Source organism: Patagioenas fasciata, chromosome 3 (genome assembly GCF_037038585.1).
Source record: "Patagioenas fasciata isolate bPatFas1 chromosome 3, bPatFas1.hap1, whole genome shotgun sequence".
Taxonomy (NCBI): domain Eukaryota; kingdom Metazoa; phylum Chordata; class Aves; order Columbiformes; family Columbidae; genus Patagioenas; species Patagioenas fasciata.
Window position 1 is genome coordinate 84,716,307 of NC_092522.1, and position 72,089 is coordinate 84,788,395.

Genomic DNA, 72,089 nt, shown 5'->3' on the forward strand with positions numbered 1-72,089 from the left:
TCTGGAGAAAACACAAGGTGAGTGAACAACATCAATTGGCAGGTCCAAAGTATGGACTGTGCATATTATTTTTCATTCAGTTTGAGGGAATTTCTGCCCAAAAGATGGGTGTCTGTCATATAAAACTCAGCATATTGTATTGTTGCAATCTTGTGTGAAAGTCTGGGTCATCTAAACGCATCTATGAGTGGCTGGGATAAGCAGGCACTTTAAACAATCCTCACTTCAGAAGAAAAAGCTGATAACATATGTGCCATATGGGCTTTGATTCTGGGCATTCCTGAATATTGAAGGATAGACTGTAATTTACAACACACTAAAAGAAAAAAAACAACACTGCACATCTGCACTGGCCTGGAAAGCCAGAAAATAAATTACTAATAGTGAATTACACCTCTGCTTCTATTTTGTTTGACGAAGCAGAGGAGGAAATAATCATGTTCAGCTCTTGCAATGCAGCAGCCTCATTATCTTCACAGCCAGCGCACCCACGAAGAAGAGCAGAGCTCTTTGTGCTACTCATGTCCTGCATGTTCACAGAAGGGGATGTGGATCAAACAGTTCCTGGTATTCTGGCTTAGAAGAACGTGTTTGAACAAGACCAAGCAGTGAATGCGTAAATGAAACAGGGACTCTCCTCTTGTCTCAGGCTGCGTAAAGTGCGATGACAATCCCGTTCTTTCCTGCTAAATATATGAAAAAATATCTTCTGATTATATCTGTGTGGAATTTCGCACACAGTTTTATCTATGGCTTTTCCACATATTCGAACCAGACAGAAATAATAACTAATAATTTTTTTAAAATATATTTTTAACCATTGATATATCTATTTTTTGTTCAGCGTTTGTGAACCCTTTACCAACAAAAGACAAAGATATGTGTTTCACTTGGAAAAAATGGTATAGTTCTAAAAAAACTCCTTCTTTTGTTCCCCTTATTACTCAAAGGTTTTTGATTTGAATACTTTCTGAGAATGTCCAGCAGATTAAAACATCCATGTAGATTGCTTCTGCACTCAGTTTTTAATACTGTTTGTCATGGCGGCTTGGCACAGGTGGGACAGGAGCCAACTTCCAGTAACGGCCTCTGGAAAGTACTAGTCAGGATATCTGCTCAATAATTTACACAAACATTATCAGATAAATTGAATCTAAATATCCCAGGAGCACTTTAAAAATATTTAAACTTCTTAAAAATCTCTATCTTGTTCATCAAGAAGTACGGAGAAGTAAGAAAATTTATGGTTAAAGTTAAAAATGCAGGGCTGTTCTTCAATTTTATGTTCTTTAATTGCATGTTGTTGCTGTCGTTTGATAGTACTTTATACATGTTCTTCAGTAATAGAGGGTGATGCTCAGCCAGCACCTTTGTGAAAAGGCCAAAGTCTTTCCTAAGAATTGCAAATAAGATTTTGAACCGAGCAGTGTAAAGGAAAGGTCTTCATGTATGTGGACTCTGCCATTCATGTTCTTTCTGTGGTCACTTGGAGAACCAGAAGTTTTAAAACAACATGGATTAATGTCTTCATATTGATTTTCTTGCCACTTTCCAGGTCTTTTGTTTGATTTTTCTTTCTTGTGGATTTGAACATTTCCCAGTATTTCTACATAGTTCTCTATAACAGTTATTTTTCTCAAAGCATTCAATAAACTAATGATTGTGCAATTCTGTGCTCCTTTTCTCCTGCTTTTAACCAGAAAATTAACGTTGTATGAAACTAGGGTGAATTATATAAATCTACAAATCTGCCTGTGAACAACATATGTATAGACCTCAGTGCTGACAGAGTATAAAGAATGCTTTAAAACCCTGTTTTAAGAAAATGGTATTTGCACACTGTGTTAGTGCCATATGGCTTGTGCTTGGAGAAACAACAAAGAACAATGTATGTTTAACTTCTGATTTTCTAAAAGCAAAATGTCTCCAAGAGTCAACACGCTTTTAAAATAACACTTAAATGTGGGCTTGGAAATGATCACAGACATCTTTAGCTCTGTGTACAGGTAGAGATTCATGTTGTCCTTTGCTTCACAGCTTTACCCAGGCATGGCGCTAAGGAGAGGCTGATACTTCTTTAGCGCCCACACTACTTTCCTGTGGAAACATTGTGGGAACTATTCTGGCATGCTTTAGAATACAGGGCAGCTACTGTGCTTTTCGGTAGCCTCAGCAGTCTCTGTGTCTCTATTTGTCAGGGCTCTGAGTGTATCTTGCTCCTTGCTGTGGCCCTGCAGGCGAGGGTGCTGCCCTGCCAGCCCTGCTGTCAGCCCCAGCTTCTGGCTCACCCTTCTCAGGGAGCAGGAGGGTTCTGCCGCTTCCTGATGCTGTTTGCCCTTTTGACATCGTTTTATGAGGGCTGGGGATGGCTCCCAGCAGCACCCCAGCATGGTCCTCCTGCGGGATAACCTGCAGCCGCTGACAAGGCGCAGGGGTTTCGCAGCACTGGCTCTCCAGAGCCACCTGACCTGCAGAGCATCCCAGGATTTGGGCCCTCTAGCACGTATTTTAACACCACCTATTTTGTTTGGGTAAAAGCAAACTTATTTACAAGGTCTTTACCTTCTGAAATGTATCTCTTCTATTTGAAAATACAGTAAATAAGCATGTCTTTGACACAGTATCGTGGAGATCAAGCTTACAAAGTGCAGCAATTTACCTATTATAACAGAAGAATGAAAATAAGCAATACATAAACTCCTCAAGGACAACATTTAATTATGTTGCATACCAAATAGGACACTCACTGCTACTGCATGATAGATGGCAAAGCTGCATGAGCTCATATTAGCTCTTACCTCCTAATCAAATTTAGAATGATGATTGGCAAAGTCCATTGTGTTGCTGTAGAAGATAGCAGATTAAATCATCTTGGATTTGTAAATTAAGCAGCACAAATTTTCAAAACAATAGCTCTGTATTATGATCAAAGGATGTATTTGCTTAGGAATTATGACGTAACAAACTGTGAACAATAGGCTTTAAAATAAATGCATACATACAGTAAAATGACAAACAGAAATGGGCCAGGGAGTGGAAACTGTAAGGAAAACTATCCCACGTTTAGTTAGAGTTGCACAATTTAAATATTAGATAAGAATCTGTCATATTTGCTTTCAAGCAACCTATTGGGCATCAGGTTTGTGGGTTCACAGGCAGTGCAAGGTAGACACAGGGAGAAGAATTCAGCCCACAAAGCATTACGAGTTCAGATTTTCCAACAGCACTCCTGAGCCAGGCTTAGATATTGCAAAGAATGTTTAGTCAGTTACTGAATTTTGTTTGTATCAATGGTTTAGGAATTGCAGCCTTTTGAAGATATTTTTATAAGGACAATATTATTGCTCACATTCAAGTAATCCAAAAGTAACAAATAAATTGATGCTTGTTTCACTAGACTCAAGTGCAAATTCAGTTCTGCATATTTTACTTCTTATTTTGAATAGGTGGTACCTACAGTGGTGCTTCAGGGGTATTCAAAGATGTCCTGTCTTGAAAGCTTTGTTCTGACAACATGTATTTTCATCAAAGATCTATTTAATAAACTTTTCACTGTACTTGACTGCTCAAACTACTTGATCAAACATTTTGTTGCATGTTATTTCTGTCAGCTGTTTACAAAATAAGACCCCAATTTCCTGAGCAAATATTGCAGAATGTGAATCGTACGGTTAGTTCACATGACTAGCTAGACATATGATTTTTACATTTCCTTTCACAGGTTTTGTAAATGAATACAGAAAACAGCTATAAAGAGATGCAGTTAGAGGCTTAACACAAGTTCTTCAGCCACCTGGACTATCACTGCTGTAGAAGGACTGACTGAGAGTAGAAAAGATCATTGATTCAACATACGCTGTGTTTCCTTCCTAGGCTACTTGATTTTGTTATGGTACCTCTTTTTTTTTTTTTTTTCCCCAACAAAAATACTTTTGATATTTTTAATTAAACATAGATTGGATGTTGGGGTTTTTTTTTGCCAATTTTGGCAAGAAGGAGCATCTTCTTTCCTGTTTGGTAATGAGAAGAAATAAGATTTTTCTGTGTCATTTAATTTATATGAGAATATCCACAAGCTTGTAGCATTACAGGGGCCATGACAAATGCGCAAAGAAATCTTCATTGTTTTGCCATGGAGTAAAAAAGCAATTGTATACATATTCATTACTTTGCATTTTTTACATAAGAAGAAAAATTCCATCTGTCACCCTCACTGCAGTTTATATTCCCTGTTTCATATTCTCTATTTTTAAGAAAATAGTGAAACAAACATGTCAACAGCATAACACTGCATAGATTGAAATGAAACTATGCTGCCTAAACCAACTTAATATAAAGGAGAGTATTTAGAAATAGAATAGCATTGCTATTCCCTCCTCCCTCAAGTGATTCATGCTGACATGGCAACAGCAGCTGAATACAAGGGCAAGAATTTCTGCAGGCTCCTTGGAGCACACTGTTTTAAAATTTTTGAAATGCTCGTAGGTCTGACGTGGTTGCCCCCTGAGTTTCCTTGTAGTTATGTCACTACAGAGGGAACCAGGATTTTACATAATGTTTAATACAGGCCTCAGAGAACTGCTGTGGGGCTGTGCTATATTTAGAGGAAGGGTTCACTTAAAACTAACACCTGCAACAGAAGCCCTGAAGCACAAGACTCCTTGAAGGCCTCCTTTAGGACTTTGGTTCAGCATAAAGGTAGAACCGATTATCCATAGAGCCCTAGAATAATCACAGACAAAATATTTATCAAAACCAAAATATTCTTTATTTTATTTGCAAAGTAATTCTAAAAAAAATTCCAGCTGCTCCATATATCTTCTTCATCTGCCTCAGGACAAGAACCAGAGTCAAAAAACCAAACAAACAAAAAAACAAACAAACAAACAAAAAGCATTGGTCAATTTAGTGGGATTTAGGTGGATGATTGGTATCAAAGGCCAAAATTACCTTCCTTACAACTGTGCTCTGCATCTGTCAGAATTCAATAGGCACCTGACTTCTTATTAACTGAACTTTAAAGTTCAATCCTCTGCTCAAAGGCATCACCCACTTCCTTTGCTTGGTAAGATGGTCTGCAACATTCTTCCTCCATGATGCCCATGATGCCTTTGACAAAATAATTAAAGGAAAGAAATGGCCCGTCTACCATGCTCCCTTGTGGAAGTTCTCTCTGCTAAGCCCAATGAATCTTGATGCCTTTTTTGCTGTGAGACACAACATTAAGAGGGAAGGTAGAAAGTGTCCTTCATTAATTCAAATGACTTGTAGCACAGTAATAAGCATGTCTTTCTACAACAATGTAGGTTACATGGCATCCTCAGAATGGCTGGTTCTCTCACTTTCTGGGCAAATGTTTAACTAACTAGGCTAAAAGGGAGTTTCAGTGTCTGGTTTTGGAAAAGGAGAGCAGTTTTCTCTCCAGTCTTGTCCTCAAAGCAAAGCAGTTGACATAACCACATTTTTAAAGCAGGCCAATCCCTCTGCTGTGTTCCTCTGAGGTCTCTCCTGACAGACCCTTTTTGGACACTGATTCAAAATAGGCACTGAACTAGTTGTCTATGCCATGGTTAGTGCACTCTGGTCACATAAAAAGCAGGAACTTTAGCCAGTAGAGAGGCTTGAGGATAAAAAATGAAACAAAATGCATGTTTATTCATTCAAGATTAAGCAGCTGCCATTCATGGAGGAAGGGGAAAGGAGTTCAAGTTGCAGTTTTGAATCTGGTGGCTAGCTTTGCCGTAAGAGAATCTGCCCTGTTTCTGGATTTTATTTGAAAGCTCTGCCCATATGACAGGGTTTCAGTGGTGAAGGCTCTGAAACCACGATTGCATCGGAAGAAACCAGGCTCCGTCCTCAGGACTGATCCAAAGCCAGAAGCAGCTTTCCTGTTATTTTATGTCTCTGACATAAACTAAGGAAACAAACACGCAGAAGTTCAAGGGAGCTTTGGAAACAGTACGATGTCAATTTGATGGAGTGAACTCTTCATACCCTCAATCAATATAGTGAGTTGGCAAATACTCTGCAGCATGGCTTCCCACTGTGCTCTTGATAAGCAAGATGACCTGAGCTCAGGAGACAAAGCCACAAGTACTAAATGGGCTACAAGAAACAGCAATAAAGATTTTTATAAAAATATTAAAGGAAAACAAGATGAAGGGAAGAGCTGGTCATAGCGGGGAGTACTTCTGGTCATGCTTTAGTGCTTAACATACAGTGTTGTCCTGAGTGCTACATCTAAGAGCAAAGTGGAAAAGGCAGGAATCCATGCTGCTATTCTGCCTCCAGGCAAACAGGACTTAAGAAATTGGTGAAATTCAAATGGAAGAAAAATCCATTTCTTGATATCAGCTACATGCACCAGAGAGTAGGAAAAGGGCAGAGAGAAAGACAGAAATCAAGCCTGACACATTGAAAATTCATTTGGGGCATGCAGGCAGTAGGAAAACCAAATGTTATCTTCAGCTAGGATGGCTGTACAAGCTCAGCCTCAGCAGTCATTCCCAAACAGCAGCCCATTAGCTGTCCCACCATCACGGACAGACATGTCCACGCATACGCACAAGCATACGCATACACACTCACTTGACCGTGAACATGAAAATAAATCACAGTAGGGAGTTGAAAAATGTCAAATCACCCTAAATCCTGCAGGTGTTCAAGCACAGGTGCAAACTGTGAATTTCCATTTTTGGAATAATGATAATGGACAACAGTCCTGGTATCTGTATTCTCTCATGCTACAGTGGAAGGCGATACTGCATCTGAGCAGTGTGGTGACTGAGACAAGAAGTGACATGGTCTAGAGAATGTACGAATGTACAGAGAAGATCATCTGAGCACTCCTGCTCATCCTTCCTCAGAGCCTTGCCCTCAACAAAATTGGCTGACCCCATATCCAAAAGTGGTGAAAGGAATGTGCTTATATACAGCAGCACTAATCTGACTTTCAAGCAGAGTACAATGGGATTGCAAATGCTATTGTAAGAATAAAAAAAACAAAAAAACAAAAACAAAAACAAAACCCAGGAGCCAGTTTAAAATGCCTGGTGAATTCAAACCTTCATGCTCCTTTTTGCTTTATATATCATGTACTAATTACCTGGGTTTAAAAAGAAGCTGTTCTGTATATAAGTTGTGCTATTGTTATACTATTATACTCATAATTATTCATCATATTACAATTACAAACACTTATCTTTCTATTATGATGAAGCTGTATATATACCCCTAGTACCTAGGACAGGCTGGATATACTATTCACAGGAATTTGTTTGCCTTTTCCTGCATTTCTTCTGCACTTCTGCTATACACAAGGCAAGATTTTTTTACAAAATAAAAACTGGTAGTAGAAAATGAGTACCCAACCAAGCAGACTAGGTTCTATACTTTATGTGCACAAGTACATTATTTTCATTCAAATATTCAAAACTACATTTATGTGATTTACAATTGTATCTTCTCTTCTAGTGCCTTCATTTTTTTCCTTTTTGTTTTCTTTTATTTTCTTAGACATAGGGTAGATATTGGTAAACTTCAAGGAAAGGTTCCAGTGTCATACTATTCTATTTTAAAATATTTCAGGATTTACCTCCTATAACATGCAAATATTACTTTCATGCTATGATATTTGCATTTGTTGTACCCTTAAATGCCAAAACTTCATTAAACCTGGTTCTGCAAATATTGCTCAGCTTTTCTCGAAGCCAAGAACAAGGCTGAGCATATACTTAAAACTGACAAAACTAATGAGGTCATCTACAGAAGAGTTAACCCTCTTCAATGTGAAAGAGCATAGTGGGATTCAAAATGCTACCTGAATATTAACAAGTTTATTAGCGGTCTCTGGAGATAAACTAGATATTTTGAGTTACTGACAGGAATAAAGGTTTAAGAGTAAAAATTCTGCAATATCGCACATTAGGTTGGGAAATGGTGAGTATGGGGTGTCTGACTCAGTTGCACACATTTGCTATCTTCATCTAATCATGATTCAGAAGGTCAGGGCTTCTCGACAGGACCTGAAATGGAAAGTGTTTGTTGCCATATTTGGCCATGAAGTTCAGCGGTCAATGCACTTTCTTCAGGGATTTTGCTCTCCTTAATCTGAGTTCAAGTTCTTACTTCATTGTGAAAATTGATTCTCTGGTTTGAAAAATGAAGATGTGCTTGGGAAAAGAAGGTGTCTACAACATACAAATGTAACCTCTACAATCAGGACCAGAACACAGGATATCACCAGCCCCTATCCTCTCTGCTTAAATTCTGTGTGACTTGATTTCAAGTTAAGTGACAAATAGCTTTCCTCTCAACCCAAGATTTGTTAATAGTCTGGCAATTAGAAGAGATGCCAAAAAAACATGAGAAGAGGTTTGAAAACCAAACATTCAGAAGAAACTAGATGCCAAGGCTCTTTCTTCCCGTATGAATGCTGGAATTATAACACTCTTAAGTAAAAGCTGGTGTCCCTTCTTCCACCTGTGCTTTGTGTTAGAACGAAAATCTGTCTCCACCAGTAAATAAAATATACTCACGATCCTTGTCTGTTAGCTGCTGGCCTGCAGCCATACTGCTAAATGTTATCACCATCCACAACAAGTTCACACCTGAACTATGCTTTGGAAATGATCTACTGATCGTGTTGATGCTCGAATTATGCCCAGAAGTTGTTTTGGATAATGGAAGCAGTAGGGACTGAGAGGCAGAAATTAGCATTGGCCAAAACTGTGTCAGGCCCACTCTAAGACATGAACACACTAGGTGATCAAACTGCAGCCCCTAGACACGCTTCCTAATGTACTTTATTTTACTTATACAGCATAGCCTCTGAGGGCAATTTTGAAATGGGAGACTCCAAGTTTCCTCCGTTGTATGTAGAGAGGATGCAGGGAACTGAGGCTTAGCAAAGTGCCTATGATGAGGAATTCCTCATCATGAATCCAGGCTCAGCTGCCTACTTTGAGATGGGAGCAGCAGACCGGGACATTACAGAGCATATGTGGGATCTTAAGGTCAAATATCTAAGAAATTTTGCTGACTCAGGCTGATTTTTTTTTTTAAATTCTATGTATACTTAGAGTGGCCCAAGTCCCAACAGGCCCAAGCACACCACACACTGAGGTTCAGTCATGACTGTACTTTGTCAGATTCAGAAAGCATCTTCTACCAGTGACTGAATTTGGCAGATGTTTTCTGAAAACTGTGCTACATGCCCAACATGTCAACCCTGCTGGCAGGTGATGTTCTCTCTCTGAGACAGGTTTTGCAGCCCAGGCAGAGGTTTGTGCCAAGGCAGCCAGCCTGCAGCCCTGCGACTGCAGCACAGATACACCTCAGGGGAGCTGCAGGTAGGATGTTTTCCTCACCAGTCTTATCCATTTATTTTACTAGACAAATGGATTAACTAACTCTGAAACACTAAAGGTCTCTTTGGGTAGCACACTGCCCTTAACTTCACTGGGTTCTATGAGAATTGACATTGCTCAGTATCTCTCTGGGTTCGCTCAGCACCTTGCAGTACTATGTTCTAAAGATTCATCATGAGCGTGAACTGAATGCAAACAAAGCAAGATCTGTGACATTATGAAATTTATATTGTAGATATATCTTTTCAAGATGTTACAGAAGCAAATGCAATCTATCACAATATATGAGATAAAAAATGACACCTTATCTTGACATTCACATGTGTCAGAAAGATCAGATGTGGGAAGAACAAATCTGTAGTTGATGTTAAGTAGGCTATGAGCATTTTGTCAATAAAAGAGTGAATGACCTTCAAATCTGAAGTCAGGCAAAACAGAAGAACACATGTTAGTATCAGAGCATGCACAGGTGACAGGGACACAAGGATTACCAGGAAAAAAAAAAAAACAACCCAAACTTAGGAGAACTAAAGTTTCAGACAACAGCAATCACAAGAACTACCTACGGCTGAAGTTCGGTTTCAGATACACTCACACTTGAAAAATATTTTCTACATAATCAACAGGGAAATTTAATTTATTACAACGAAAACAACCCATTCTAAAGCCATAATAATAATAATACTATTGAGAACTCTTAATTAAATAATATTATAATCAATCCTGGGAAAGAAGTGTAATAACAATACCACATATCATTTTGAGTTAGCTAAAATTCTAGTTCAGAATTTAAAGAATAGACATTTACTAATTCATTTTGCATTTAAAATCAATAACTATTTTAATTAAAGCAGCCAAAGAAATAGTCAACTGAATTTTATTTTGATTTTCAAAAACCACAGTTGCAGTTCAGCAAATATGAGAAAGAATCCATTATTAAAATGGTTTCCCCTTTCTAACCTTATCTCTCACTACTGGATTGTGCTTGCTTGTGCCTCTACATATTAATTCATTCCTGTAAGCTTAGACCATTGTTTGCTTAGCAGCAGGAACTGCTTATACTAACCTGAGCTTAGCCATGTCTCAGCTTTCTAGATAATTTCTGCAGAGAAAAGCTAGTAGTTTGACACTGCTCCCCTCATACAGACAGGTAGCTGAGCTATACAGCTGAGCACATGGTAAAAAATTAACCACAGCAAGAGGGGCTATACCTATACTTGTGACCTCAGAGTAAGAGAATATGCTGAATATGCTTACTTTTTTTTTTTTTTTTAAATTTAGGGGCTTTTTAACCATGTTTTCAGTACCATGACACATATTGCATCCATCAAGCTATTCATATTGTCTATTGAGAGCAGTTTGTGGCTCATTAGCACCCAAACTGTGGTTAACAGTGTATTTACAGTTAGCTAAACACAGAGAATTCTGATATTCCAAGTCACAATTCCTTCATAATACAGTTCTCATGATGAAACACTTATAAATTAGCTTCGGTCCAAAGACCATATAAAAGGCTGGAGATGAGGATTGTGGTTTTCTCTCTACTGCTATGTGATCTAGCCTTCGGTCTAGTTCTGTAATTATCCAGTGCTGCTTCTGTGTGTGTGGTTTTTTTTTTCCTTGTGCAAAAATCCTGGAACAGCAAGGTCTTCTTACAACACGGACAGATGCAGCTGAAGTCTGTACTCAGCCCTAGAAGCTGGAAAGTACTCTAGTCCTTGGGCAGCAACATGACATTACTGACTGACAGTAATTTCTAGTGTAACAAACTAACGCTTCCAGCACAGAAAGCAAACACCAAGGAAAAAAAAAAATCAAGACTTTAAATACAGAGGCCAGTTCTTGATGTATTTTTTCAAAGCATTTAAATGTTTGTCTGTGGTCACTCAGGTGTTCCTGAAGTCCATGAATAGGATTACACGTAAGCCTATGGATCTGCTTTTATTTTGGCCTCTGCAATATTTACAATTGGTCAGAAGTAAATTTGGGCACATCTCACCTATAACATTTACATGAGCACTTCCAGTAACAGGAGATAAAACTAAACAGGCAAGCATCTTTTTTCTTCCCCTTCTTCCTTGCCTTAGCTCATTATAAACAGCGATGCACAGAGATTTTTTGTATGCCAGGCTCTCCTTCACAGGATATTTCATGTAGGTGGACTTTCATGTTTTGTGATTTGCTTATAAACCAAAGCTCACCAAAGATTCTTCCAGCAATTTCTCTCTGCCTCTGACTTAAGAGAGAGTGCTCTACATAGCAAGGTCTCATATTACTGTGTTTTTATTCCTTTAACAAAATAAAACAGGCCAGTTATTAGTGTAGCCTGAAGATTCATAAATAATATAAAGATAGCTCAAGGAAGTTCCCTGTTTATTAGATAATAATCATATTCAGGTTAATCTCTGAGGCCAAAAGCCTTACAGTTTATGAGAGCAGGATAGGATTATCACTGCTAAATTATCAAAAAGCAACCTCAAGCTATTATTAAGATGAAATTTTAATTAGATATTCAATTTCAAATGACATTAAAAAGACTTGCAAAAAATGAGCCATCAGATTAGGAAAGAAAGTAAAATGTAGTTTAAACTCTAATTCTATTTTTTGTGTCTTATTTTGTTCTCATCCTATTTTCTTCAAATTTTCTGCATTTATTTTCCCTTGGTTTCCACCTCTTTATGCCATTCATATTTCTCTGTTCCTCAACTTCAGCTGAGTCGTTTCTGACCCAGGAAAATGTAATATACTTGGAAAGGGATATTCATGGAAACTACTTTCTTCTCCTGAAGCTGTCTGCTTTCACCAGTAACTGTGCAAAGAATCCAGGTAACAAGATTTTTTTAGTTTCTTCATAACAGTGTTTCTAGATATGTAAAATTAATATGATGTGACTATTCCTTCATTATTTATCAGCTGAGCTGGGACATAAAAGCTAGAATTTCCAAACAAGACAAAATACTGTCAACAAAGGAACGCTTCTGCAAAGCATCGGTCATCTGTAGATCTTACAGTACTGTATAAAGGAGAATCAGTATTATTAGTCTCAAATGCCAGGCCAAAGCCTGAGGCACAAAGTGGGAAAATGGCTTTCCAAAAGCCACTCTGAAGACCGGTGCCAGGGTCAGGAACTTGGCTGCAATAGTTCAGCCCTGCACACCTGCATCACATTTGATGCTTGCAAGGTATACACTTGTTTTCTTGCTCCTCCACTGAATGGCCACCCCAAGTATGTGCCATAAGGCCAACGCTTCCAACAGGCAGCCAACCTGTAGGATGTATACAAGTTCACTGTTTCACGTGTGTGCCATTAACATGGGTATTTCTCTGAAGCCACAGATACTGTGTGCGCATGCAGTAGACTTATTATATGGAACAGGATGAGCTGCGGTATGCAGCCCCCTCTATGAGAACAGGAGGTGATTAAACCTATTAATGTTTCTGGAACAGAAAATTGTAGAGATTTCAGTCTTTATCCTTAGGCACTGCAGTCCTAAAATACCATGATTACAGCAATGAGTTGGCAATAACAACTTCAACACTTTAGTTACAAAATGAGCTACAACTCCAGACAAAGCTTAATCTGGACTCAGTAACAAAACCAACAGAACCTGTAAAACCATCAAAATTATTTTAAAAAAGAGAAAGTAAACTGGAGCACTTGGCTGTAATTAGGAGCTAAATAAAAAGCTGTAGGAGATATAAGGAATTAAATGAGTCTCTGTATCTATATAAAAAGTCTATGAGAATAAGTATCTATGTGTACATAAAGCTACTCCACATTTACATTTTAAAAATAGAATTCATTTAAAAGCTTAATGAGGAGAATCGACTACGGTCACCACATACCATCAATGATTGTCTTCTTACAGCATGTGAGTGTAACATGCCAAGGACATTTAAAAACACAGTACTCAATGACCAAGTCATTCTGTTCATCATAACCTATGCTAGGAAGGAGGAAACCTACTTGGAAATGCAAAAATAATCTCGCCATTTCATTCAAACTGTCCTGTCCTTGTGCTATAGTTTTGACAGCAACAAGCAATTCACAGTGAATCATCCATTTAGTGATCTGAGCAAAGAAGGCATAAAAGGAGATGGAGTAGTCACATGAAAACGTGTTTTTTTCAAACTCTGTTAACTGCAAACTTCTAAGGAGCTTTTCCCATGCTTAGTCTAACCCAAAAAATTAGTTCTCTCTTATTTTCTAATACAGTTGTGGTTTGCGATTGCTTCTCTCTCCATGACAAAAGCCTTGGCTGAACTCAGCTCACCGAATTCCTGAGTGTGTGCACTCCATATTAATTGCCCAACAATTGCTGTTCTCATGAAGGGAACACTGCCGAGAATGTAGTGGTACTTCTCAGTGTACTTGCTGTTCTTTCATTTTTCTGACAGTTCATGTCTCAACCTTATCCTACTCCCTTTAATCTGCTTCCTTAGATCTTCCCCACCCATTCTCTGACAGAGTTTCTGAAGTTCACTGCACAATTTCTTGTCCATAATGTATTTATCTGATTTGTTATCTTGTGAGCTAGTTTTGTTCAAGTATTAAATGCTGCCTGAGGATGCTGGAAGGACCAATGCTCAGAATTTTGTTCTTACTGGCAGGTTAATATCTAACCAGAAATTTCAAAAAAGCAAACTATACTTTGGTTTTAAGCCATTGGCAGTTCAAGGTCATTTTTCATCCTGCACTTAAAACTGGATTGGTCTGTCAAAGTGCTAGACTACAACCTCTTACTTTATGCACTGCACCCACAGGATTTAGTTGTGTAGCTATTTGCTGGGTAACATGGTGCAGTCCAGTGCTGAGGCATCTTCCACATCTGCACTTCACTTCTCAGTTTGTACATTGCCCACTGTCCTTTTTCCACTAAAGAAAGCAGAAAATGTTATTTTGAGTTTTTCTCAAAGATCTGCTCCTTCACTCCAGCAGCCCCTCCCTTTCATTTCTCACTGAAGCAACCTTTGCTATTGGAAAACTTAGAAAATCTTAAGCATGGAGTAACTGCAAAGCAAGCAGGAGGCAGCCAGAGTGGGATTTGGTATGGGGCAAGGAGATAGCAATGGGAACCACAGAACGGAGAGGTGTTGTAAGCCCTCTCTCCTGGGCACTACAGGAGCAGGTCATGAAGTAGAAAAGTAAGAAAAAGGGAAGTTCTTCAGTCACCTCAAATAGTCACTGCAGTTCTGGAAGAAGCAATTTTGAGACCACCTTTTCCTCACGTGATCAGCATGTGCAATTTGCAGTGTTCCCTGATCCCCTTTGGGCCTCTTATTTCTCTCTGGCCTAAGGGAACTGCATGATTTACTTGTCATCCCCCTCAGCAGCCCAGTTGGTATAGCTATAGTACCTGCTGATAAAAGAATTCTGCTGCTAGTACCTTTTTTATCTAGTTTAGGGAAAAAAATGTATTGCTTAGACAACCTATATTCTCATGCAGCTGCATCTAAAGCTAAGCTTTAACTGCTCTAAATACAAAGCAGAAACATCAGGCATCACCAGACAAAAGTCTTGTTTGAGAATTTTAGCTTATAAAGACAGCTTACATTTTAGCAGCATTTGGATAAGCATGTGACAGTGACAGGGTATCCATTGTGCTCTGCACACAAATCATAATAAGCAACAGTATTTCCCTGAAAAAAATACTTTTGACAACTGAATAAATCAGACAGCCGGATCATAATAGATAAGGAATATTACTTCTGTTTTACACATGGGAGACTAAGGCAATTGCCTGAGGCCAGCAAGTTTCTGTAACACAGCTGGGAAATGAATCTTGTATCTTGAGTCCCGTTAAAAAAAACCAAAAAAACAAAGTCTCCCTTCCTCTAAGAATCTCACTAAAAGACATTTTGTAGTTATTTTTCTGCATCTGTGGTACAATAAAATATGCAGCTGTAAAGATGCAGAAAAAGAGAATGGCTTATGGGAAACATTTATGAATAGCATAACATCTATAATTTAATGAATTTGGGTTAATAATGGAAAAAAAAAAAACAAACAAACACCAACATTTCAGAAATAAGCTCAACATTTTTCCACACATCTCACCCTAGCACATCTCCAGTATCATTAGATTCACATTACATACTGACACAACCCTACATCCTGTCAGTTCTGGCAGAGAGGGCAGAGCTCCACTTCCCTCCATCAGTTGCTTCAATTCCCATCTGCTCTACAGATCACTCAAAATCAGCTGTTCTGCCCTGCTCGTTACCAGAGTTTTTCCCATTCTCTCCGGAGGAGTGCCTTCTCCCCACCTCAGCTGTTTCCCGTGTGACAAACTTCATGTGGGTGTGTGTTGGCTTCCAGAGTACGTGCCCCAAATACATTCAATTCTTCCTCCTGTTTCTTGTGGAACTGAGCTACAAGTTGATAATTTAGCAGGGCTGTTCTGCACAGGCTACATCTTTTCATCCAGTACTCTGTAGCTTGCACAAGAAGTTAGCTACTGGGAAAAAACTGCCTGTTCTTGTCTCAGTAGAGCGTTAGAGCTTGCAGATGGCTGGTGACACTTCCGTTTTGTTCTGCTGATTTATAACTTTGATTTCAAACGTACTGAATTTACTGTATGCTGTCTCTAATCTGGATGTCACTTCCCTATCGAGGCTGCTCTTATAAAGGTGCTGGCTCAGGTAAGACAGATATCATATTGTTGCTCTGTCATGTGGATCTGTGACTGACACCTTTGAACCTGTTATTTGTGCTAGGTGATCTCTATGTATTCCTTCTCAGGGCTTTGCCCAATACCAGTGACACTGGCAAGTAGTAAATGCACAAAAGCTGAGCATACTGTCTTTACATGGAATAAGGGTTTAAAAACTGAGAGTTTAGGAGTTCAGATTTTACTGTAGTTTAAAACCACAGGAACATTTCAGCTAGCCACCTCTAGCTTTTTGGTTACTAGAAAGGAATGATTAAGAATAGGGTTTAAGTAAGCAAAATAAACATTTATACAATTTATCTTTGTTCTGATTTTAAATGCTTTTTAGCTGTTGCTGCCACACTTATGCACAGCATGTTAGTATTCTTATCACCCAAATATATATGGTGGTTTCTCTGTTATTTTAGATTTTGGAAAATCCGTTAAGGGCTTAAATCAAAGCTCAAAAATCATAATTAGGCCCTAGTATTCTTATGCACTGTACATGCTACAGGTTAACACTTTATGAAATCTCAACTAAAAGAATGATTGAGTGTGCAGGGTTAAGGAAACAAATTCTATATCATATGACAGCCTTATTTGTAGGTTTCAAGCACTGGCAGAAAAAATAATAATTTAAAAAAAAAAAAAGAACAAAAATCCCTGTATTCTGCCTTCTCTGCTTGTTCACTTTTTCTCTCAGATGTTTCTTAACTAAAGGCTGAATACTGGCAGAGGAAAAAGCATGAACAATTTGCAAGCTAGCTCCAAGCTTTTTTAAAATGTATTTCAATCAGTCTTACAATTTAAAATTCTTATCTATTTTTTGATCGATACAAAATTGCCAAGGTATTTTAGATTCTGAATTACAAAAAGAGATCTAGGTACCTATGAACATGTATTATATAATTTTGCAAAGAATGCAGAAGACAATATGAATATCATTGGAAAAGTACATTTCTTCAGTATTGCCATTGTTTATGTGTTTACCAAATAATTTGGTTGTACCATATTTAGTAGCATATTGCTGCAGTGAAAATTTGTCAAAGCATTACATTTTCAGAGAGATAAAAGTATGAATTGATCTGTGTGAAATGAAAACCACCCCCTTTGTTCCTCCCCCAGTCCCATGTATTATACATATTCAAGCTGCATCTACAGGACATGCAATCCCTTTACCCTTTCTGATAGAAATAAAAATAAATCAATATAGATCCCTGTAATGAACAAAGAAGTACTTAGACTCAGGAGAAAACATTTGGACCTGGGAAGAAGCAACATAAAATGTAAAACTAAGAACAAAGGCATTTTCTGCATGAATTAATCTCAAACAAAAAAGGAGTAAATAAGAAAAAAAACCCAAACAAACCAAAAACAAAGAAGGAACTACTTCTTCGCCGAAAAACACTTTATAGATAAGCCGTAGTAAGAATTAATAATGACATTTTCTAAATTCTTAATAAGCATACATTTCTGTTACAGATAACTATGCAAACATTCCTTCCCAAGTTTTGTAAATTGCTAGGATAGTATTGAGTGGCATTTTCAGACATCATTGAAGGAAAATGTTATAAGCTATCTCATTTTTTCCTTTGTGATGATGGAAAATTTCCCCATTAAATATCAGTGTATTACATAATAAGAGCTAATTTACATGTGTTTTACATGCCAGCTGTAGTATTGCCATTCATATAACTAGCCAACTTTTCACTTTTTTTCCTATTTTCAGTGTTTTCTAGGAAAATTATTTCCAAATCTGTGATTTAGTTGACAAAGTTGATAGCCTAATCATTAATTTTCATGGATTCATTCAAACAGCCTTTGGATCAATGGGAAATATGAAAAATCTCATATTTAGAAAAAATTTGCTACTTCATGTCATGTTCATAGTTTCACATTGCTCCTGTAAACCTGTGTTTCACAGGCCCATCATACTTCCACTACCACTGAATTGATTTAATCCAGCTTCTCTCCTCAGATGTAGCTGAAGATGGTTTCAGTAATGTGTTTTATTTTACAGTAAAATATCCTAGAAATGATTCCACAGTGACCTACCGACCTTTGTCACAAGTGTTAACCAGCCATCAGCAGACCAAAGACATCTAACTGTAGTAACTAAAGAATCTATTTATGCTTTTCATGGATTAGGATTAGTCACAAGCTAATTTGCAGGATGGCAAGAACTCTCTAAAAAGACTTTGAGACTTAACTCTACAAGGAATTAAAAAGCAGATGAAATTCAATGTATAAACGCGTATGTAAGGGGAAAAACACTTAAACTGTACAGAGTTCCCCACTTCTACTCAGAAGATAAATTTGGGGTTTATTAAGCAAATTACATACTGATTTTATCAAATTACAGTCTCTAGGGTGGATCCCCAGGGAGTCTTCTGATTAGTGCTGTGGTTTTCCCCTTCTTTACCTCTAGAATCTGTATTCAAAGGCCCCTAAAGCCATGGAGGCTCTTGCTAAGCTCCAAAACTTGCTGCAATAAAACTGATTGTCTATAGCACCAGGTGGAAGAAGCTGGACAGGGGTAGGCTGAATTTTCCTGCAACATGCGGGGTCTATTTCCAGCCCCTCTGGAGTTCACTTTTCATGGTAGGCAAGCTGTAACATCACATTCCTTTAATATCTTCAAGAATAAAAGGCTTAGCACATGATATTCCTATGATGTTCCATAGTTTCAAGCTAACAACATTCAATCTCACACAAACAAAACAAAAATATTAATTAGTTGACATCAAATCAAATTGGGGGATTGGACTAGATGATCTTTTCAGGTCCCTTCCAATCCCTAACATTCTGTGATTCTGTGAAATCAGTTTCTTGCCCCCTCCTCTCTTTTCTACTTCCAATTTGAATATCCTCCTTAATTTCAGAGACAGATTAAGACACTTTTTCTTTCCATACAGAAATGAATACAGACAATGTCTATCCAAGGTACCTAAAGTAGTATACAAAATAGAATTCATACTCATATTTACTTCCATAAATACTTTCTCTTGCCTTCTGACAATCAACTGTTTAGAGACTTTTTGAGGTAAAAGTTGTACCTGGACCACTCCATTAATGTGAATTTGCACCTACTATACTTTCTACAATATCCCATAGCAATGAGTTTGATAATTTAACTGTACTGAATAAAAAAAAAAACTTAATTTTCTTTGTTTAAACAGGTTATCCAAAATTAATTAGATGCCACTCCTTTGTTATAAGGAACAGAAAATTGTTCTCTACTGATTTTCTTATTGCTGTTCAACGATTCTAGTCCATCACCACATTCTGGAGAATTATTTTTCTTGAAGCCAAATATTTTTAATGTACTTTTTCCTTGCTTTGAAGCATTTTTAATCTCTGATTTCTGTAATCCTTCCATAGATATTTTGCTTTTTTTTTTTTTTAAATGGGGATGGGCAGTATTCCAAACACAAGAACAATTGCAAATTTGTACAATGGTGTAGTGATACTTTCCATTTTCTTTCCTGATAATGGGAGCTTAATTTTTTATAAACTGCCAAAATGACAATCAAATCTCTATTTTAAGCAGTAAGAGACCACTATCATGTAGTACAGCCTTATGTATATGTAGTATTTACTGAAAGGCATCTGTCAACATTGTTTCTCCAACTGCCATTTTATCACCGAATTTGTTAGTATTATATAATTATGTTTTAATTTTTTACTATCTTCACAAAATTTATATCATTGGCAAATATATATATATATATATGTATATATGTTTGATTACTTTCTGAACAGCTCAAATGGCAATACAGGCTTATTTGGGACCTAACCAGTACCTGCCCACTGCTATGAAAGTTAAATGTTTTTATTACCTGTTTCTTAGCATTTACTGGCAGTTAATCTATTAAAGATTCTTCCCTCTACTTACTTAACAAGTTAGTATCATTTGAAGGGCAAGTACTTTGCTGAAACCTTTCTTGTCCTTGACCACATTTTCAATTGCATTTTCAAAAATGTAATGGATTCGTGGTGTATAACTTTGCATATTGACATTGTCCAATACATCTATCTTAAATGTCTATTCTTGCCTTTTTTTTTTTCTTAATCCAGGATGGATTTCAGAATTGCCTACAGTTCCCAGCATCCCTCCTAGAAGTCTTTTTAAGATTAATACCATATAAGTCCTATTTGCCTCATGTAACTACTCAAGTTAAAACAAAACAAAAAACCAAAAAACACACAAAAAACCTCCAAAACAGAGTATACAATATTTTTAACAGTTTAACAATTTCATATTTGAATTCCTTGAAAACTCCAGAGTGAGTACTATTCAAAAAATTACTTGTATGACATTTCAGCTTAAAATACTTCTTCAGATTAATCACTAACAAATACTGGATACAGTATGGAAAATGCTCTAACCTCTTCTACAATAAACATAGTTATGAAACACTTTAAACTTCTTTGCTACAGTTTTATCTTCTTTGAAAGCTCCTTTTATTGCTCTGTTACCTGTCAGCTCTACCAGCATGCTACCAGCTTTCTGTCTGCTTGTGACATGTTTTAGAAATATGCATTAATGATGCCACTAGTATACGGGTCTTTTAATGTTTTTTTTTTTGCTTTTTTTTTTCCTTCATCTTAATATTGTATCTTGTTGCCTACCATAGTTTGCTATATTTTCTTTTTTGTTGGGGGGTGGGAAGTGGGAGGAGGGAAACAAAAAGGTTCATTATTATTTTTATAGGTTTAGGGAGCTGTTCATCCAAGTTCGGTGGGGGATTTTTTTGGCCTGCCTTCATTAATGTTAGAACTTAGGCTCTTCACCGTTTAATCATTTGGACAGAATCTTCATTTGAAAGATGTCTTCTGTTTCTAACCCTTTTTTTTATTCTGGTGTTCAACTACATGGACTTCTTTCAATCCTCTAAAAATCTTTTCTGATTGGTGTCACAATCTGAATATGGTTATATTGACTGTATATAGCCTCCAGACAATTTATCACTTTGACAACTCTTAACTATTTTCCTCACTCCTATGCAGCTTATCTTTTTCAATGTCATGTCATGGAATTTTAAAACTCTTTGTTTGTGCTTGTTCTTTAGTGCTTTTATCTAAAAAAAAAAAAAAAGGTACAAATATATGCAACAAATTCCAAGCACTAGCAGTAGATCAGGAAGCTTGCCAAAGGCTGGACCTCAATAGCAAAGCAGATGTACTTTTAGTATGCTAACAGTATGACTAACACTGATTTCCATTTGTGCTTTCAGAATGTATTTTTTGAAAGTAGATCCTTCACTCAACTGAAATAAAATTTGTGTATTCACCAAGAATCATACATGAGGCAATGTGAGGACTGCTGAGATTCTCACAAAGTAAATGGCTGGCTACTTCTCTCTCCCCTGAAAAATCTTAGCACTGCTACTAGGAGATTAACATTGATTTCTGAGGTTATTGGCTTCTCTTGAGCCAATGTGTTTCTCTTTTAAGAAGCATTAATTGTCATGAAATTATTTTGATCAGTAGTAATAATATTATGAAATACTGTAGTGTTGAAATATATCTATTCTAATATAAAAATTCATACTAATCAAACTTTAACTGGCCATCTGATCTTAAAGAGTAGTCAATCTTAATGGTAAAAGTATGTTCTACCATAGTACATGATAAACTTCCATTACAATCACAACAAACTGGCAGCTTAACTTTTTACTAGTATTCTAAAGCCAACTGGAGTTGTGGTTTGTTCTTTATTTGTTGAATCACATCGCCGTTTGAGAAATCAGTCTTGAGAGATGTGTTTCCATAGCAATGACTTCAAGTTATAAAACCAACTCTGAAGGACAGGTACTGGTCTCATATGCATAGTGCTCATTTCAATATATAAAAAAAAAAAGAAAAAAATATCAAACCACCTGTTATTGTGTTAGCTCCATGCAGCACCAGCGACACACCTCCTCAAAGTTTAAAAAAACCTCTTCTAAATAAATAAAAATGTGTTTTCTATATATTCTAAGTAGACATAAGATGCAATTTAAAAACAAAACTTTTCTAAAAGTGGTAAATCAGGTCTGAATGCGATAGCAGACATCAACATCATCTAATAAAATAGATTTATCCAACATAGATGCCAATGTACACTTTTGCTACATTATAATCTATCTTCAAAGCAGTTCCATTTTATAGAATCACAAAATCGTTTTGGTTGGTAAAGACCAAAATGATTCTATGAATATCAAAATTCTCTAATCATGAGAAGTTCAGTAAATTTATACTTATACTTTTATCTAAAAGATTGTACAAAGTGAACTTGAATACCTGATTACTTCTGACTATCCACACTGCTTAACTGCTAAGTTCAAGAAGAAAGTAATTCTGGATCACCCAATGAACACCGACAGGCAGATATGGGAGCTGCTTAAAACTGCACTAGATTTCCTCCATCATACAGGGACAGTTATATTTTTCACGTAGAAATAAGAAAAAAAAGTGCACATTTATTTGGCATATATTATTCTAAGATCAGAATTAGTTCTTTAAAAATTCACCTTTTTTGAATGTGCTAAGTCAGCTTTGAGTAGTAGCAATAACTGAATATACAGAATTTTCATCACTTTCAATAAGATCATCACACTGTATGATGACATAAGGATGTTCTTTCTTGACTTCAGCTTGAAAGACAGTATCTTTCTTGTAGTAAAATACTCAAATGATGATAGATGCAAGATACTTTTATTCCAAATCTACAAGTAAAGTGGGTCAAGGAATTAATTTTTCAAATTTTTATTGTAATAAATTTCTGGATAATCCATTTTTTTCACAGTATTTTTTAAATGTGACTAATATGAAGTTTAAAAAACGAAAGCTATAGGTGCTTTCTGTTGTATTGTTTCCTGCATCTACTATGCCTCGCTGAAGAAAACAAACATGAACGCAGTCTTTCTTCCTTATCTTTCACAGAAATAATTTATTGAAAATACATTCCCATACACTGTATAGAAAGTGATCAGATTAGATAAACCAAAAAGGCAATAAATACTGTTTCATTGTTATCTCGTGTTTCTACTAAACTCCCATGAAGGGACATGAAATACCCTAGGAGATATTTTATCTACTGAAATGCAGAAGTACTTCAGTTTCCTAACAGAGTGTCCATTACCGACACATGCCTACGTCTAAATTTCAAGCACACCTTGTGCTGGTTACCTATTGCATTTCTTGAGACAACAGACATTTTCAGGAAATCATTTGCATAATGGAACAAAATATTCTACCTTAATTATAGGGAAGAGTCACAATGTGATACACAAAGGAAATATTAAGTGATGAAATTCATCAACATTTTAAAATACTTTTGATTCACATAGAGAAATACACAGCACTGACTGTGTGTGTGAATTAGCTTTGACTGCTACCAATGTAGTTAGTTTGCTGGGAATAACATGACATTTTTCAAATACCAAGAAGGTAATTTCACATTTCTGTGAAACTTAAGTAAAACGGCAACCTTTACCTTCCAGAGTTTTTATACCTGAACAGAATATACTATCAGAATGCAACAAATACTTCTTGGGTGCCATTGTAGTATTCATTTGTAAACCATTCTCCTGAGAGGCTCATTATTTGTGTGCTCATTCCTCTTAATCTTCTGTATGAACTATAAACTTATATATTTCTGTATGAACTATAAACTATGTTTTTCAAAATACAATAGTACCTCAAGACTCAAAGATACCCACAACACTGTGCACTAGTGACCTCACTTAGCAGCCAAATAAGATGTAATACAAATAGGCCTAAAAACTTCAGGAGTATTGTCTGTTCAAAAAACATTGTGGTATGCCTGTTGCTTTCAGTCTAATTAAAATCTACACACATACTGTAACAGAAAAGTAAAAATTCACTTTCTAAACTCATATTATTAAAAAAAAAATATCACACACTCCATTTGAATCCAACTTTTTGGGCATATATTTATTTTCCATTAAAGTAGTCATACATAAGCAACTAGGTTTTTTGTAAACATCAAGGGAATTAAAAACATTGTTAGAAGCAGCAGAATCCAGCCTGTAATTTTAACACAACAATATGGTACTTTAAAAATAATTACTTCATTATATGCACATGTACAACATCTAAATAGACACACACACACACACACTTGTTTTTATATAGGCATGTAAGCAAATGCATCTCTGCCACAGCCAGGTGGAGTATAAAATGTATTTTTTTTAATTCATGTTCAATACATAGCAAAGATACACTATCCATTCACAACAAAATCATACCTATACAATATCAAATTAATATCTGGCTTTTCCGCAGTGCCAATAATCTTGTAGATTCTCTTTACTGACTATTACAACTACAAAGCCTCAGTTTATGCAACATTTAACATGCTGGTCAAAAGTAAAAAAGGAATGAAACAGTGACACTATCTTAAGCAGGTAGAAAGATGAGGACCAATACTTGTAAAATACTTTAAGACTGGGAAAGAGATTTTCAGCTTACATTAATTGGTAAATAATTTGTCTGTAAATACTTCATTTTTTTTCTTTTTAGGTACACAAGATTCACAAAAAAAGTGCCTTTATATGTCCTTGTCCATGTGCCCAGAGATACATTCTCCTACTAGTAACACAGTGCTGAAAAAACTCCTGTGAAATGTTCTCAAGAAAACCCGAGAGCCATGTGTAAAACGTGTTAATTCAAACTATGCAGAGTGCATTCCTATCAAGTTTCCTAATAAAAATGAGTTCACTAAAGGCCCTTCTGCTCCAACCACCTCTTAGGAGACAAATCATTGGCACCTCAAAAGAAAGGCACTAGACAAACATGATGAAAATCAATACGGAACTACATCCACAATAATCTACAACTTGCCACTGAAACAGTAACAGCATATGCACGTGTTCTTTCCCTCAAAATTCAGTACAAGTTTATAGATCTGAGAAACATGCACTACTATACAAGATTTAATATAAATTATTATTTCAGAGATGATGTATTAAGCTTCAGTTCTATGACAGGTCACCAAACTGAAAGAATTTACTTGATAACAACTGACAGAAGCAGAAATGAACCTATAGATTTTCTTTTAAAAATAAGTTCTCTTTTCCCAGAAAGACTTGCTACTTGTCTCAGAAACCATTTACCCTCTAGGGATACTCAGTCAGCAGTATGTGATCAATAACTTCAGGTATTTCTATATTTGCAGAAGCACAGCATGGCACAATCTGTATTCAAATTTCCCATAGTGTTTCTTGCCTAACCTATATAAATGTAGTACATAACTCACAGTACTATAACATATTATAAAGAGATGGATCAAATGCAATTAATCAGTGTAAAAATATTAAGAGTAATCATTACAATATTTTTTCACTTAGTCATGAAATAATAGGGGTGTGAAGGCAATTTGAAATAGGATCTAGACATTTCTTAAACTCCATTTCAGATCTGAAACTCATAATATTCCTCTCTCCCTCCCTCTTAATTTTGGTTGCACACTGAAGTATTTTTTTTTTCTTTACTGTAACTGTAAAGCTCGGAGCAATCGCCTTGTAAATACATTCACTTTTCTCCTCTCTCACCCCAGTAACTGTGCACTTGTAACAATCTAATTCCTTTGCATTCCTACAAATCCTCTCCAACAGACCTATTTTTATTCAAATTTCCAAAAACTATCACAACTGCAGTAGCAGTCTATCAGCAAAATCCTCCATTCTCTATAACAAGAAACAGCACTAATATTTAAGTACAGAGAAAGTATTGGGCAGGCAGGTGGGGTAGTTCTAGTAGCTGCTATTCCGTCAACTCTCTGTAGAATCATCAAATTAAATTTTAAACTCTGAAATATTTTATCAGGTTACATATTTATGTTTTAAAATACACCAAGCACATAAAAATTCAGTAAGTGCTCAGGGGCAATGAATTTCTAGGCACTTAATTTTCATTATTTTCTAACAGAAATTCTGTACATTCTTCTAAAAATCCCATCAGACAGCAGTGTGACACCACTTTATGGCAAGGACTAAATGATACCTTTATAGTAATTAGAGAAGTCTTTTCCAAGTAATGAAGATCCATTACACTGTAACCATTAATTATATTTTAAACAAGATAGATCACCTCAGTTGTACAATACTCTGCAACACATGTCAAATGTTTCTATAAACAGCAACAAAAGGAGCAACTTTTTTAGTTACAGAGAAAATAAACTGCCACTGGCAGAAAGTAATGAGCTGAAAACTGAGTGCAAGGTTGTCAAGACTAGTAAAGTGCTCAGACAACTACAGTTAGAAAAGACTGGTAGATGACAAAAGTTTATGCAAATGGGAAACAAAGATACTTAGCCTTTCAAAAGGTTTGCTTTCAGAAGATTTTTTTTTTATAACACATGAAATATTTATATGCAAAAATTCAATCATTCTCTTACATTTAAAATAAATATATGGGCTCTTCAGGCTGTAAAAGCATAAACATTTAACACATTATAAAAACAAATTATGTACAGCTATTTAAGGGATTTATAATAGAAACATATAAATCAGTTTCCTTAATAAAGGGATTGAGTGGTTAACTAAAACAGTCTAGCAAGTGCTTCATATGTCTCAGACATTATTTTGTAACTGTGGTCATACCTATACCACACTTCAGTTTATCCATTTGAGCCTAAATAAATCAAAATAAGCATTAGTAAAAGTTTATTTCAGAATGCAAAAAATTATGAAGAAATATTAGTAAGACTACAATAGCTCTAGAGATGCACTTCAACATGCCAGGTTATATATCTGTCACCCAATTTCTGTATTTTTTTCAAGCAGCTGAAGGCATTATATGACACCTCATCTCTCTAGCAACTGCAGAGAAATGACAAGAGAATTAAACCGTAAATAAGTGAAAGATACATAAACGAACCTTTTTCATACCAGAAAGACCCTAGAAAGTATTAGTAGTAACTGGCTTATATTTATTTGGAATGACAAAGGTTTCTGGAAAAAAACATACTATTTTGGTTTTTTAACCAGAAGTCCTCACATTCACTTACAACTTCATAGAAGATCACTGTGAGAACTGATTAAAGAGTGTAATTTCCACGGGTCCTGCTGAAAACAGTGGAATTCTAGTGGTCACAACAGTTTCAGCATATGAAATAAACCACAGGAACAGCATCTTGCATATAAATAAAAAAAAATCCAAATCAAACAACTACGAAAAGCTACAGATTAAACACTTGCTGCAAATAAACAAAACACTGCAATTTCTACTATTCAAAAGTTGAGGACTTTTCTATGAAGTTGTATGAAAATACCAAAAAAAGGATTGCTGAGGAAACAGATCCATGGAACTTGATACTTTCAAGTTGCATTAAGAAAAACAGTTAATAATCACAACATTATTAAAGGTGAGACTCTTAGGTCTGAAAGTACTCGTTTCCAGCCACAACACAGGGTTAAAGGTAATGCTGGTAGGGAGCTTATCTGAACGATAATAGGATTTTAGTATCTACTGTTCTGAATGCTGGAACAACTAGATGAACTATATGAAAACAGAAAAATCAGATTTCAAAACAAACTAACGGGTAGTTGTGTCACTGCTACGAAACTAGACTGTTCCTAAAACAAAAAAGAAGTTCCTAAAATTTAATTATTGTAGAACTAGTAAGACATTAGCTTTCCAATCCTTAAACATCTTTAAAAATACACTGGATCTGTGACTGCAGTCAATTAGTAGAAAAACATAACAATGGAAACTTCAGCATATTTTTTGCATGTCCAAAAAAGTCTCTTCCACTCTCAGTTTCAAACATTTTTTTAAAAATATTAAAGTAACATAGAAAAAATTATGCTGTACCATGTACCAAACAGAACAAATGGAAGTAAAGTAGAAATCTTGCAGTGTTTTTTGGAACTTGATCTTTCAAATATTTTTTTTTTTTTTTTTTCCACAAAACACACTAGTTTTGCATCACACATACCTCTTCAGTGTTTTAACCACAAGCTAACTGGATGTTAAGAATTACTTGTGTGCAAAGCATTAAAAACAGTAAATGCAGATTATTCCACACACTACAGACACACATCCTGCAAGAAGCTATCAGGATAAAAATTTGGATTACAGCATTACTTTGATTAGAAACACAACTACAAGAATAAAGGAAGTAAGCATAACTATGCCAATTTTTTCTTCTATTTTAGTCATGTAGAATTATCTCATGCAGATGTTCTGGAAGCTCAGCATGCACATTACAAAGTTTAAAAAACAAACAAACAAAACCCCAGCATTTTCCCTGAATATTCTTGAACTACAATATCCAATAAGACAGAAATGCCAATATTCTTATCTTTTCACTGTTCAAAATTCAAATTCAGTAGTAGTGCATATACATTCAAGAGATAAAATATAAAGACATTTAATAACAGATTTTCCAACTTTCAGTTTGTCAATGTACTCAATGTGTTAGGAAACAACTGCAGCAGCAACAGCTCACATAAGCCACTGTTCTTGTTCTTTTCTGTACTTCTCAGACCACTTCTGAGTAAGCTCTAGGTAAACATTTGGTTTATGTGGCTTATAATCAAGGTAAACCATCTGTCCAGTCCGTTTGGGGACAGCTTTTTCAATCTGAGTGCCCTCATGCCATTCATTAAATGACGTAATAGAAATAACTTCTGGTCGCACCAAAAGGGCCGCACTGAAGGCAGTCTCGTAGTACTTCCCATTGACGCGATTACGGGTGTTGTGGTTGTTCCATGGTCGGATACTGGTATCAATATACCCTGGCCCCACACTTGGAATAAACATTAAGTTGTTGCTATCACAAAAGGCTTTTAAACTTGCCCAGTTATGATGAGATGAGCCATAGGAGAAGCCATTGGTGGCAAAGTACGTGTACATTCCATCAAAGCCACTTCTGTGAATGTCATGCTTATGTCTTTCTTCTACAAGAAGTGCAATGAATAACGCATCATATGGAGTATTTCGAATAGTCTGGGATCCAGAAACAGTTAACAGATTTGCCCATATTTCGGGAATTGTTACGTAAGAATCATAAACATAAAACATGGGAAGAAATCTGCCTGTGCTGGTCTTATGCCTGTAAAAGGCTGGATGGCCTCCATATCTATAAAGCAAACAAGCATCATTAAGACAAAATTTGCCATTTGGAAAATAATGTTTTACAGTCTGAGCTGAAGGCTTTTCCTAATAACTACTTTTAAAAGACAGTGTATGCTCTTCAAAACATAGCAATTCATAGCCATTTTCAGTCTGATGTTTGCTGAAGTATTAAGTAACGAATCTGCAAAGAACCTTTAAATTACTACAAATTAATAACTTAGTGTCATACCATGCTATAGGTATTACTTTTCTCTGAAGAGCAATTCTCTAATTCGGTATGAAATAAGACAGTCTAAGTAGCATGATAAACAAAATAACTAGTAGCTGTACAGAATTTGTTAAACTGAATTAAAAATCATTAGAGGTCTAGCTGCTAGTTTGTCACTATAAAAACGTATGTTTAATTTATTTATCATGTAGCTAATACTTTAACGGCTTTAATCTGAGGGGTGACCTTATTAATGTTTATAAATATATAAAGGGTGAGTGCCACGAGGATGGAGTCAGGCTCTTCTCAGTGGCAAACAATGATAGGACAAGGGGCAATGGGATCAAGCTGGAACACAAGAGGTTCCACTTAAATTTGAGAAAGAACTTCTTCTCAGTGAGGGTGACAGAGCAGAGCACTGGAACAGGCTACCCAGGGAGGTTGTGGAGTCTCCTTCCCTGGAGACATTCAAAGCCCGCCTGGACACATTCCTGTGCGACCTCACCTAGGCGTTCCTGCTCCAGCAGGGGGATTGGACTAGATGATCTTTTGAGGTCCCTTCCAATCCCAAACATACTGTGATACTGTGATCATGACTCATGATACTAATGAATGTTGAAAGCAATTTACATTTGAGTACATATGTAAAATTCACACTTCTGTATTTAAAAGCCAGAATGAATTTTGTACAACAGAAATAAGAACTAAGTTTCTTATAGTTTTCTTCAGTCTCAGTGCACATTTTTATATATTCTTCCAAGTTTTAGATAACATACAGAAGTCCCCTAAACCAGCACGTAACAAACCCCAAAGGAAAACATTTTGAAAGCACTCACTTGTCAATGATGTATTTGACATTGTGGTACATACTGCGATCATCTCTGTCTTTGTAAGGTTCAATATGAAAAGTGACCTGAAAGATGAAAACATAGTAAAAGCAACACAGATAAAAAATACTATTGAATACATGGGCACCGCATATTATGTGAAGCATGAGTCACTTTAAATATAGTTCAACTTCACAGATCAAACATTTTTGTTAGTCTATTTTGAGAATAATCCAACCCTAATGCAACTCCTGCACTGATAATATTAGAAGGTTCAGATCCAAGGAAGTCTGGCAATAGAGTAAATATTTATTTTTTTACATTAAAACAAAAAGTTGCTTTTGTTTTCCCTAGGCTACAGTGAATTACAAGCATGCTTCAGAGAACTTAGACTACAGCAGAAACTAAAAATTGAAATAAAATATTATCTATCAAGTGTCAAAGAACTGATTATCCAATGAAACATTTTAATATTTGATTTCTAAGAAGTGTATTACATTTGCTATAGATAATTCTCCAAGGAGAGTTTTCAGTGTCAAAATAGATTTTAAGATATGAGATATGAAAACTTTAATTTAAAATTTTATAAAATGTATCAACAGCAATAAACTCTTGGAACTAAACCTAATACAATGTACTGCTACTGCTCTGAATTTCAAACTTGAAGCTTATGGAATTATTTCACCTATACATGTGAAGTCATTTCAAGTGTACAGAATGCCATTGTTTTCAAAAATACAATTAAATGGAAGATTATATTAATCAAACCAACTAGTTTTTCAGAACCAATTTTAGAACAGAATGCATTTAATAAAGTTTTCAGTAACTCTGCAATAGTAGCAAATTTCCACTGTAAAGCCAATATCTGTGTCTATTAAGTACAAACTATACAAAAACAGAGTGTTAGACCAAATCATTAGGACTGACAGGACAGGCTGAAGAGCACTATAATTTCATATTACATTTCGGACTATCAAAACCAGGCAAATCAAAAAGAAATGTCTTTTAGCAGACATATTAGAAATGCATTTTTTAAGTTAGTTTTGGTCTACTGACATTTCTAACACTTAACTGTAATAACTTACTAGTGCAAGAATGTTTAAAAACATTACACTAGTAAATCCCTGGTACTATCTATACTTAATATCTGTATTCCAGTAATTATTCCAAGCAATAACAGTTCTATCCATATTCAAATAATCACCATACCACTACAGGCATTTTCCTTGGTAGCTTATTTCATTTTGCTTGGCTCCTTTGATAGACTTGAATGTTAATAATTTCATACAATCATAGAAACCTAGAATGTCCTGAGTTGGAAGGGACCCACAGGGATTATGGAGTCCAACTCCTGTCCCTGCATATGACAATCCCACAGTTCATACCATGTGTCTGAGGGCGTTGTCCACTCTCTTCTTGAACACTGTCAGGCCTGGGGCCATGACACCTTCCTGGGGAGCCTGTTCCAGTGCTCCACCACACTCTGGGTGAAGAACCTATCCCTAATGTCCAACCTAAGCCTGCCCCTCCTCCTCCCCATGTGAGGAAGCTGTATGCCACTATGAGGTCTCCCCTCAGTCTTCTCCGAACTGGACAAACCAAGTGACTTTAGCGGCTCCTCATACGGCTTCCTCGCCAAACCCATCACCAACTTTGTAGCCCTCTTCTGGACACTCTCCAGTAACTTTATATCTTTTTTATCCTGTGGTGCCCAGAACTGCACTCAGTGCTCCAGGTGAGGCCGCACCAGTGCAGAGCAGAGCAGGACAATCACCTGCCTGCATGGCTGGCAATGCTGTGCTTGATGCACCCAGGACATGGTTGGCCCTCTTGGCTGCCAGGGCACACTGTTGGCTCACGCTCAACTTGCCATCGACCAGAACCCCCAGATCCCTCTCTGCACAGGTGCTTTCCAGCATCTTATCTCCCAGTCTATATGTACAGCCAGGGTTGCTGTGTCTCAGGTGCAAAATCTGTCACTTGCCCTTGTTGAACTTCATGTGGTTTGATACTGTGAGAGATAGTATCTAAGGCTTTGCTGAAATCCAAAAAGATTACGTCAACAGGCTTCCCTTGGTCAACTAGGTGGGTAACCTTGTCGGAAAACAAAATCAAGTTGGTCAGGCAAGACTTTCCCCTCATGAACCCCAACTTCTTTTAAGTGAGAGGAAGCTCCATCACATGATCTGAAAATTTTGGGTAAGCGTAATAATTTTTTTCTTTTTAATAACTACTACACATGTGCAACTTATGTCACAAAATGCAATTCACACAGCATTTTTAATAGTTGCAAAATTACTTCTGTATCTGATTTAACCTTCCTGCTTGTCAAAGAACCTGCAGTTGCTACTACTGACAGGAAATTTCTCTGAGAACCTGCAGCTGGCAAGACCAACTAAAACCAGAGCAATTGAACAAGCTGTATTTTCAGTCTGCAGTACAGACAACACTCTCCAGAGATGAAATATATACAGCTACTTAGATAATTTTAAAAATCAAATTTATTACTCGGCAAGTCTAAAAGGCAATGTGTGTATTCTTTATCCCAAGGAAAAAGAAAAGTTTTACTCGAAAAATAAACAAAATCAAACCATGATTTCAGATTATACTGATCAATCCATCTACTCTTTAACTGATTCAATATTTCACCTATTTCAGGAAGCTGGTAACTTAGCCTTTCTATCCTTTCATGTCCTGGAGTAATATGAAGTCAGAGCAGCACCTCTCTGACCTTATTGTCCAAGGCAAGTGTTCCTGATACCTTCTGGAATAAAGACATCCATTCAACATAGAACTTCTAAATTCATCTTTATTACTCATAAATGCTTGTTCTTGACCTCTATGATCCATCGCCCACTAGTTATGCAGTAATGCAAAAAGATTAGACTTTCTTCTTTCTCAAAGTTCCTTAGTTCATTGTATCCCGTAATATTTTGAAGTATGTAATACTTCCCTCAACTCCCATGACTCAACTGAAAACATCGTACTGTCTGATTTCGAAAACTATTTCCTAAAAAGGAAAAAAAAAATCCATAACACCATACTCTAGATTCGGTAAGCTTTAGATCTGGATGAAAACAGAAAAAAGGCAGGTTAAAATATTTTTCTAGTCTCAAGGCAATATTACTTAGGTCTTCTCAAAATTCAGTGTAATTCAAAGGGCACTTATACCTTCTTCTATGACCCAAAAGAAGTGCAACGTGACAAGAGACAGAAACAGAAGCCACCATTACATGACAAGCCTCCCTGCTCTATACCATGAGCCAAACATAGTAAGCACTTTGTAAGGTTTACTTACTTAAGTAGCCCTATTTCATGCATCTTAAAAATACTTTACCTTTAGATTATACTTGTGTGCATAATCCAAAATAACAGGCACCAAATCATCAGTTGGTTCTCCATTTTCATCAGCCATACCTGGTGGGTACCATGAAAGCACTATTACACCTGAAAATAAAAAAACTTAAGATTTAAATACTGATTTTTAACATATAACATGTACGTTATAACATTGTCATGAGTTATCTTTATTGTTTGATGTGAAATGTACAGAATATAAATTAGAATTTCAAATTGCCTTTTAACCAATTACAAAATCTCAGTATTCTTATAGTGCATTTTAACTTCTCTCTTTGTTTAAAATACAACAAAACAATGGTGAGATCATCTGTCAGGGGAACAGATTTGTGCCCTGTGTCCCAAGCCTAACACTTGGAGCCATTCCTTCCCACTTTTCAGCACAGCATCCTAACCTCCAGGTTGTACCAAGAGGATGAGAACACTTCCAACCAAGGCACTATAGCTATGCCACAGTACAGCCAGAGAACATCAAGATACACAGGGTTAAAGAACACTCTAGAGATGAGGACTATGCATATGCTCAAAGAGATCCTTCCATTTTATGAAACTTTATTCCCCACCTTATTTCTTCATTGTACCTCTGGCTCCACTATGAAACAACCACTTCTTACCAGAAGCAGTGACTGTAATCTCACAACCTTCTGTCTTGCTAGATGAAGTTACTGTGCTGTAGTCCACCCTTCCAACTATGTGAAATTAGTTTTTAAATTTATTAGCTAAAAAAATGCTTGACTAACTCTCAATAATTTAAGGATCCTACTATTCCTTTCAAAAAGGATAACAACAAATATTATGTCCCTATGCTGTAAATTTTTCTGATGCTCTCCATAAAAGCAAAAGAACACATACCTCTTCAAAAAGGCTAAACTCTTGCCTTATAAAATTGAAATGCTGTCAGATAAATAAGTTAGATGTTTTATGTGTGCAGCTGGAAATAATATTGGAAATAGGTAAGACAGAAAAAAAATACATGAAACAGTGAGGTAGGAATATTTTACTAACAATACTATTTAAAACACATGGAGGAATAAGTCAATGTGATTCTTTTTAACTAGGTAAAGATTTAAGTACACAAACCAGATCACTGAGATAAGGTAGTATACACTGTAAATTTCATCAATTTTAGTAACTTTTTAACATTTCTGACTAAAAACTTCAAAGCAAACAAGTCCAAAATTATGAAAAAGAAAGTATCAATTAGAGTGAATACATAATCATCTTGAAATATCAAAACCAGAAACTTGAGCTCACTAGACATAGAAGGTAGTTCAGAATCCCTCAGCACATTCTCTCCATATTATATCGAGAATCACAAATAACAGACTATCACAAGAGATAATCCACTCAAGGACAAGAAAAACACAATATTTTACCAATCTTTCATTTCACACAAAAGGACAAAATTTCAAATGAGTAAAATGTAAAGGACAAGTAGAACAGCAGCAGTAAACTCAGGTTACACTCAAGGTACCTTGAATATAACATCTGTCAAGACCCCTTTCTGTACTTTTAGGCAACAGGAAAAAGTTCATCAGACAGAATTGTTCACCAAGGAACCTAAATTCACATTTGCACTGTTCTCTCCCTGAGAAAGACTCCTTAATACTTTATTTCCCGTGTTTAAAATAATAAAGTTATGTACCAGTTCAGGAGTATAAAGGATGGACTTGATGCCAAAACCAATAGCATAAACATGTTTAAAACCAGAGTAGAGTCATTCAAGACAAATTAAGGACTTCAAACTGGATGACCATGAAAATAGGCTGGTGCAAAAAAATAAATTACATGATGCAATCAGAGGAATAAAATCTATTGTATTCGACTGTTAAAAACTAGGAAATTAATAAATAAAGAAAGAATTGTAAAACATAAGAATACAAAGAAGCATTGCATGAGACTCCTGCTGCTCCAATCTCTTGTATGCCTTTGATCACTACACAATAATGGCGGAAAGAAGCACTTACATGTTTCTGCTTTTGTGACATCCTTGATAAAGCCTCAAAAAAGGCTATAAGAAAAATCATTATTTGACAGAAGGTAAATTGCAGTCATGGATTAGGCACTGACTAAGAGATAAAAAGAATACACTGTAAATATGCAAAATGTATAATTCTTATTAAAGATGACGCAATATTTGAAGTAACGACCCAAGGAAAATAAAGTTGATTACTTATGTTGGTCAAATCTAGATGGAAGAGAAAAAATTCAAGTGTACTTAAATCCATAAATCAGAATAACAGCAGAAAAAGAATCACTTTTGCAAATATCAGTAATATTTTAAAAAGAATATGCCACCAGAAGCATGAACTACTCATTCACATTGCTGAGTTTCAAATGCAAAACTAACTTCAGCTACTAAAAAAACCCTTATTTTGCAAAGCACTTTTCCTAGTATTTGGCATGTTTTCCACTAGCCATTTAGCTTTATTAGACATTTGTAGTAAGAAGAGAAACATCACAGATTCTTCTAATGCTATGAGAGCCTCTCTGCTTTCATCGCACTACCATGCATTATTTTGCTTTAGATAAGACTAAAAAAGTGCTTACTGGGAACTAATACCTGTGATTTCTCTGCAACAGTTGTCCCACTGTTGCTGGTGTTCCCGTTAATAGAGTTCTCATATTACTGAAAAGGGTGAGAAATTTCCTATGTTTGTATTAATGCTTGTACAAAATACAGATTAGGTTAAAAACCGGGAGAAAACAATGACCAGGAATTAAACATTATACAAGTAAACACTACTAATGACAATACAACAATTACATTGAACCTTAATGATTAGGTGAATAGAAGTGATTCAACTCCAGGTGATTAGCACCCTGAAAAATACTACGACCTCTGGTCATTTTGCTTCAACTACATTTACACAAGCTGTTCAGGGCTTAATATCAGCCTATATGACTCCTTATTTTAAAGGTGAACATAAAAAGGACCATAAAGTCCAACAAGAAAAAAATGACAGCACAAATATATTGAATATTCTAATGTAGATAATTAATCCTATTTAGAGAAAGGGAATATCAATTTGTATTGGATAAAAATATACTTTTGGACAAAGAAATAAACTATAATTAGCTACACTGAAACTATTGTACCCAAATTCAAGAAGGTTTGGATTAGACATTTCCATAGTTAATGAGAACACCTACAAATACACTGCATAAAATATAAATTGTATAACAGCTAGAATCCTACAAGGTCTTTGACATATTAATTAATTCATAATTGTTATTAAACACAAAGAATTAAAAAAAAAAAAAGAAAAAAATGCTATTTGAACAGATGGCTCCATGGCTGTGTTAATATGATCTTCTGAAACCTGTTCTTAAAACTGAAGTATTCATCTCCAGAAATGAAATACATAGACAATATATTCTAGCAATGGTTTCTGTATTTTCTATATATGGTATCAGTACTTAACAGTAAGTCATGAAATATATGCACCTACAGGATTACAAATATAATGTTTCTGTGCTGCTACATCCATCAGACACAGCTTTGAAGATGTGGGGTTTAAAACTCAGAAATACAAAGACATTTACTAGTTTCAGACTTTTCCAGAATTACATAGAAAAACAAAAGAATGGGTCAGTTGTGTTCATTCACATATCTAAGGCTGGATAAATGAACAACATGCTGAAACATTAACATTCATTACCAGTTGAAGCTGAACGCATTTGTTTCATGTGGGCTTCTATGACAGAAGGGTCTTTGGAACTGTAAGATCCGAGTTCAGGGTAAAAGTTGGCCCCGATGTCCTCAGGGGGATTATGTCTTCCCTTTGGATAATTGTTTGCAATTTTGGGATCCCAATGTGGCAACAATGGATGGTTCCAGTGAATATATTTACCATCAAACTGTGGATTCCCAAACCAACTATAGTAGAATATGTGAAAGTTATAATTCGGAGAAGACAGCTCTTCTTCCAGCTTGTTGACAGGAGGCAGAGATGCTTTCATAGTATTGACTGCAATACTATGCAAATTACTGACGCGTGTCACAGGATCTGCTTGAACCCTGTTCAGTGAATTTTGTTTACTGTCTAAGAGCACCGTCCGTTGTTGAAGCTCGGGCAACAAACCAAGTCCAAATGGATCCCCAAAACCAGCTCTGTCAGGTCTCAGAGTCTTCAAAGCCATCATTATGGAGCAAATAAACAAAATAAAAAGCAACAAAACGATGCATGTTCTTCTGCGAAATCTTGCCATGATGTCATAGTTCAGAATCCAAACAGAAGGATTTTGGTCGCAACTGATCAAAAGACAAATATTTTAAAGTCAGATTTCTTATTACCTAATTCAACAGTATGAAAGCTTAATGAAACTTTTAGCTAACCGAAATAATACAGAGAGAAACGTGATGCATACACTGACTGCATAACTAACAGCGCTTTGTTGCAGGGAGAGAGGAACAAAAAACATTTCTGCATTTGAAAACATATGTCAGGTTCTGAGGTTCTATCACCAAGGACTCACATATTTTATAAAACCTCTTACTTTTGAACTTCATTGTTTTCCTAAACCAAATAAATCCCATTAAATGAAAATTCTGGTTATGTAATTTCAGAGCTATCATGTTTTGACAAGTTTGATAGAAATAGCCGCATAGAAAATAGAAGAAAAAAAGCAGAAGCCATGAAAGGAGAATAATGCAGCAGAACAAGAGTAAAGGACAAAACAGGATATGACAGAAGTACAGTTTATGTTCAGATGTACAGGTTTCATTTACTAACCTATGTAACGGCCTTGGACCAACCACTTCGTGTTTAATTAACCAATACACTGACTAAATACTTCGGCAAATTAAACTCAAAACAATGATGATTTGCAGCTTCACAGATCTAAAATTCTGTTTTGTTTTCTGAATTATGTAAACACCAAACCAGCATAACATTAGGGTATGTACCTCTACCAGAAAGCCTGTGAGTTAGCAGCTGGCAGCCTGTTATTACAATGTCACTGCTGTGTGACACTTCCTGCAGGATTCCAGGCTTAAGTTAAAATCCAAGACCAATACTAGACAGCAAGATTTGAGCCCTGAAAGTAGGGGGACAAAAATAGACATAACAGAATGCCTGATTATTTATAACTTTAATTCCTGTTCAACATTACATGCAAGAGAGCCAGAGAAAATTATTAACAAAAATTTAGGTTACCACAAAATTACATGGAACAAGGTTATGCATAAAACTGAAAACACTAAACCGGAAAATATTAGAATAAATTTCTGATTCAACAGCCACTAGACACAGCAGAGCTGTGACCTTGTATTTCTGTCACTGACCTCTAAATTTTAGAATCTTGCTTTAATTTACTGAGATATACGTGTTGTTTTAAAATACTTATAAAGTACCTCACCTTAGTTTCCTACCAATGTTCTTTACTACTGTTAAAGCGCATGTAGCTCAAAACACTCTATTTGTTACTGCCGTCATAATTTTAGATAAGGAAATTTAGAATATGCCTTTTAACAATACAGCCTGAATTGGATTATCAGTATGACACTGCCAAATCCAGAAGTTCTTCTTCCAACCCTAATCCATTCATCCTGCTGTCTACTTTTAGTTACCTCTGGAATTCATCTGATTTTCACAGGAAGGTTAGTCACACACTTCAACAGCAAAACTCTGTTAGCAATTCAAAAATAAACAACAAAAACCCCTGTATGCACTTTCTAACGTTTCCTTTGTTAGAGAGCTGACTCAGCTGAATGAGTATCACAGCATTAATGACAACAAAAGAGGTAATAGCACAGATGGGGGAAGGGAAGAGAACAAAAATGCTGCTGCTCATTTTGCCCAACTGGATTGTGAAACCATACCTTCGGCTACTGTAACGGAAAATTTACAGCTTATATGCTTATAGAACTTCATTTAAGACTTTTCATTAACAAAATTCCACGTCACTTTACATCAAATTACAGGGTTCTTTTTCTATAGCTCATAGTCTATCTCAAGATACTAAAATTTTGTCAAAGAGATTATTTGCAGTCCAAAACATTTTCCTCCTAGTAAGAAACTAACTTTAAATACTTTTAAACTATTTCTACTATTTTTTTCGACCTTTTCAGCCTTCTTTCTAGTCTATCATGCTACTCCTCTCCCTGTGAGTTTAACTCAATTTTCAGATTAGGCAAAGTGAAGTTTTCTAAAGGGTCAGGATTGTGGTTTTTTCTGTGTGTTTGGTGGTTGGTGGTCTTGTGGGTGGTTTGTGGTGTTTTGGTTTTTTTTTGTTGTTGTTGTTGTTTTTGTTGGGTTTTTTTTGTTTTTCTCCTCCCTCTTTTTTTTTTCTCCTTTAAATAAAAACAATCTTACTCACCTGACTAATATGTTAAAGTATTCCGTTTAATTTAAGTCAGATGCTATTGATCCAAGACTTACAGAGATAAATTGCTTCTGCAATTATTATTTTCTCTCTCCTGTAAAAAAGAATTCACGACTGTATTGTTTATAATTAGAATGTTCATAAGGTCTTTCATTTGGGCTTTCCCATTCCATATTGAAGAAAGCATTCCTTTTTATTCTTTCCTTGACATATCTGCTACTTGACTCCTCCTCATCAAGATTTCACTAACATAAAATGCTTTTTCTGAAGTGTCAGGAATTGATCTTAGTGTTCCATGTTCTTATTTCAACAAGTATTTTTTCAATGGAATATTTATCATGGAATTATTTTGAAAAATGAGCAGCACACTTCCTAAAATTTGACTAGCATCAGGACAGACCCTGGTCTACCATAACATATTATGAACCTCTAGTATGCTTATATAGAAGCTCAGCATCAAAGTGCAAAATTTCTAGAAGTGACACTCATGGTAAAAGCTTGTATTTTGGGGAAACATCAGTCTTAACGATGACATAATATAGATGCCTATACCGTAAAAGCTGCATTGAAGAGCTACAGGTTGGCAATATGTCAATCTTATTCAGATCTACTCTGTAGAGACAGTGACAGATAAATTACACTCATCAAGACTATGGCCCTCAGCAGAACAGTAATACTGGAGAAACAGACTGAGCAAACATGCCATGTGAAACAGCTACCTGAAGTTATGTCTATCCTTGGAACCGGAAAAATCTTAGAATACAATTCTGATTCAACAGCCATTAGAGATAGTACAGCTGTGATTTCATATTTCTGTCATGGACATCCAAATTTTAGAAAATTACTTCAATTTACTGAGGTACACAGGTCATTCCTACATACTTAGGAAGTATTCTGCCTTGGAATGTTGGGTTCATTTGGATCTAACGGCAATTCCCTTCCTCAGCAGGAAAAAGTCACCCTGAATAACTTCAGCTTTATGCAGATTAAGATCTAACACACAGACGGTTACTCTGACTCATATGATGACTTGTTAACTAGTAGCCGATGTTGGATTCCAACCCCAGATCACCAGTCCCTGCCTACCGGCAAAGAACAGGTCCAATGCAGACAATGCTTCACCTGAACGGTGAGGCATCTTCAGCTATTTTGGGGATCAGAAACTTCCTGAACAAAAGGTCATTTACTTGTAAAATGCGTAAAACCACTGTCTGTTTAGAAAACCACCTGCTAGCTTAATTGATGCCCCCAGTTCTCATATTATAAGGGACTTGAATACAGTGTGACTTTCAACATGCCTGTATTTTCCAATTTTGCTCCATATCCCTTTTCCAAAAACTTCTGCTTTCTGTCAATTCCGCTCACAGCTAATGCAGACAACCTGACTATAGAATTACTATCATCCCTAAATCCAGTTCCTGAGCAGTAAAAATGAGCTCAGAGGTCAATACTGTGAAATGAAAATTGTTTGCTTCACTCTGTTACTTTTGTTTTGTTTTGGTTTTTTACATTTTTGAATCACCCAGTCACACTTTACTTGGAAATCCTTTGGCAAATCTTCTACTGAAAGGGGCTTGAAGTCAGGATCTTCAGTTAACTCTGGCAATGTACTTTGCACTACCACACACTCTTTTCCAAATCATAGAATTGTAGAATCATTTCAATTGGAAGAGATCCTTAAGATCATAGAGTCCAGTCATAACCTAACTCTTGCACTGAACCGTGTCCCTAAGAACCTCATCTATACGTCTTTTAAACACCTCCAGGGATGGGGAATCAACCACCTCCCTGGGCAGCCTGTTTCAGTGCCTGACAACCCTTTCCATGAAGAATTTTTTCCTAATATCCAATCTGAACCTTCCCTGGTACAACTTGAGGCCATTTCCTCCTGTCCTATCACTTGCTGCTTGGGAGACCAACACCCTCCATTCTACGACCTCCTTTCAGGTAGTTGTAGACAGCAATAAGGTCTCCCCTCAGCCTCCTTTTCTTCAGGCTAAACAGCCCCAGTTCCCTCACTTGCTCCTCCTAAGACTTCTGCTCTAGACCCCTCACCAGCTTCATTGCCCATCTCTGCACTCTCTCCAGTACCTCTTTTCTGTACTAAGGAGCCCAAAACTGAACACAGGATTTAAGTTGGGGCCTCACCAGCGCTGAGTACAGAGGCATGATCGCTTGGCCACACTATTCCTGATATAAGCCAGGATGCTGTTGGCCTTTTTGGCCACCTGGGCATACTGCTGGCTCATATTCAGCCAGATGTCAATCAATACCCCCAGATCCTTTTCCACCAGGCAGCTTTCCAGCCACTCTTCCCCGAGCCTTTAGTGCTGCCTGGGGTTGTTGCGACCCAAGTGCAGGACCCGGCACTTGGCCTTGTTGAACCTCATACAATTGGCCTCAGCCCAACGATCCAGCTGGTCCAGATCCCTCTGTATGGCCTTCTCACCCTTCAGCAGACCAACACTCCCACCCAGCTTGGTGTTGTCTGCAAACTTACTAAGGGTGCACTCAATCCTCTCATCCAGATAACTGACACATTAAACAGAACTGGCCCCAATACTGAGTCCTGGGGAACACCACTCGTGACCGTTCGCCAACTGGATTTAACTCCATTGAACTGAATCATGAATTCTTACCTTCAGGTCTAGACCCAAGGCACAAAATTCAACTGACGTATTTTGTTTTCTCCTTTTATTACTACAGACACTAAAATATCCTGCACTGCACACTAGAAAAATATGTAACTGTAAACATGGAAGGGTAGAATCTGTATTTCCATAACATTCAGTTCCATTCATCAAAAAAAACCAGTCTTATTCAGTTATTTTTCTTTCAGTTTGTAAGCTGTGATAAAGACTTAAAATCCTCAAGTAAACCTAAGTATATTTATCCCTCTATGACCATCTCTGTTCCAAATTAATTAGTTTCTTTTGTAGGAATAAATTTTATTAAACTTATCACGGTAGAATGAAATCTCCAGCTGTTTTTCCTAAAACAAAAATTACCTCCATTAAAAAAAAAAAAGGTATCTGTGAAAAAAAGCTGAAATATTTTCTAAACTGTTCCTTAAACTCAATAGCAAGCCTGCCTCAAGGATAACCTCCCTCTTTCAAGCTCATACTTCACAATGTTGTTTATTTTGCTCCCTCATTGCTGCTTTTTATACCCTTAAGCTATCCTGTTTGTCCTATCCTTCTGTTTGTCCTTTCCACTAAATGAAGAGTACAGATGGACAGAAGACAACGTTTTCCTCCCCACCACGTTTCTCCAAATAAGGATATTTATTTAGTAAAAAAAAAAAAAAAAAAAGGGGGGGGGGGCTTTAACTATGCTAGATCATTTTGGTCATATGATAACTCAGTTTCAAGACCCCTATATGTTGGGTTTTTTTTCCAGTTTTACTGATTCCAAAAGAGAAATACGCAATGCAAAGTAAGCATGTTCAGATAAAACAGATGTATTTATTTTAGTAACACCCGGCAAATACTAAAAAAAAAAAATAATAAAAATCCACATTTGTTTTTGTGTTCCTTAACCATAACAAAAGTGCAATACAGAAGAAAGCTCTGAAAATCTGACTTTCCTGATGCAAGTGTAAGATCATCCAAAAGTCACTTTGGTTGGTAGCTCATGGCTGGTATTAAAGCTTTCCAGCTAAGTTTTCTAAGCTTAGTTTCTGCTAAGATTTCTCGGCTTGAAGAAACTGAAAACTCTGAAGTGACAGATCAGCACAGGCAGCTGCGGAGCCAGGCTGTTTCACAACAGCTCAAGAGTGAGAAAGAACAGTGAAGCCACCCCGCCCCGTTGCTCCCCCTTCATTGAGCAAGCCACCAAATTACAAGCCTTTATACTTTTCCCTAAGACTGCCGAGCCAAACGCCAGCCCCCTGCCAGGAGCCGAGCACCTGCCGCGGGACAGAGATGCGGTGAGCGGTCTCCGCAGGCGGGAGGGCAGCGCCCGAGGGCCGCCCCCGGCCCTTCCGACAACGGCTGCGCACGGGGCCGGGCGTTTTCCCCTCTGTCCCGACCTCTCCCAGCCCCGAGGAGCTTTCCAGCAGGGCCCAACTCCGAGGAGCCCCAGGGCTACGCCGCGGCGCCCGGCCCAGCCAGTCTCCGCGCTGCCCCTTCCCCAGCCCCCGGGGTCGTCGTCGGCGTTAGCAAGGCAGGTGGGGCCCGGACAGGGCCGCCAGAACAGCTGTTTCATGGGCCGCTGCCATTACTCACCCGCCCAACGCAGGGGCGCTGCCGGCGGGAAGAGGGGCGGGGTCGGTGGGCAGCCGGGCGCGGCGGCCGCGGCCCGACAAGCCCCAGCAGCCTCCGGGGCAACCTCACAACGCTCCGCGGGGCGGTGACGACGAAACGCGCTTGCGCTAGCAGGCGCGCATGCGCGGGGCCGGCCGGAGGAAGGGACGGGGTGGTGGGGCAGCCGCTTTGCGAGTAGGGGGGCGGGTGGTGTCCCGTTATCAGCGGCCGTTCGTGCGTGACCGTGAAGCCTCAGTGCTGGTAACCGCAGGCATGTTGGGAGAAACCGAGGTCATCAGGCTGTCTGCGGCCCGGGGCTCGCTGGGCATCCCTGGCTGTTTCGTTCCCTTTTTTTTTCTCTGAGGAACGGAAGTGAGCAGCTGCGTTCTAGAGCTCCTTAGGCTTTGAAATAGCTTTATATATATATATATATATATTTTTTTTTTTTTTTTCTTCGAAAGTCCTACAAATTCTTCAGTTCTTCAAAATTCTTTGCTGTAAAGGTAGTTTCTTTTCGGCCGGGGAGGAACTTGCTCGATGGCAATGTCTGAATGAAGCCCATGGCTTACATCCATGGATGGTGCACGATAAACTGCTGTGGGTGGTAGTTCACACTCTGGGTTAGAACAAGGCATTTGAGATGGTGATGCATTGAGAAAGTTGGCGCGTTGTGGCGATTGCCTGTCTTTATACCCTGTCAGCTGTATGGGAATAAATCAGAAAAAAGTACATGGGTGAAGTGTGATAAATACTCCTATAATACAGGCATTTTGTAGTTGTATGTAACTGTAAAAATGGTTTCACACACTACGATTTCGTGTGTGCTTTACTCTTTGCAAAATAGTGAAAATGGGCTATAAATAGTTTCCATAATGAGATTAATAACCAAATTAATGAAAAAAAATTACCCATTTCTACTGTAAAATCAGACAAAATCTGTCAAAAAGAACATGAGTGCTTCAGATTGACTGAACACAAATTGTTGCAGTACGTAAACAACCTGGTTTTCCCATAGAATGAAAAAATTTCTTCCCTTTATTGTATGAAAAGTTACTATAATGAGTTGGACCCCTGTGGTGTAGTTTGCCTGCTTGTGTATTTTTTTCCTCTTTTTTTAAATTTTATTTTATTTTTTTTTGTAGAACCTCTCTAAGCCCTGAGAGAAATAAACGCTGACCACAATTGCGGTTTCATTGAAATCAATAGCAAAGCTTTCATTGATTTCAACAGAGGCAGTATTTCACTTCATACATGAATGAAAAGACTTGGAATGAGTGTCTTGTACTGTAGGTATAAACAAGATAAACACATAAATTCAACAGCTCCCATGGTTCTCCTTGAGTTCTGAGAAAAGACAGGCAGAATTGCCTCATGATGTTTTTCTTTGTGCTGTCTGATGGAAAATAATTTTGCAGTAATAGTTATTACTAATATTCATTGTGTGTATCTGAGTAATTTCATTAACAAGGAATATGTTGTAAGTGATTTGGGAATGTCATGCTTTAATAATAAATGAGTTGGCATATGAATAGAATGGAGATCAAAATTTGAAAGTTTGATATCCGTTTAATTTCCTCTCAGTCTTACAAAATTTCTCTTTCACTGCATTTTCCTTCTTTTGTTGTCTTCTTTCTTGCTTTACCCTTTTTTCTTTTTTTCTTTCTTTTTGTTATTTGTTTCAAAAGAAAAAATAATATAAATGTGCTCTTCTGTTTTATGGAGAACATAACTTTCATTTTCACTTTACCATGTGGAAGAGCTTCTACTGGAACTAAGAAAGTTTCTTTGAAAATAAGATAATCGGAAAGCTAAAGAGAGGGAAAAGTAAATCCGAAGCTCAATTTGATCATGTATCATTAAGAGTATGTGTTTACAGGATAAAAATATTAGTGTTAGGAAAAAATACCAAAGGAAGAAAATTACTAAAATGTGCTGTTCTGGCATAGTCATATTATTTTGAAACACCTTTTGGTGAACAGACTACTGACTAAGATAAAAAACAACCAAACAAACAATAACAACCAAACAAAGCCCATCAAAACTGTTAAATCACACTATTTCCTCCAAGCCTTTCTGCATAGTAAGGAAACTAAGTAATTATGTTCAGTTTTAGCTTACGTGGAACAAGAGAGGTTAATATGACTGTGGTAATATTATTAGTTAACTTTCTTTTTTAATGTCATGTGTTATATTTTTTTTCCTTCTTGATCTTATGCTTATTTATTTTTCTGCCTTAGATCAAGATGTACCTTTCCCTAGCCTGCCTTCAGTGTATGTTCTTATCTTACCTGCAGCTTCCATCATTTTCTCTCCATTATATCCTGTATCTTCCCACTTGTTCTGTAGCAGACTGTTCTGGCTTCAAAACAGACAAGAGGGAATAGCCTGTGCTTGTAGCCTTTCCTGCTATTCTCAATAGTCCTGTCTGTCTCAAAATCATCTATCTCTCTGTTTTCCTTCCAGTAACCAGTTTTAATCCAGATCTCCTCCTTTGAAGTTTTGTGAATCTCTGCCGCTTTGTTTCATACATAGCTACCTCTTTGAATCCTTCTTCCCAAAGCCTCTTGTTGCTGCATCCCACATTTTCCAGGGCAGAAGCTAAAGACAGCCTTGCTTTTGTGCCACAAAATGTGGCAAAGTGCTGGTCCATTATTCACTCAAAGTTTTCAGCAGCAGTAGTTATGCTATAATATTTTGGTGGGATTTGGGTAACTATACACTAATTCTTACAAATTTCAAAAGGTGATTTTGAAAGAGTAAAGACTCATCACGCAGATTATTTAGGGCAATGAAAGCTTTGATTATGAAGGCTTCAATAGTACGCAACCAGATTACCTGACAGCAGACCAGGGACAACTGTAGATCTTCAAGCTGTGAATATAAACAAACCTTATTAAAGGTCTTGCTCTTTTTCTGTCATGAAACTAAACCCTAGATTTATTGAATGATTCACTAAACTGGGGGGTGTGTGTGTGTGTGTGTGTGTGTTAGAGATTTGTTCCCGCCTTTCAGAAAGGAAATTGTTCTACACATACAGAGTTACATCAGAAAATCAGTGTTTCTCCTTAGAAAACAGTGGGTTTTGAATATTTTAAAATTTGTGTTGTGAAATTCAAAACAAAACGAAAGCCAGGATAAGCTAGAAAAAAGATTGGCATTGTAGCCATTGTAAATATACTGTACTCACCTCAGAGAGTGTTTGTGTGTTGGAGTGATGCAGGCAAGTAGAAATTTCCTTTACTTACAAAGAAAAGTAATTTAATGTAGCTAATAAATCTGGAACATCAAAATATGGTATACTTTATTAATATAGCAGTGTCTACCAAGCTTATTGAACTGTGTGCTGTTTTATATCCTGGTTTTGTATGGAGGTTATTTGTTGGGTAATGAATGCAGAAAGTATAATGAACATCACTTACGTTAGCATATATTTGGATATGCTTTTTCCTTCTTTCATTTCTTACAAAGTTTAAAAACCTTTCTGGAAAGGTTTAGCCACTTAAAATGTGATTCTTTCTAATACTCTTTTGTTCCAAGTAAAGTCACATAATGGCTTAGAGAGTGAGGAGAAACAATTTTTTCTCTCTGCCCACAAAGGAAATGGTACAGAAAGAATTTACATATTATTTTCAAGATTTTCTGTGGAGTACTAATCAGTCTACAGGTGTATTTGATTTGGAGTCTCATCTCTTTCAGAAATTAGAAACCTCATTTGTGCTTCCTCTCAGATTAAATGAACTGTGATGAGACAACAGTGTTTTCTTCTTCTGGCAGAAAATGCATTTCAGCCCAGGTAGTGTTATGCGCTGGTTTGGTTTGGTTTGGTTTGTTTTTTTCCCAGCAGTGGCAGCAGAAGAAATAGTTCTTCAAAGGAAGATGAATGTTTAGGTGACAGGGTGATAAATGCTTTAAAAATATCTGAGTTAAGTGGTATTGGCAAGAAAAGGAGCCTAAGCAAGGGTGAACCTAAAAAAAAAAAAATTACACATTTAGGCTGTGGGTAGTCTTTAAAAACGTATCCATTTGGATTCAGAGTGTTCCAATATCATTTAAGCATCCTTAGTTGGGTTAGTATTAATAGAAGAAATAACTGAATAGTATTTCAACACACTTCTAAGAGTAATTACGCATTTCAGTTGCTAGTCATTCATTAATGCATGCAAACTTTCAGAAGACATAAGTACAGTCCTGTTGACATAGAAGACAATTTATATGTAAAATGCAAATGCACATGCGTGGGTTTCCCTTACTGTATGTTCAAACAGGCTGTAGTCTTGCAGTTTTAAGAGATCCTATTTTAGATTTCTCAGGATAGAGCAGCCTAATGCTTTTCTTTTATGGTCAGGACAGCTCTGCAGGATGAAAAAAGGTCTTCTAGTTTTGTAAGAGAACCAACAAAGATAGAGATTGCATAACCCACTGCAAAGTTAAATAAACTACACCAGTGTTCCAATCTGTGACGTTTAAAGGGACCAGGTGCTTATATACATGAATACTTTCATTGGTAGCATGACTTTTCTTTGTGGAATATTAGTGATGAAGATGTACAACTGTCAAACAATGTGCTGCATTTGCAATTCCAACTTTTTACTAGCTTTTATTTTAGTAATAAATGAAACACTAATAAATTTCACATTGAGACATGTAACTGTCATACTAAAGCTACTACATTTTGATTTTTCATTTTGACCTCTAGTTATATGATTAATCCATTGGTGAATGAATAGTAACAAATGTACAGTTTGTATATTTTTTTTGAAGGATTGTTGCTTGACATAAATTGTTTGTCTCTTTTCCAAGTAAACAAGAATTCTAAATTTGTGGTCTTATGCATAAATATTGGCTCAAAGTAAGTCAAAGTTATGCATTATCTTAAACCACCAAAAGGAATTGCATGGCTTGATAATGGTAGTGCAGCTGTGTGTGAAAAGGCTTCAAAGAAAGGTAAATTTTGCCTCATCAGGCTGCACTGTGAAAGGTGCTGGTGTTGAAGGAGTCACAAAAGAATGGGATGGAATATGTGAAATTAGACAATGGGATGAGGATTTTCAGTAGTGGAGGCACTACGAAGTACAGATTTTCCTCATAAAGAAAAGCAAAAAAAGGCAGATTTGTGTTAAAAGTATTCTTGTCTTCCTTTCCAGTTAGTTTGAACTCATAAACTAGAATGGGAAGTGTTTTACTGTTTTTATTACAGTGTTGTTCTGCAAAAGAACATTGTTTCCATCTGTATATCTGTGTGGATGTAATTGAGATGCCTAAAATGTTAGGTGCATATTACTGACCAGAATTCATATTGTTCTTTTAGCCATTTTCTGCACAAACTGCACCTGAAGAGCTATTCTGCCTACCAAAACCTTTTTCTGTACAGGGGGTCTTATTTTGGAACATTGTTAGAATTTGGCATAGCAAAGCAGGATCATGGAGACCAGAATACATTAAGAAGGTGCATCAGTTCACAAAAATAACTGTTTGTACTGTATAGCCAAGCATTACTGCCTGGAGGGTTTCCAAGAGCATGCAGTAATTTCCGTAATCATGCAGTTAAAACTGTCTGCGTCACGAAGGCATCTGATTAATTTGAGGATTTCATTGTTTTATGTGAGGAGAGAGGGATGAACTCCATGCAGTTAGTTTTACACTCCAGACTGTAGGCAAACTTGGCAGCTGATTTATCACGAAGAGAAAAGGAAACCTCACTGAGCTATCACATGATCGAGCACTGCAGTTTTCATTGCTACAATCCCTAACAATTTTTGACATTAGATTAGTGTTAGAGCATGATTCTCTATTGTTCAGTACCTCTATAATAATAACAATAAGAATTTATTTCCTGTAGCATCTAATTGGATGAAAGTGCTTCTTAAAACAGATGAAAAGAGATACTGCCTATCCTGAGGGCTTAGAAACTTCTCAAGCATGATTCAGTGTGGTGTTAGAAGTGAAAGGCAGTCGTAGGCCATTAATGGATTTCTCGTGTCTTACTGACATTTTAATATTGGTACTACCAAAACTGGAATGAAACACAAGTTCTAATTGGCCAGCTTCTTGTACGATCTGCAAAATAAATTGTTATGAATATAGACCTTAGTGGCACTGCAGATTAGCTCAGGAGAAAGCATGTAGAATATTGGAAAATACAGACAATTGCATGGATGAGTGTGGAAGCTGGTAGCAAAATGCCAACTGGGTGCATAGATTTTGTCATTTTTTTTGTTCTACTGGAATAAATGTAATAGTCAGGTATGTAGTTATTTCTGGTTTAGCCTCAGGGAGCAATATTGTCAAGAGGTATCATGGAAGTTGGTGCTCACTTGGAAATATTTAGATTACTTGATTTTTCTAGGAATATAGTGTCCTTCTTTGGGGAAGAATGCCTTTCTCCAGGATCTGCTAGGAAACATCCAGACTGTTCAGTCTTAAGAGTTATTGTATGACTCACTTTCCACCCACTTCTTAAAAATCAGCTTATGTGAGCCAGTTAATCAAAATACAGGTCACAGCGTAGATGATGGCTTGAAAATCATTTTATAGTTACTGATTTTCTATTGTAAGGATAGTTAGTCCTGGCTAATGATGTATTGTTATGCTGCAGGCAATATGGAGGTTGATTGACAACTGTGATGTAGGACTGAATTCCTTCCAGGAAGTTACTGGGTATAAAACAAGCACATCTGAGGATTCATATACCTTGATTAAAAACAATTCAGTACATTTCATAACTTTTGCAATTTTCAGACAAATAATTAGAAGACTGTGAGAAATTATGTTTTCTGTTTTGCTAAGGTGGATACTGTTTTAAAAAGCCTCTTATCTAGAGGAGCCAGCAGAGGTTCAGTTATGCTATGAAAAGCTAACACAGCTGTAAAAGTGTTCAGATCAGCTCCTCAGCCATAGGCATATTTCAGCCTCTACTTTTGATTCGAGGGCTTTGCTTTATGTGAGCTGGTAGCATGAGATCTGCACAGATGATTAATCCTACTGTCTTGAAGTTATACTAGAGAGTAGTATACTTGTTAAACAGAGTCATGGATGCGCATCTTACTATGAAAATGGGTTTGTTCTTTTCCATGGATGTTTTAGTATATGCTTAAAAAAAAATAAAATATATATATATATACACACATACACCCCCCCCCATTTAACTAGCACAATAATAATTGAATCAAAGAGAATAATTTATAATCCATCTTGCAAAATGGTATCATGCAAAACAGAAACAAAGGGGCACAAAAAGGGAGGTAGAAGGAACAGTATAATCTTAGCACTGATACTTTTCAGTTGATCCTTCCTGAAAGCTGACCTTGAGATTTTGGTGGCTGTGTAGACTTCTGTTGTGTTAAATTTGAGAGCAGAAGTAACAGATGCATGGAAACAATTGTTTGCCTAAGCCTTGTGGGAAAGATATGTGAGGAAAAGAAAGGTGAATGATATTTCACTATATTTACATTTCTTAGTGAGGTTTGAAGTGACCCATTCTGCAGTCGATTCTGAAAGAAGAAAATAGAATATATAGAAAGTTTATATATTAAACATGATGTATTTTGTAGTCATTCTTTGTGTACCTATTGGAATCAGAGGTCAAATGCACATTCTGACCATCTTTATGAGTATCTAACAACATGCCGCGAACTAAGTTACATAACAGTGCATTAGAAAATAGCTCAAAGAAAAAGCACTTCTACTTCTTAACTTATAATGCATTATTTATCAGAGAAGCCTGATGGACTGTAAGCATTAAAATTTTAGGGAGTAGAAATGATCTTTTTGTTCTGTACATGCAAACTATGTAGAATAATTAGGGTTTAATCCTTGATTATAGCCTGTACAGACTACTGAAGTTAAAATAGTGTGTTGTACAAACATGTTTTTTTCCATTACTATTTCCCTTTGTTACTCCTGTTTTTAGCCTGAAGTACAAAATGTTACTTTCAAATGGGATACATTTCTTGCATGAAGACAGTGTATACTGTAATCCTGTCATTCTTAAGGGATGGTTGTAAAAAATTTCCTTTAAAAGATTACACAGCCTTCCTAAGCGACTTGTTCTAATGCTTACTGTCCTCATTCTTAAATAGATTTTAATGATTTCTGATTCTCTTTTCCTGGAATTCTAGTTCATTGCTTTTTTGCCTTCAGACTACACAAATAAGGATGAGTTTTCTTCTTTGACACCTCTTCTTACATTCTTAAAGATATATCATATATGTTGTAGGTCAAACTATGTATGCTGATGATCATTTTATTTTTGGACTATCTCCAGTTATTCCATATCCTTCCTGAGCTGTAGTCCTTCAAAATGCACAAAAAGCCAGCAGATGCTTTTAAGAGTACCAAGTTGACTAAAAAATGCATCCTGAATGTTTTTAGCACAACACTCTTGCATATAAATCTCAGGATTACATTTGCTTTTTTTACCACAACAAAATGATATTTTTAATCTCTGTTCAGAGACTGTGGTTGCGTGTAACTTCCTTTTCTGCAGTACTGATGGCTACGATGGCATTATTTCTTACCAAAATGTTAAGGTTGCTTTACTTTTTACCTAACATGAAACCATCATTAGTGCTACTTCGCTGAGGATCAGACTAGGTAGTACTTTGTCCACCAGCAGTCTAACAGTAGTGAAAGTTTATTTTAGGACCTTATCTGTTTAGTTTGAAGCCGTAAACTATAGATTCAATTATATGTTGTTTTAGATCTCTCTGGAAGCTTTTCTGACTGTATCTCGTGAACATATTTGATGCAATTGCATTTTGTAATGTAGCTTTTAGCAATATTTTTGAGTTCAGAATAAAAATATCAAAATCACAAGTCAAATGCCTTGTTAATATAAGCTCTGTGATTCAGCATCAAAGCTAGTAATGTCACTATAGATTTGCAAAACTAGTATGGCAGTGTATTTTTCAGAAATCAAATTTGCATTAATTTTATATCCTTTAATTTTTAATCAATATTTTAAAATTAATTTGGCCTTTCTTACCAATGAGAAAAAAAACAAACAAACAAAAAAAACCCACCAAAAAACAAAAACAAACAAAAAAAAAAAAAAAAAAAAAAAAAACAACCAAAAAACCAAAGCAAACCTCAAACCCATGACGTTTTCTTTTAAGCCAAATTTTGGAAAATCTACATTTTACATAGTAACTTTTTTTTTTTTTTCCCATAAAGTTTTTAAAAAATCCTGTCTCTGCTTAAAAAAGTAATAATTGCATTTTCCACTAAAAAAAGACAGTGGTTGGAAAATGGTCCCTTAATTGTCTCCTTTCATTACCTGAACTTGTAGAACTAGCATCTCTCTAGCTAGAAAATATTTTCTCTCATTGCTAACTGGCAACTTCATTACTTCTATACTTAAAATCTTCATTTTGTGCTAAATACATTCTCATCTTTCATTATTATTATTATTAATTCTTCTATTATAGTTTGCTGTTACTTTAATAGCTCTATAATATTATAGTAAGGGTTATCGGACAACAGAAGCTAAGAGGTGAGTTCTGTCTAGGAGATGGATTCTATTTTATTCAACAGCATGTGAGGAATTTTTAATAATACAAGAAGCTATCACAGATAATTACACTAATGTCTGTCTAGTCTGGTATTCCAACTGTACTGGTAAGTACCAGAAATTGGGTAGGAAGAAATCAAATTCCCTGTTATCCATATGAAGTCTAAGAATATTTTTCATAAATCTCATAATAAATACATGGCTTATGTCTTGAAAAGCTTGAAATGGCACTTTTATTTCAATGGACTTGCTATTTTAATAACAGACATTGAAATCTTTCTTTGTCTTCTGTAATGCATCTCTGAAATGCTATGACCTCATTGGGGTTGTGGCAATACAGTGGGATAGCTCAGGTGACTGGAGTGATGAAGTGGAGAGAGGGTCACAAGCTCTTTTGGAAGCACAGGCTAGGAAGGTGAGGGTGGGAAGTTTCCCTTTATGTGAGAGAGCAGCTGGAATGCATAGAATTCTGCCAAGAGCTTATGGGCAAAGCCTACCGATGTGGTTTTGTGGGTATCTGCTATGGAACTTCTGATCAGGAAGAAGTAGATAAGGCCTTCTTCAGACAACTGGAAGAAGCTTCATGTTCACAGGTCCTGGTCTTCACAGAGAGCTCAAAACAACCTGATATCTGCTGGAAGGACAATACAGCGGGGCTCAAGCAATTGAGAAAATTTCTTGAGTACACCGATGACAACTTTCTTGCATGGGTAACTGAAGAGCCAATGAGGAAGATTGCTATATTGGACCTGATACTGACAAACAAGGAAGAACTGATCACAAATGTGGAAGTCAAAGACAACTTTGGCTGCAGTGGGATGAAGTGGTGGAATTCAGGATCCTAAGAGGAGGCAGCAGGGCAAAAAGCAGGACGACAGCCTTGGATTTCAGGAGAGCAGGTTTCATCCTCTTCAGAGATCTGTTTGGAAGAATCTCTTGGGATATGGCCTAGGGAGGAGCTCAGGAGAGCTACGTCATATTCAAGGGTCATCTCCTTCAGCCTCAAGAAAGGTCCATCCTGACAAGCAGGAAATCAAGCTGAGGTAATAGGAGGCCTGCAAGGATAAGGAGGGAGCTCCAGACTGAGCTCAGACATAAAAAGAGGTATGTGTGAAGTGGAAGGAGGAGCAGGTGATCCAGGCAGAGTATGGGGTTGCTGTTTGATTTTTCAGGGATAGGGACAGAAAAGAAAATATCAATCTGGAGCTGAATCCAGCAAGGGATGTGAAGGGCAACAGGAAGGAGGTACATAAACAGTAAAAGAAAGCTAGTGCTAAATTGGACAGGGAAAATGATGACAAGTGACATGGAAAATGCTCACAATGTCAGTGCCTTGTTCGCCTCAATCTTTATCCATGAAACTGGCCTTCAGGAATCCCAGACCCTTGAGACCAGAGAGAAGGTCTAGAGCAAGGAAGAATTACCCTCAGCAGAGGAGGATGAAGTTAGGGAGCACTTGAACATACAATTAATTGGGCCTGATGGGGTGCACCATCGAGCGCTGAGGGAGCTGGCTGATGTAATTGAGAGGGCACTCTTGAAAACCTTGAACAGTAATTGCAATTGAAAAAGGTTCCTGAAGACTGGGAGACAATTAATATCACTGTTTTCAAAAAGTGCAAGAAAAAAGATTTAGAGAATTACAGACCAGTCATCCTCACCTCAACTGCTGTGAAGGTGATGGAGAAAATCTTCCTTGGAACTATTTCAAAATACATGAGGCGCAAGAAGGTGATCAGGAGCAGTCAGGATGAATTCATAGATGGGAAGTCATGCTTCACCAACCTGCTAACCTTGTCATAATGGAGAGACTGGCTTGGTGGACAAAGAGGAGAGCAGTAGATGTTGATTATGTTAACTACAGTAAAGCCTTTGACACTGCCTCCCATAACATCATCTTAAACAAGCTGACAAAGTATAGGTTAGAGAACAGAACATTGAAATTAATTGTGAACTGACTGAACAACTGGGCACAGAGGGTGTGTATCAGCAGCAGAAAGTCCAGTTGGAGACAAGCCATAAGTGGTGTACCCTGGAAGTCAATAGTGGGGCCAATACTGTTTAACATCTGTTAATCACCTGAATGATAGAACAGAGTGAAACTCAGCAAGTCTGAAGATGACACAGAAATGGGAGGAGAGGCTGATATGTCAGATGGTTAGCATAACCATTCAAAAGGACCTTGACTAGATGGACAACCACACAAATAGGAATCTCATGAAGTTCAACAGGTGGAAATGCAAAGTCTTTCATGTGGGGAGGAATAACCCAGGGCACCAGTATGTGCTGGGAAGGGTGTGTGTTTGATCAATATGGATCAATACCTGATGGGAGAGAATGAAAATGAGGGAGTTGGAGTCTTCTCAGTAGCGCCCAGTGACAGAACAGGAGGCAATGGACACGAACACATGAAATTCCATCTGAACACAAGAGAACACTTTTTTAATATGAGGGTGACCAAACACTGGGACAGATCATGCAGAGAGGTTGTTGGGTCTCTGTCTGTGGAGATATTCAAAATCCAAGTAGATTCAGTCCTGGGCAACCTGTTCCAGCTGACCCAACTTGAGCAGGGGTGTTGAAATGCTCATCTGGTTAATCTATTGAACTGGTGATGTTCTGAAATGATTCTTTGTAACTTAAATGATTCTGTGATTCTGTAATTTGGAGATTTTATAATAAGGAACCAAAACAATGACAAATCCTTATTTTAGTATTCATAATAGATTCTCACAAAGTAACAAATCAGCAATAAGAATGTTTGTGGTTTTTTTTTTTTATTTTTCAGATATGTTTACATTTATATATCATTAGAGTTTTACGAATTGTGAAATTTATCAATTTTGTTCCTTAGACTTTGAAAATATACCGTGATTTCCTGTCTTTATTGGTGAGATGAACCACAACCTTTATTTCCTTCAAGGAAGAGTGTCTTCATTGATAATTGTTATTGCAACTATAACAAAATTACTTTTTAGTAAGCAAATTTTTTTTTCCATACAAGTCTTTAGATGCTGAGTTGTCTAAATTAGATGGAACGTAGTTGTCTGATCTCCTCTTGTCATATGAAGTGAACTCCTGCTCTGGTTGAATTTAAGGATAATAATTTTCTCTGACTTAGGGCTAAGATTTTACCTTAGGGCTTCTTCCTTTGGTACTGTTATCTAAAAATGCGTGAGCCACTTCAGGTGCTTTTTGAAAGCTCTTATATTTTCTAAATGTAATCATTATTTCCCACTTGTTTCTATTCCTCCAAGAGTTCTCCTGCAAGAGTCATTAAATCCCATTTCGTTTTGTTTCCCGACAAGAACAAGCTACTCCTTTGTGTAAGGGGTTGTTGAAGGCAGAACAGATTCTGCTAGCAAGGACTAAAGCATCTTCTATCCTAGTCTTGAAAACCAATGAAAGGTAGCAAATAACAAAGGTCAGAGTGAGCTGGGACACTTACTGCTTTGCTTATAATGGAAAGTGCAATAATTTCTTAAGTATGCAACTTGACTTGCTAACTCATATAACTGAGCATTACAAGGAAATTTTTGCTACAAAATGCCTTTCTTTTATATTCAATGCAGTATTTTTTTTCCTGTCCACTAGCATTTCAGGAGGGAGTAGAAAATATTTCTTTTTCCAGGTCCTGTTATTGACCTGTGAAATCTAAGCAGCTTCTAGTACATAACAGCTGTAGAAGACCAGCCGTGAATCTCATTTTTAGTCTGCATCTTCTCCTGTGAGAACAAAAAAAAAGAGAATAATAACAAATAGAAAAAAATTACCATTTCATGCTTAGGAGCAGATATTTTTCAACACAGGAGTAACTGTAGGGCTGTAATCAAGTGCACTGGCACTGCTTTGTGGAAGAACAGCAATGTATTGGTTCAGTGTAAGGCAATCCATTTCTATTTCATTTGAGTCAGCTCTCCTTGGGTTAGCTCTCCCCATGGAGCTGCTCCCCAATAGTCTATGCTGCAACAGGACATTGCAGCCTTTTTCACATCATAGGTCAGAGCACACAAGCTTTCATCTTTCCATGTGAAAGGCAAATCAGGCATTTGTAACTCTTTTTCAGTTTTATACTCTATTAGGACAACATTCTGCATAATTTCTGTCTGTAATGCTGAGGACTTGTATTCCCTGTTTTAATAAAGGAGGAGAAATAATCTGCCATAAGCAGGGTTGTATTTCCCCCTTTCCACCCATTGCTCCAAATTTGGTAATCCTCATTCAACGGGTAGTCCCCCAGAGGACTACTACTCTTGGAGGATTAGTATGTGGTATATACAATCACATGGAGAAATATCCAAAATTATCAATCAGGAATAGGGGTAAAAGTACAATAAATTAAATTGTTAATCCCTAAGAAGTAAGCAGAAAATACATAAAATTAGACAGTTCAAATAATCTGTTTTCTATACTGACAAATACCTTCTCCCAAAGTAAGGAAATTCAACTCTTCTGGTCTTTTTGGATGTATCTATCATAGGTTGTTTTATGCAGCAGGATGTTAAATCACTTTTACTGTGTAGCAAATCTACTTGAAATAATTTTTAATGCATCATATTACCTTTTCTGTCATGATAATAAATAAGAGTAGAGTAAATTAATGTTTTGTTTTTCTTATTTGCAAAATAGTATGCCAGCTAGGAGTAGTTTTATGCAATATCCTTAGCTCTGTAGATTCTGTACCTCATTTGCACAAATGAATAAAAAGAGGGGGAGTTTGTATACGATTTATGTGTCTCTTCCTGTCCCTAGTGGTCAACAGATACAGTTTTTTCTTGTAAATTACAATTTTGGTTTAGTGGTATGGACTTCAGAGAATCTCAGGCTAAAGGTTTGAGGTGGGTCTGTCAGTTTTCCTGAAATTATTTACATAAAAAAGGGATAGAGTGTTGCGTATCTAAATCAAGTTTTGTTACATTAGAAAAGACAACCTAAAAAGAAAAAAAAAAAAAAGGACCACACTGTTGCAGTTTAAAACGTGAGTTTAAAACCAAATCTTTCCATGCCACATACCGCTTTACAGAACAAGTATTTTCCTTCCAGCTTGCTACTGATAAAGTGACTTTTACCAGTTCTCTGTGTTGCCACAAACTCTTGACTCTCCATCTGTAAACACTTGAATAAGTCTCTCTTTCCATGGCTTATGTGACTTGGCAATGACTGCTTCCTGCCAGCATTAATGGTATCACTTTTTTCACTTCTGTTGCAGTTTGTCTGTGTTTTGGATATCTGCACTCTTGAATATTTTTCTATTGCCTTTCTTGGAACTCTAGATGGTGCTCCCAAATGAACATGATCACACACAAGAAAACAAAGAGGGTACCCTCTTTTGTTTAGCAGCAACTTTTAAAATTAAATATAATATATAGAATACAATACAAATTGCAAATAAATAAATAAGTAAATGAGGCATCATTATTTGGGAAGCTCTCACCTCTTTTTTCTTACTGATACCTGGGCAGGATTTTAGAAAGTACTCATTGTGCCTGCGTTTCTTAAATATATGGAATAGAAGATGAGGTTTGATTCTGCTATGTGAGAGAAAGTCTTGGAGAGTTGCAAAGAAGGGTGGATGCTGGTGGGTATTTGCAAAACCTGGCTGAAGTAGATTAGAGAGGAGGACTTGGAGGAGAGTAAAGAAGAGGGTTCTGTGACTTCCCAGCTGAGGCAGAAAGATAGTGATTATTGGGTAAATGAGCTTCAAGTCTGGGAAAGAGTGTCACTGTGTGATAGAACTGCTTAGATGTCACCAGACAAATGGGCTTCTTGAAAGCATGCGACACACAAGGCCAGGTAAAAAATGGGATGAAACATGGAAATAATTATTTTAGGAGGATCAGTGCTTGAGAAGTGGCATAAGAATAATGAATATGAATTGATACTAAAATGGATGAGAAACTAAACAATGTGTTCAGGGACGATAGTGTATTAGTTAAGATTCCTGATGCAAGGTAATATGGAAAGGGAATATTACAGCAGAAAGCGAGGAAAATGGGAACTGAACTTTTCTCTATTCATCATCTTCAAAGAAGCATGTCATTAACACACAGGTTTAACACTCTTCAAACATTTGCTGTATTACCTCTGTTACCACTGTCTCTCCTAATGAATAGCAACCTAACCCATTAAAAAATTTTCCAAACATATGTAAACCCACAATATGGCATAAAACTGTGGATGATAAAGAGAATGATAAATAGATCATAGAAGCAAGGAATTTGCATGTTTGGAAAGTGTAATATTAAAATTTCTAGAACGCAGTATTTACTCTGGTAGCTTGAAAGACGAGAAGTAGAGTATTGCTTTGTCTATCACTTCCTGCAAGATAGATCTGAACATCTCTGCTGAAATTATCACTGTAATTTGCTAAGAAAAGAATCATTCAAATCTACAATTACTGTTATTTCATAAGGTATTTCATAAGACATAAGTAGAGTGAAATAGTTCAATGAAGTCATAGTCCCCTAAGAAGCTTCAATACCCAACAACAGAAAATCTATTTTATAGCAGAGTTTCATAATGGTTTTCTAGGCCATTGACTTGAGTAAAGAAAGACCTTACATTTTCCTTTAGTTTCACATAATGGATTTCAATATAAAGTGGAAGCAAATAAAGTATTCTATAACTTGATTACTTTTTTTTTTTTTTTTTTTTTTACTTTTTCAATCACACAGTGACCATGGTAAGAAATAACAAGTTGATTCTATCTGTTTTACATAGAATGCTATGCTGTATTTATCACTGTAACATCTAACTGTCATCCAGGGTTGCATTAAACTTGTGGGCAACATTTCTCATGTGCTGCTTGATTCTCTTTCATTTTTTATTAGATGAAAAAGTTTATGGTAGGAAGCATATTTTGCGTTGTTGTTGGTGTTGCAGCTATGCTGCTGTTTACTGCACATGTCACTTTGTACTAATTTGAGAGAAAATAAGGTGAAAAGAAAGTTCTTGTATTGCTGCGAAACTTTGCAATGGTTTTGGCTGCTGGGGAAAATTATTTTTTGCAGATCTGAGTTGTAAGCTTTGTGAACAACACATACGACTTCCATGTGGAAAGACATCTGAAGAGTCGAGCCTGTGAAATAATTTTAAATTCTTTTTTTTTTTTTTTTTTAACTGGGACAGACAGTAATAGGTCTTATCAGTCTCATTTAGCTCATATTCTCTTTTATGCCAGCAACCAGGTAAGTACATGAATTGACCAAGCCTGCACTGAGTCCTCTAGATCATCATACTTGCTTCCAGCACTCATCTGTTTCGTGAATCAGAGACTGTACTCACAGCGTTTCCACCATTAATTTGTCCATTTACTTTTTAAATTCTTTTATAACTTTTATGCTATTGACTTCTACAAATTTGTATGGTAATGTGGTTCTATGCTGCAACTACATGTTGGATGAAAATGACATTCTTTAATTGCTTGTTTTTTTTTTTTTTTTAAACTGTTGCCTGATAATTCACAGATCTTTTTTAGTTCTTGCATTGTGAGAAAATGAAGAGGACCTATTCCGTTTGTATGCCATTCATGATTTTATAATAATTTATCTTCGTTCTCACCAGGCATCGCTCTTCCAATAGGAGAGTTATTATAAACTCAATTCTCCTTGTAAAGAAGCTTTTTCATTTCTGAGCTCATCCCTGTCACCTATGCATTTTTTATGTTTCTATTATACCCTTTCTGAGATGAGGAGTTCAGGACCCCACACAGTATTTGTCATAGGTACTCATCATGAGTTTACACCGTATCATAATACTGGCTTTGTATTTTAATCTGTTTTCTTTCTAGAATTCTGTTTGACTTGCTGACCTCTCTTGAGCAACAAACATTTTTCATAAGGCTGTCTCTGCTGTCTCTTTCCTTAGCATTAAATAGCTACTATACATATTGGGTATGTAGAGTTGGTTTTCATTTTTTTGTGGTTGTTTTTTTTTTTTTTTTTTTTTTTTTTTTTCTTTTGTTCCTTTTCCGGTTTTTCTTTCCTTTTGTTTCATTATGCATTTACTGACATAGACTTTTCTCAGTTCTATTACTCCACAGTCAGCTATTATCATATGCAATTCTTTTAGGGTCAACTTTTCTTTAAATAATCTGTTCCCCTTCCATTGTGAAACATGCACAGTTGCGTTCACACTTTGCTTCCACTCTTGTAACTGGTTAGTAATCAGTGAGAAGCCTTATTGTTTATCCACAGCATAGTTTCTTCACTAGCCACTGACTCTGGACTTGAGCAAGACCTTGTGGAAATTCAGGTATATTGTACCATTCTCCCATAATCAGCTTTCCAATGTCTTTTTCATCCTAAGCATGCTGTAGATATTCAGCTTCTCTTGCATTTGTATATTTTGTTACCTTAGAAAACAGTTACTCAAAATCTTCTTTGACATGTCTATTGTAGTTTCCTTTTAACTTGTCAGAGTTTATGCTATATCTTTCATAATACTAATTATGTTATAAAAATCTCTAATTTACTAAGGATGCCTTTTTACTTCTAACACACTTTTTTTTTGTTTAACCAACTGCTGAAATAAGGTTGGTACACTTATCCTTTAAAGACTATATTGATATTTTGATATTCACTTACTGTCAGCTTCTCAATGAGTACATTTGAACAATCTATACCAACTGCATTTTTTTCCTTTTAACTAATTACTTAAACTATTTATTTTAATTAAATTTTTATTCTTCTTTTTAAAAAATATACTGCATTTATTTAACTTTTTAATTTCTTCGATGACATTGATTTTGACTTTATTGTGATATTGAAGTGTAGCATTCTCTAGCAGATCATATGCCATACTAAAGGCTAACCTCTCCACTTGTATGTTTCATCACTAATCACTTCAAGGAATCATTGATAGGAGACAGAAACGTCACATTGCCAATTGGCGTAACTGTTATGCACTCTATACATGTCAGCTAAATCTTTCATTAATATTTTCTCTGACTTTATCACAAAATACTGTCATAGTTAACATCCTGGGTGTTTAGGCAACACTAAAACCCTAAATAGCTTCCTTTCTCTATCTTGTTATGGGTTTCAGTACTTTTACTTTCTATGTTCCTTGTTGATCTGGATGATTTATAGTTAACCTGATTTGATGTGTAGCTCCTTTCTTCTACTGGTCTAATCTGTCAGTTATCTCTATATATTATACCCTGTCATCCCATTCATTATCACCTTGTAGTAAATTTCTGAGATGCATAATAAAAATGAACTAAAGATACTGTTTTATAAGATCTTAAAATGTCTAAATGATAGAATAGATTCATAACACACACAGACTTTGGTCTGAATAAACTGACTTCTAAAATCTTTGAAAAGTAGATTTGATCACTGCAGGCTAGACTTCTTCATTTATTGCATGTTTTAGCTGTGGAATGTTAAATCTGTCAGACAAAAATAATTTCTGTGACTGGTTAAGATGGCCAAATTGAATACATCTACTGGCATCATTTTATAAAACTGTATATAAACCTTATATTATCAGCACAATAATACCTAGCACAATTTGTAAGAACTACTGTGTGTTTATGGGTTCACTAAGGTAGGCATACAAAGAGTCTTCAGCAGTCACTGCTTTCTCCACCCAGAAATATACCGATTTATTTAAGCGATGAATCCTTGTGTCCTTCAGGAAAAACTGCATCTCCTCTGAAGACTGAGAAAAGCTGAGCAACACATAGTACTATCAGTTTCACCCAGAACTAAGTGAAGTATTGCATATAAAAATAATTTTAAAACCCCACAATACAGAAAAGATTAGCATGGCTCCCACTCAAAGACTGCATGCAAATTCTTGGATGAAGGGAAGTCTATCTCTTCCCTGACAGCAACTGGCCCTACTCACCTGGAAGAATGTGCTGAAAGACAGGTTGGCCAGATAGAAATGAGAGAGAACTGGATTTTGTAGTTTGGTTGGAGAGAAGGAGAATGTTGAGCTGAACAGGGAGCGGACACAGGTCTTGGAGGCTTGCAAGTAAAATCTTCTGAAGGCATGAAGGCAATTGAGTAGACAGATATTAATACAAACTTCAAAGACACTGACAGTTCCGAGGGTAAAGACTGGCTCTGCAAACTTTCAGGCAGGCCTTAAAAAGTTATTTTCAAATCTCTTGTTGGTCTCTCTCAACTAGGAGATTCATGTCTTCTTCATTTAAAAGATAACTTACTCTAATTTGTATTCTAATAAAAACTGGGCATTAAAGATTCATAGGGCCTTTGCTGTGCTTACTTTCAGAAAGAGTTGCTGGCAGCTCAGCCTATACATTTGATCTACACATAAAACAAAATCCTTTAGGGTGGAAGCTACAGCTTCTCTGTGTGATAATGTTTATTAATCCTTCCTAGCAGTAACAGCACATTGAAGCATTAGACACTTCACTGTGTGAGACATCATTTCAGTTCTGGGCTCAGGTAATGGAGTTTCTTGATTGCCTTAATATTCTTGGGTGCAGTACACTGTCAGTAAGCAGAGAAGTCTCTGAAGTAACTTAGACTGAACTAAAGTCAGCAGTTTCATTATCCAGATGAAGTTTTTTAAATAATGATCCTTTCACTGTGAGAAACCAGATTTGTTGAGAAAACAGTGAGATGGATACTTTTTTTCTTGTCCATTAAGTCAAAGCTTTCATGCACAAAGCTGTCAGTCTATTCCTACATTTCACCCTGTTGTTATAGATTTAGTATAAGTTATATTCATTCACCCATTTAATGAGCAGACTTGCATTATCAATACAGATATGGGCATCAGCAAATTAGCTTTTATCATATGCTTTCTTCTGCATTTTTTTATAAATATTATAAGATATTGTAAATGTTAGTTTGAAATCTCTATGTACACTCAATTTAGAACTGTTCATAATTCTTTTTTTTTTTTTTTTTGGTGGAGCACGTTTTTATTTTTCTGTATATGCATAGAATATATTATTATTGCTGTGATTAGTATTAAGAAATTGGTGCCTGCAACATGGCAGACATCATTAGAAGGACTAAGGCCTCCACAACACTTTTTTGCAGAAAAATGCAAGTCTCTTGTGTCCCTTATATATGTTTTTCAAGCGGTATAAATCAACACATGTATTTTAGCACGAATTATAAATCAAATGATCCACACATCCTTGGAAAATGGTTGCTGTCATTCTTTGCAGTTGACATTGACTTATTGCAATTATACTTCATTAACAGATGTGAAAGTCTATATGTTAAAAGCAATGCCATTCCTTAGAGCTTTTAAAGAGTAACATGTCAGTTGCTAATGCACTTGCTATAATAGCTCTAAATGTTTAGAGAAGACAAAGTAGCAGACTTAATACAGATTACCATTGCAAGTGAGAACAATGAAGTGAACACAGATGCTTTCCAAGGGATTTGATTTAAAAACAAAAATTCCAAACATTTAATTTGGGCAGTTAAACTCTGTTGTTCACTTGACTTTTGTGTTTAACTGAACTAATGGCCCCAGCACAGGGAAAAATGAATAATTCTACTCAAGGATAAAATAAAAATAAATGTTTCACTACACTTGTTGCAAATTTGGTAGTGATGTAACTTTAGTGAAAAATTGCAAGAGCCCTCTCTAACATCAATGGTACAAGTGAAAAGACCCAGTGGTTTCACATGGTCCAAATTTGCAATATCATGATTTAACAAGTACAAGGAAAAATGGGAAAACAAAGTGACTACTGTTTATCAGTTTAAGATTAAAATTACACAAAATAATATGGTTGAAATGAAATCTTCATGTCTAGGTAGGTACTCCTTGCTTCCTAGGTTTGCATTTTGGGGGTTAAGTGACACCTGATTCTTTGTGGAAATTGACATTCTATTCCTGCAAAACCCAGTAAAAGGTGGAAGTGATTTTTTTCTTACTAATTCTGATCACTTTTAATCTAAAGAAAATCCTAGATTTAAATGAAAAGGTTTGAAAATTTTGGATTTTAAGTCTGATGCAGAAGTTTTCAACCACAGCTATAGAAGCTATTTGTAAAGAGCTGTTACATTTGTCACCCATATGGGAAATCTGACACATTAGATATTAAGGCAACTTGAGTATGACTCCAGACTAGACTTGCAGTGAAACTAGAAAGGGAGTCAAAAGTCCTCTATTTCTAGATCAGTGTCCTGTTCATTGGACCACAGCCTTTTATCGTTGCTCTTTCCACATGGATAATTATTTAGGTGCATTAGGAGTTTATTGTGATGTGCTCTGTCTACTAATATTCTGAGGAAGAGGAGAGCAGGAAGATATCTGGGACCTTTGGACTGACTCACAAAGTGCCATATCTTCTATATGCTCACAACCAAAATACTTCTCAGTCCGATGCAAAATACTGAAATTTGAAAGTCACAATGTGCCAAAAGAATAGGTGAAACCAGTGGTTCTTGTTTGTTCCCTAATGTAGTTACAAAGTCTCCTGAGAAACTGAATAACCTCTGCATTATGCACTTTACCTTGGTTTGAGCACTGGGAGTATACCTGCTGGGCCACACTGGGCAGAGGTCTGAGCTGGGAAAGAGCAAGCATCAGACTTACTCCTTTCTAGAAACTTGTACTTCCCCATCTGCAAAGTATTATTCCTTTGGGCTTATGTCTGAAGCAAAGAGGCTGGGCCCTGGGAACCTGGGAGGCAGGCTGTGGGAACCATCCCTTTCACTTCACTGGAACCTGGTTCTCCTCGCAGGAGCAGAAGAGAGTGGTGTCACTGCATCTGTGCTTCGACCTCAGTGGAGAGGTGAGAAATAACACCACTATTTTGCCAAACCTTGTGCTTGCTTCCTCTTGGGAGAAGAAGGAATGAGGGTCAGCTCTGCAGCTGTGGTGGCAGTATTAGCTGGGAAGCAATGCAGTTACTTCTCACCTTAGCCTGACCCCAGCTGACACAAATGATTGTCCATTCTCCTGTTTTTAGGAAACAGTAGTTAACAGCTGCAAAGTAGCTTTTGAACTTGCTTTTTGATGCTGTCCATCTCACATATCCCTTTGGCATGGTGGGCTGATAAGTGTGAGGTGCAGGATCCCACAGAGTATTCAGACCTATTTAACTGTGTGGAGACGAAGCCAGTTATGTACAAACCTAGGGACAAACCAAGCTTATATATGTGGTATAGATGTAACCTAATATGCTAGCTGTTTGCTGATTATTTAGATGTGATTGACTGTCCGTATAAGAGCACAGGGGCTTCAGCAGGATGGGTACAATCCAGCCAGTATCACTTCACCTAAAGGTGAAGACAGAGTGGATGCAGTTTATGTGTGTGTGGGGAAGAGGACAGCAAGTTAAACTTGATGGAGAGAGCAGAGCAGTGGATGAGGAAATAATTCAGATTCCCTTAGATGCATAAAATGGCTCTGCATTCCAAATTCAGAGTGGAGAATGCCTCCTTGCCCCAACTCAGGGTGCATTATAGTATAGGTACGTGTATGCCGAAGATGAAATAAACTGGGAAATTCTTGAACAGAGGACAGACAGGAAAACAAGTTCAATGCTGTATATGGGCTAGCTATATAACATGTTTTTTCCTGAAGTAATTTATAATATGAAGGTTTCATTTTCGAATACTATATTCTGCATGGTTAAAGATTCATTCTAATCTGACCAGCAAAAGCTGCTTTCAGGCAACAGAGCCTTTTTTCCCCATTCTCTTGATTTTCAAGAAATAATTGTCTCTACAGTAGAAAGCTTGACTGCCGTATTTTAAATGAACACAGCATGATATCTGAGAGCATGTATTTTTCCCAAGAACTGAGAAAGTGATAGACACATCCAAACTATCAGTTGAATTCTTTTAGACTCTCTCTACTTATTCTGGCTGTCTGTGTAAGTATTACTCCTGCCTTAGCAGTCTCCAATCTGTGTCCAAGTCCTAAAAAAAAATCAGCAAAAAAAACCTGGACAGCACAGTGTTTATAATACTAAGAAAAAAAAAAAAGCCAAAACAGTCTTAAAGAACAAGAGTAATTCCTGAAATAAAATATAAAAAGGCACATGCATCTTCTTTGAAGTTCTTTCAATAGTGTAACTAAAACATAAATCTCCAGAGGTGATTTTAAGACAAGAAAAAAAATTCTCATCTACTGTTTAGATGAGGTAGAATTTAGCGCTGCTTTTTAAAAATTTTTTATTTCAATGAACTATTACTTCAATGCTTTAAGTCCTCTCATTAAAATTCATGAAGTTTATTAAAAATACATCATATCTTTCTTTATGGGATCTTCTCAAAGCCTCTAAGGGTCATGAGAATTTTCTTTCTCTCTCTTCATTCTATTACCACAGTGAATTCCCTGAAGAAAATAAGAATGAAAACTTGGTTTATAAAGCTAGACAGCAGGTAAGGTTTATTTTAGAGGGCTATTTTATTTTTGTTTCTCTTTAACCTAATGGAGACAGTGAAATTTCAAATATCTCATATGATTTCTCCTTAATAAATACTCTGATTCTGTCCATATAATTTCAGATTTTACAAACTTTTTTTTTCTTTTTTAATTTATGCACATCGTCATTTTCTGTTCACCCTCAGTTGCCTTCAAAACTCTTTGAAATTTAATAGAATTCCATGTATTTGAGGCAAAAATAATTGGACAGAATTAGCAAAATCATATTTTAATTCCCATCAAGATAAAAATTAAAAGGGCTTCAGTTACAAAAAGCATTTACTGACAGTGGAAGAACAGCTGCTTACTATTTGCTTTAATTAAGACAGTTGGAACAGCCAATAGATAATTTAAGAATAATTAGTTCTGAAAGTGGTTTAATCACTGTTTTGATTACCAATAATTAAATACAGAGATTCCAAAAGGGAAACTAGAAATTATGTTTCCATCGGTTACCTTTAATTTTAGCTCCTAAACTATGAAAAACTACTAAAACTGATTTATTAAAAAATTACTATTGGTGGTTATATTGTCTAGTGAAGTTACCTTCTATATAGCAACGTTTGAAATGCTGCACTTAAAATTTTGTTTTTTTATTCTTCTAATTTGATTTTTTTTTAATCAGAATTTTATGAGGAAAGAAAGTTTTTTTATAATCTATCTTATTCTAAAAAGGTACGGCATACACCAAAAGCTAGAAGACAAGCCCAAATTCAAGACTAGAAAATTTCAGATTTCTTATATATCATCCATTTCACTGTGAGTAACACAAATTTCTATAAATAAGAGAACTGGGCTGTATTAAAGCTTTCTTTGAGCTTTTCTGTGTTGCAGACTGCTGCTTCTCACTATTTGCAGAATTACCTGGGAGAGGAGAGCTATAAGGGATTTGGAGCCACTGGGGAGGTACAAGGTCTTTCAGGTCTCTCAAGACATCTCAGAGATGTCTTCAACATCTGGGAGCCTTCATGATACCTATGTCTTTAGGAGGCAAAGTACTTTGCAGATGAGAGAAGGCAAATCTAAAACATCAGACAGAATGCTTCCTGGGGGGCTGAACATCTAAATTACTCAGCCTGGTGTGTGATTTGCATTTGAGGCCTGGCTGGGTCCTGATTCACACAGAAAGAAGCTTGAGTTCATAGTATTGTCTTGTTTATGCAGTTAGCAGCAAGAGTCCAAAAGAGATGCAAAATAATATCCTCATTAACAGTATTTTAGATCCCTTTTTTCTAAATGTAACCAATGATGTAAACAGTGAAACAGTATTGTAAAACATTACATTTTATGGATTCATTCATTTTTAGCAGGAAAAGTCAAGCCTGACTGGTCAGTCTCAGGTTTTCTGATATAACCAAATTCCATTTGAGTCATTAAAGCTATTGGATACTAGCCAGTTTATCACAGAGCACAATTACCCTTGTTTGCCTTTTTTTTTTTTTTTTCCTCCTTCCTAATGTGGAAAGTATCATTAGCCTGGAGCTATGTTTCTTGTTAAAAGAGAGTCTTTCTCACCATCAGCTATATATATATTAATTATATATGTATGTATAGTCATATTGCCTTTATAGATGGTTCAATTTTGTGTTTTCAGAAAGTAATTTAGAGATATAATAACTTTGAAGCTGCTATTCCTGATATTCTATAAATGGAGTATCAGAACATGCATATGGAACCCTATTTCTTGTCACTGGAATTACCTGAAGGGCTTGGTAAATGAGAGGAAGAGGGACAGGAGATTATTCTTCCAGATTTGAAAACCTATGTGATTACGAGGTTTTTTCTTTAAAAAAAAATACATGTCAAATGTGATTCAATTAATGTTACTGCTATATCCTTTCTTGTCTCTTTGAATACTATGTTTGCTTTCTGCATTTTACCTCTTGAAAGTTATGTGTAGTATACCAAGAGATTGCCCTTTCTGTCATAATTCTCTCGTCTTCATAATCAGTTTTTATTCTTTGTTGTTTAAATTGTAGTGTACAGAATACAAATGCTTTATTTCAAATTAGATAGAAGCTTTTTCCAAGGTTTAAATGTTTAAATAATGCTGGAGAAAAATAAATATGAAATCCAGATTTGGACAGACCAAATTCAACCTGTTCCCATGCTTAGTGTTTTCTGTGTGCAAGTGCTGTGACTTGAGTCTACCTTGTAAAACACCAGGAAGTGTAAAGCTTGTGTGGAATTTCAGCTGTCTGAATTTGATCAAAAATGTCTAACTCGGTGTTGTGTGTTCCTGCCAAACCAGCAGGGGCTCTTAGGGGAAAAAAAAAAAAAAAGAGTGCTACAAGATTTGCCATCAGAATACCCATCTTCTTTTGTGGACTAAGTGACTTATTTAAGCTTCTATATGTCTTTCAAAGTAATGAAGAGACCCTATAGAATTCAACATTCAAAGACTACTGCAATATGTGACTTGCTATTGACTTCCATAAGGTTTAAATATAACTCCACTTGAACCCTATTACACTGTATAGCCTTTTCTAGTACACAGTAATTAGAGGTTAAGTCTCCAAACTCTTATCCCCATACTCAATTGTCTAGCTATGTTAACATTTCTTGATGTATACAATAGATTCCAAAGTACCAATCTGCAAGATTCAACATTTAAATGTCATTTGAAACAGAGAAATACTCAGAATGAGAGAATTCCCTCATTAGAAATTACATCAGTAATTAGGGTAATAATCTGTGTCTAAAATACTTACAGAAAATAATTAACTTTGTTATATCACAAATTTTAATTAATAAATGTTAGCTGATAATTTTAACTGCCTACAGGGAGAAAATGATACTTATGTAGCATTTTTGTTAGTGCAGTATGACATAAAAGAGTTTGGGAGTTCTGAACTTCTCCATGCATGCAATGTACCTGTGTATAATAAAAGACAGTCATTCAGTTGTATACCGTGTCAAAACATAGAATGAGAAACATAATAAGACGACATAGTAAGAACCAGTATATTCTTCCTATTAAGTGGCTGAAGTGAAACAGAGGGAACATTTTATTCTGGCTTTACATCTTCTAATATTTTTCTTAAGCAGCTGTAAAGACCTGAAGTATCCTGCATGTCCCAGAAAAAGATGCACTCAAAAGAGAATGGGATATTCACAAGGTAAAGAGAGAATAAGCTTTGTTCAATTAAATGGATAGTCTAAACATGGAAGTAAAATTTCTTATTTCTGCCACATCTCTTCAGCCTAACGCAGTGCTAAAATGGGCTCAACTTGGGAACTCTGTTCTAAGGTGTGTGTAGATCTTTTAACTTCATTATTTGAGCAAAAACCTTTGCTGTTTGACTGGTATAGATAAGACTCTGGCTGCCACTTGTAAGTACTATGATGTAGAAATATTAAAAAAAGTGTCCTAAAAGAGTAATTCAGGGGCTTAAGCATATGCATTTTTAATCTGAAGGTTTCTTTCTATGTGTAATAGTCAGTATAGAAGTGTCTGCATTTATACTATGCCTAAACTAAGTCTCCTAAATCAAATTCAGAATTTTCTACTCCTGTAAACTTTTGTTAGTATAAAAGTAAGGGATAATGACATTTTATAAGTAGCTGTTGTATTTTTCTGATATATTTTGCCCTGTGTAACAATATTATTAACCTGCAACTTTCTTAAATGTGAGATACTACATTGTAAAGATCAAGCCCTCATTTTCACTAATGCAGGTAAGCAGAGCTAGACCAGAAATTCCAAGACTTCTCAATGTACCCTGCATTTCTTTGTCTCTCCTATCACTCTTCTTTCTCTACTTATTTTGTTTACAGGACTTCAGAAAAATAGATTAAATATTGAAATCAGACTGTGCTCAATTAAAAAGAAACAAAATCAAACTGGAGGGGAAGAGAGAAATGTACTCAATTACTTACAGCAAGAACAAAAAGACCTGGTCTGTCTGCCCTTGTACTTCCTTTCCTGAATAATTCAAAGCACTAAAGTGTAACAGCCAAAATGTCATATTTGCTATTTGAATTAAAGTGGCTAAAGAGAAATTCTCTGCATAATCAATATAAGTGAACTATTAAGCTGAAAAGGGTCTTTCAAAGTCATTGTGTTTATTAAGCTAAAGCACTGCTGTATGTTAGTTGTTTTGTATCAATTAAGTTTATTTCATTTATCATTATT

The 72,089-nt window shown here is 36.3% G+C and overlaps 1 protein-coding gene across 1 annotated transcript; it reads right to left on the minus strand.

The window, feature by feature from the left end:
- Positions 1-23,932: 23,932 nt before the first annotated feature.
- Positions 23,933-44,182, minus strand: MANEA (mannosidase endo-alpha). The gene is made up of 5 exons (XM_065835936.2): positions 44,053-44,182; positions 37,162-37,754; positions 33,480-33,589; positions 30,152-30,228; positions 23,933-29,111 (listed from the first exon to the last, which is right to left on the minus strand). The coding sequence occupies exons 2-5, from the start codon at positions 37,709-37,711 to the stop codon at positions 28,475-28,477; spliced, it is 1,374 nt and encodes a 457-aa protein (XP_065692008.1). The 5' UTR covers positions 37,712-37,754; positions 44,053-44,182; the 3' UTR covers positions 23,933-28,474.
- Between the last annotated feature and the right edge of the window lie 27,907 nt (positions 44,183-72,089).

What these genes read in the sequence shown, in the direction of transcription:
- MANEA (XM_065835936.2), bottom strand. Translation starts at nt 37,711, where the DNA reads ATGGCAAGATTTCGCAGAAGAACATGCATCGTTTTGTTGCTTTTTATT. An exon ending in AATGCGTTCAGCTTCAACTG is followed by an intron (nt 33,590 to 37,161) that starts GTAATGAATGTT and finishes TTTTATTTTCAG; the next exon opens with GTGTAATAGTGCTTTCATGG. An exon ending in GTCAAATACATCATTGACAA is followed by an intron (nt 29,112 to 30,151) that starts GTGAGTGCTTTC and finishes TTTGCTTTATAG; the next exon opens with ATATGGAGGCCATCCAGCCT.